The sequence below is a fragment of the Telopea speciosissima genome, chromosome 6, assembly GCF_018873765.1.
Source record: "Telopea speciosissima isolate NSW1024214 ecotype Mountain lineage chromosome 6, Tspe_v1, whole genome shotgun sequence".
NCBI classification, from domain to species: domain Eukaryota; kingdom Viridiplantae; phylum Streptophyta; class Magnoliopsida; order Proteales; family Proteaceae; genus Telopea; species Telopea speciosissima.
Window position 1 is genome coordinate 42,237,405 of NC_057921.1, and position 72,089 is coordinate 42,309,493.

At 39.3% G+C, this 72,089-nt stretch overlaps 5 protein-coding genes across 5 annotated transcripts in view; 4 read left to right on the forward strand and 1 right to left on the reverse strand.

Moving 5' to 3' along the window:
* The window catches only part of LOC122665760, an 8,302-nt gene extending 5,969 nt beyond the window's left edge, over positions 1 to 2,333 (forward strand). Inside the window, exons 3-5 of the mRNA XM_043861898.1 lie at positions 1,396 to 1,466; positions 1,556 to 1,891; positions 2,154 to 2,333. Of these exons, the coding sequence (XP_043717833.1) occupies positions 1,396 to 1,466; positions 1,556 to 1,891; positions 2,154 to 2,333 (587 nt within the window). The remainder of the gene's footprint in view (positions 1 to 1,395; positions 1,467 to 1,555; positions 1,892 to 2,153) is intronic.
* Positions 2,334 to 7,764: 5,431 nt separating this feature from the next.
* On the forward strand, positions 7,765 to 10,127 carry LOC122666190 (pentatricopeptide repeat-containing protein At2g21090). The gene has a single exon (XM_043862332.1). It carries the CDS (start codon positions 8,045 to 8,047, stop codon positions 9,866 to 9,868), a length of 1,824 nt encoding a protein of 607 aa, XP_043718267.1. The 5' UTR covers positions 7,765 to 8,044; the 3' UTR covers positions 9,869 to 10,127.
* A 19,573-nt stretch (positions 10,128 to 29,700) lies between these two features.
* LOC122664218 (IST1-like protein) lies at positions 29,701 to 57,004 on the reverse strand. The gene is made up of 6 exons (XM_043859947.1): positions 56,879 to 57,004; positions 56,295 to 56,427; positions 56,082 to 56,185; positions 31,541 to 31,712; positions 31,269 to 31,409; positions 29,701 to 30,440 (listed from the first exon to the last, which is right to left on the reverse strand). The coding sequence occupies exons 1-6, from the start codon at positions 56,926 to 56,928 to the stop codon at positions 30,054 to 30,056; spliced, it is 987 nt and encodes a 328-aa protein (XP_043715882.1). The 5' UTR covers positions 56,929 to 57,004; the 3' UTR covers positions 29,701 to 30,053.
* Positions 57,005 to 59,614: 2,610 nt separating this feature from the next.
* LOC122665761 lies at positions 59,615 to 60,196 on the forward strand. Its single transcript, XM_043861899.1, has one exon. The coding sequence runs from the start codon at positions 59,615 to 59,617 to the stop codon at positions 60,194 to 60,196; it is 582 nt and encodes a 193-aa protein (XP_043717834.1).
* Positions 60,197 to 68,552: 8,356 nt separating this feature from the next.
* The window catches only part of LOC122665762 (uncharacterized protein At4g15970-like), a 13,373-nt gene continuing 9,836 nt past the window's right edge, over positions 68,553 to 72,089 (forward strand). Inside the window, exon 1 of the mRNA XM_043861900.1 lies at positions 68,553 to 68,759. Within this exon, the coding sequence (XP_043717835.1) occupies positions 68,595 to 68,759 (165 nt within the window). The 5' untranslated portion in view covers positions 68,553 to 68,594. The remainder of the gene's footprint in view (positions 68,760 to 72,089) is intronic.

The window sequence follows — 72,089 nt, forward strand, 5'->3', positions numbered from 1 at the left end:
TTTTTCCTTTGGTGATTGGCAAGCACATGAGTCACGATATATGGAAAACCCTCTCCATGGCTTTCTCCTCTCCATCTGAAAGTCGCATCATGTCTTTGAATATGACATTGCAAGGTCTCTAGCAAAAATCGGATGAACCGGTCTCTCAATTTTTGAAGTGCACCAAGTCAATTTCTGCCGAGCTTAATGTTGTCAGTCATGCTCTCCGTCCTAGTGCTTGCAACTTGCACATCTACCATGGCCTCATTCAAAGTTTCGCGATATGGTCTCTTCCCTTCTTACCAGGACTGATCCCATTCCTTAAGATGATTTACATGCCATGCTTTTGAGCCATGAATTTCTTCACAAAACATCAATAAATAAACTCACCATCATTGATACTACTCCCTCTGCCAGTTCTCCTTCAGCAAATACAGTTCACCGTGCGCCTACACCAAGGGACTCCGCTCCTCCTCTCCCAATCGGCATGGCCGGGGCTATCATGGTGGATGCGGTCGGGGAGGTAGAGATCGTGGTTTTCTAGGTCAGCTTTTTGGTGGTAGATTCTGGTGCTCAATTTGTTGTCGCACAAATCACTCTACTGATTGGTGCTACTACCGCCTTCAGTCCGACTACCCTAACATGCCTTCTCTTCCTTTTCCGCCCAATACCACCAACCCTGTGGCACACTACACTTACCCCACCTACCCGCCTTTTTTACATGCTGCCTCACCTTATGGCCACCCCAATCCACCACTTCTCCCTACCCCTCACCCATCCACGACTCTCCCCTAGTACCCTGACACCGGTGCTTCTCACCATGTGGCACTCGACATTCAATCTTCATCCCATTATGATGAGTACAATGGTCAAGATCAATTGCATGTTGGTAACGGTAAGGGCTTACCCATCTCAATTGGGCTTGCCTTGGAAAAATATAACTCTATTTGTACTAGTTTTGATGTTCACTATTCACAACAAGAGATTTACAGTTCAATCTTAAACCTTACAACCCCTATATCAGCAAAGCAGAAGCAATTACTGAACAGCTCAGCTCAATAATCTTCCCAATTTCGACAAAACAGCCAATGACTTTGTTTGATCAGTTTTCGTGGCTACCTTGCTCATGAGATGTTATTAAATCTCTATTACCGAAATGGTGCACGACTATGGTTGATGAGTTTTATGCATTGGTTCGGAATGGAACCTCGTCACTTATTCCCCGAACCCCTTATATGAATTTGATTGGCTGCAAATGAGTTTACCGCATCAAGAGGAAGGCTGATGGTTCTCTTGAACGTTATAAGGCTTGGTTAGTTACGAAGAGGTTTCACTAACAGCATGGCGTTGATTACAGTAAAATATTCAGCCCTGCAATTTAGCCTCCGACAATTTGTTGTGTTCTCTCTATTGCAGTGTCACAAGGTTGGCCCGTTCGTCAACTGGATGTTCACAATGCATTCCTCCATGGGTTGTTGCATGAAGAGGTATATATGTCTCAACCACAGTGCTTTACTGATCCCTCTCTTCCTCAGCATTCTACAAATTACACAGGTCACTCTATGGTCTCAAACAGGCAGCTTGTGCCTGGTTCCATCGATTGTCAAAATTCCGGCTCAATCTTGGCTTTCATGGTTCTCAAATGGATACTTCCCTTCTTATTAGGCAAATGGGTGCACATGTCTGCTATATTTTAATTTATGTTGATGATATTTTAGTCACTGGCAGTGACTCTAGTGTGATGACCTCACTTCTGCAACAGCTATCTAGTGAAATTTCGATCAAGGACCTTGGTGATTTATATTTCATTCTTGGTATTGAGGTTGTTACTCAACCTAAAGGTCTCTTACTTTCTCAGTCTTGTTATATTTCTGATCTTCTACACCACATCGGCATGACAAACTATAAACCGGTAAAGACTCCTATGTCCACCACTTTCAAAAGTTTGGACTCAGGGGGTGCGCGTATGACTATTCCAACCAAGTACCGGTCCATTGTTACAATATGTTACCCTCACTCGCCCTGATGTTTCCTTTTCTGTTAATCGGGTCTGACCATTTATGTATACCCCTACTGAAGGTCACTGACAACTTGTTAAACAAATTCTTTGCTATTTGAAAAGCACCCACACACATGGACTCTTAATTAAGCGATCTCCCTCTCGTAACCTACAGGCGTTTACTGATGCTGATTGGACCGGTGATGGTATTGATCGGAAATCAACTAGTGGGTTTGCGGTTTTTCTCAGTCCAAACTTGATTTCTTGGATTTCTCGTACACAGCGGACCGTTGCCCGTTCTTCTATAAAGGCCGAATACAAAATCTTGGCTGACGCGTCAGCTGAATTAATCTGACTGGAATCTTTACTTTGTGAGCTTGGATATCCTCTTAATGGTCCCCCAATCTTATGGTGTGACAATATTAGGGTCACGTATCTCTCTGCCAATCCAATGTTTCATGCCCGTACGAAGCATGTGGATCAAGGTGGACTTTCATTTTGTTCGTGATCGAGTGGCCAAGAAACAATTAAAAGTTCAATTCATCTCAACTAATGATCCACTTGTAGACACTCTCACCAAGGCACTCGCCACCACAAGGTTTAGTTTCTTATGGGACAAGCTAAAGGTTCGGTTGCCCGATTCTCCTCCTTGAGGGGGTGTATTAAGCGGACACGCACTGTCTTCCCTTTCTTGGACTCTCCATATAATCACATGTGATGAAAAATTATCTCCTGCAATTCCCTAGTACCTGTAATAAGAGGGGAGTGGACCCCACCCAGGCAGAGTGTTAGGGTAGGGGTGGAATGGTCATTGCGCCCCCCTTGTTAGGGGCACTAGGAGAACTGGACCGGGCAGGGAATTGTAGGGGATAAAGATCCCACATGTGATATAGATTCAATATCTTCATATATATATGTGATATGGATTTGGCTTAAATATGGCAACTATTATATTGAGTCCTCCCACAGTGGAAATTCTATATTTTATTTATCTCTAAATATTGCATTTCCTAGTTGAGAAGAACTAGGATTCTCTCCATTGTAATTGTATATATTCTAACATTGAGAACATTAATGAAAGGCTAAAATTCTATTGTCAACACTAATTGAGAAGTAATTTACTAATTTAGCGGAAAAAAAAATAGAAAATGAAATTCTCATAAAACATTATAAAGGTTATGCAACAACATAGAATGGTTCAAGATCTTTATCCACTTGGGTCAGGCCGTTTGATGGTATCCATCCTATGTTACTTTCATACACTTGATTCATATGGTCTAATTCAAACAAAGGTTAAGTTCTTGTGAACAATGGCCGGTCCCATCAAAATTCTATTGTTTTGTAGGAGATTTTCTTGATAATAGTAGGGAACAAGATTGTCACAACACTACTGTGTAGATTCCTACACGTGCCCTCTCACATTCCATGTATTGACCTTATATTCTCTCTCCTCATTAAACTCTCTTATTGGACGATTCAATTTCCACCCCTCATTGATGGGAAATTGCACTGATGTGGTAGCAATCCTTCTCCCTAATAGTGATGAAGTAAAAAGTTTTTCTAGTCTAGCAAGACTAGAGAGTTTCTCTAGTCAAGTACCAAGTTTTGCCACATAGAAGAGTGAAATGACAATTTCAACTGTATGGCCATACACCAAATTTCTTGGTCATATTTAATCATATACCTTCTCATGTATTTCAATATTTCCTTGTATCTTTAGCTATTTATTTCTTTCTGGAAAAGCTTCATTTTTTTTTTCATTGGATTTACATGCTTTTGTTTTGTCATTTTTTTTCATTGGATTTATATACTTTTATTTCATCACTTGGGAAACTTTGTTTGTGTTTTAGATCAAGCGCTTACCGCTACACTAAAACCAATTTATGATAATGAGACCTTCTAGGTCCAACAGACTTGACCTTAGGGCTTTGATACCAATTGTTAGTTTATCGGATCAAGCGCTTACCGCTACACTAAAACAATTTGGTGGTAATGAAGGTGCAACTTTATTTTTTTTATGCAAAGCGGGTGGTTTGTCCGAGAGTCGCGAGAAGACGCTGACCTTCTAGGCCCAACAACTATTGTTGTTGTTGTTATTATTATTATTAATCAAATGGGATAAAGAAAGCTACCTGGTCACGTGCAGCCCTATGCCAGGACACAGGGCTGAGCGAAATGACTGTTGTGCCCCTAGGGATTTTTGACTTTCCATGGGGGTGCAACGATCATTTTGCCCAGCCCTGTGTCTAGGTGCAGGATCTGCGCACTGCACACAACCGGCTAGTGTTCTCTTTCCCTAACCAAATTTAGACTTTAAGCTTTAACGTGTCCAACAAAACCATAAGTATCATCAAGCGTACCATTCAGTCCTAGAAAAAAAAAAAGAGAGTGTCACCTGGTCACGTAGCGCACGCCGCCCCTGTGCACATACATAGGGGCATGCGAAATGATTGTCGCACCCTAGTCATTTCCATCTTTCCAGGGGGTGCGGCAGTCATTACTCACACCCCTGTGTCTCGGCACAGGGCGGCACGACCAGGCAGCGCTCTTTCTCCCAACAAAAAAAAACCTCCAAAAATTATAATTCCTCCACTGAAAATAATAATGGAAGATACACAGTAGTACTACGATACAAGGAGAGATAATAGCATACACTTAGGATCCCAAATTAAAGCTTGACAAACAAATTGTGTCCTTCCTTTCAATCGTTTGGATTTATCTACATGACATATCATGCGGTAGATGGTTTGTACTCCCCATTTACTCACTCCTATAGAGTTGATGCATCCTTTCAAGCCATGCACCCTTCCATCATTGGAGCAGAAATGTCAGCACCTACTAGGGCAACACTATTCTACGATCCAATAGCTCTTCCTTATTACTAATAGGCTTTATAAAGATCACAGTGTAAGAGGGTGGTGGGTTCATTGAGTTACTCTCTCTCTCTCTCTCTCAAAAGTAAATTAGTCCTGCACTACATTACACCACAGAGGGGATGGGAGAGGCTACAAGATAGGGTAAGGAGAGAGTACGAAGTACCGGATTGAGCTCCTCTCCAGGGAGCCTAGCACACCCAGGGAGCATCCAACCGTTGGGCTGTGTCGCACACATCTCTAGGCATGCACCGAGATGTGTGCGACATTGCCCCACCCTTGGATGCCCCCCTTGGCATTCCCTGGGCGTTGAGCTCCCTGGAGAGGAGCCGGACCTTCTGTGCAAACTGAAGAGCTTAGAGGTCAACTCAGAAAGACAAAAAAATGAGTAAGAGAGTTTATCCCTTGATCTAAAAGACCCCACACAAACCTACGTGATATCGGCCACTGCACTAGAAGTTGTCTTTCAATTTTAAACTCCCTTGGGTAATCAAAATAAATTTAAGTTAAGAAGAACGCTGCCAGTGACATGGCTCAGAACCAGTGTCGGGGGTCAATGAGGAGCCGCACGGAGACATTTACTAACATTGATTGTTCAACTTCGATTAAAAAAAGGGAAAAAGAACACCACCCAGTCCCGCTAGACATAGCATATGAAATGATTATCACACCACTAGTCATTTTCGGGGTTTAGGGGGTATGATGGACATTTCCCAAGGCGTAGGGGTGGCATATCTAGCGCCACTGGGTGACGTTCACTGTCCCTAAAACTCAAACATTGATTGTTTGATAAGGATAACATTCAAATACCAAAAAGCATCCAAATTTGTATTTGGTATTCGAGATTCTACATAAATATTTGAGTAAAAGGAGTGGGAGGGGGGGTAGGGGTAGGGGCGCTGGCAGAGGATGCGCTCCCCCACAGAGAACATTATTTCATTTTTTTTATTTAGTTTTTAAAAAGATAAAAAAATAAAAGAAAATATATACTTGAGACGATGTAAGAAACCAATTAGGCTTAGAGACACTTCTCCCTTTTCATTTTTCCATTCTTATTAGGTTATCTTATAAAGGTAGAATTTTGCAAGTTCACTAGGATTGCATCCCATTTTAGTACCAATAGTAGCATTATTTGTTACATGTTAGTCCCAAATTCTAAGAATAGATATGCCTTTGTGTTACACTTCATTGGTGTGCTCATTTATACTGCTTGCTTAGAAAATCTATTTCCTAAAAATAATAAAGAAAAAGTTGCTTTGAATATGAGGAATTTTTTTTGTTTTTGTAAATAATAAAAAAATTATCCATATGAGTAAGTGTTTGCTTCACCTCATGGTCAAAAGAATCCTTTCTCAAATGATAATAATAATAAAGAGAAAATGTTGGTCACGTTGTTGGTAACTTGGTATTATGTCCATGCCTCATATCATACTCTCTCCTCTCTAACATATGGGTTATCCTTTATGTCATTTTCCATGCTTCTATTGGTTTGGTGTGTCATATATATAATATGTATTCTAAAACAAAAGGGAGAAAAACACTGCCTAGTCGTGTTCACCCTACACCCAAACACGATCAAACACATCCCCCTTAAAATGACTGCCTCACTCCCTACGGAATGAAAATCCTCCCCCCCCCTCCATGCCTTTGTGGATCCCTTTATTACCACACGCTAATGCAGGCCCTGCAACCCGACAACATTCTTCTTCTAAAATAAATTATATGGGTCGGGGTTCACCAGTCTCTCTATCTCTCTCCTCCACACATGACAATATGATATGGTTTATTTGCCCATTCATGAATTTAGCTCGTCTCCAGGGAGGCGTGCACCTAGGGTGCTGCCAGGGGGCATCCAAAGGTTGAGCTATGTCGCACACATCTTGGCGCATGCCTAGGGATGTGTGCGGCATAGCCCAACAGCTGGCAACGCCCTGGGCGTTCCCTGCTCCCTGGAGACGATCTTGATCCCTTGCCAATTTGGCTCTCCTCCAGTTGTGGCGGGAGCTAGAGGGTCCAACCCAGCAAAACAAAGGTGATTTTGATCATTTCACAGGTGGGATCCAAGTGGAACCCTTAAAAAATGACCAAAACACCCCTTTGTTTTTGGGTGTTTTTACTGGGTTGGACCCTCAAGCTCCCGCCACGACTGGAGGAGAGTAGGGATGTAAACGGATCGGATTCGGCTCGGATAGTGCTATATCCGCATCTGCATCCGCATCCGATTAGCTTTCGGACGAATTTGGAAAGTTCTAAACGGATACGGACAAGGATACGGATCAGATATTTTATCCGTTTACATGTAAATATAGTTTTTCAGATAGCTATAGCCTATCTGTATCCGTATCCGTTTAGCTTTCGGACAAACTTGAATAGTGCTAAACAGATACCGATAGATACGGAACGGATTTTGGCTATTCATTTACATCCCTAGAGGAGAGCCAGATCCGCCGCATGCCCAACAGTCCTCTCCCAAAAACTTGAATAATAAGAACAAGTTGAGAAGGGTGTTTTTGTAAATGCCCAGCTTGTCAGGAAATCCTACAGCTTCCTACTGCTTGGTGCTTCTGCAGTAGGCAATAGCTGTAGCCTGTAGAACCCCAATTTCTCACGCGCGAGGCAGTGGCGCTAGAGAATCGAACACATTGATTCAGGTCTCAGGATTTCACCCTCCGCCTTCAGTGATAAATTCTGTAAGTTGAGTGCGCAATTCTCTTTTTATGTTCATTAATTAAATTCAAAGTGAAACTAAAATTACTCAAAAATCTACTATTGCACTGCAAGTCACACAGAAGAAAGCGATAAGTCAAGTCACTGTTTGAGCTCCTGCTGTACTTTTTGCTTCATTTCAGATTTTTTTTTGGCTTTCTAGTTTCAACGTAATGTTATGGCTGCCTACCCCCCTATCTATCTCTCCTACCCCCCAAACAATTCCAATGGTATGATTCTGATAGGTTAACTGCAAGGATGTACAACATTTCTGCCTGTCGATTTGAGATAAGATCGGTGTAACTTCGTGAGTTGCAAAATTTCAGGCTTTCGGAGTCGTACAAAAGGGTTTCGTCGTCTGCTTCGTCTTCTTCCTATGCCGGAATCTCAATCGCAGACGACACAGTGTTGTTATCTGTTGAGTGTTGACTGTTGAATCAGGGTCGGTTGATGAAAAGATGCTCTCACATGATCAATTCTATCAGCAATGCGCTCTCTTTCTTACCCTGATCGCCTTCTCTCAACCCTTGGAACCAAAACCAAGAAACTCAGGCGCTCTTGTATTGTTCAGAGCGTTGTTGACCTCTGCTCCCAGGGTAAACTCAAAGAAACCGTCGATTCTTTAGAGCTGCTCTCCCGCCGGGGCCTGCGTTTAGACCATCGAACGCTTGCTTTTCTCTTGAAGCAGTGCGCCAGCTCTAGATCCCTTCGAGAGGGCAAATGGGTTCACCTCTATTTGAAACTGACTGGCCTCAAACACCCCAGAACGTATTTGTTGAACCATTTAATCAATATGTACTTTAAATGTGGTGATGACATGGAAGCTCGTCGAGTGTTCGACAAGATGCGTGTTAGAAATTTGTTCTCTTGGAACAATATGCTGGCGGGTTATGCTAAGCAAGGAATGCTGAAACCTGCAAGGAAGTTGTTTGACAAAATGCCTGAGAAGGATGTTGTGTCCTGGAATACCATGATAATTGCCCTGGCGCAGAATGGGTTTTGTAATGAAGGTTTGAGATTTTATGCACAGTTGCGTCGTTCTTCTCTTGGGTTTAACCAGTTCAGCTTTGCTGGTATTCTGACTGCTTGTGTGAAGTTGGAGCATTTGGACCTAACTAGGCAGGTACATGCTCAGGTTTTGGTAGTTGGATTCTCATCTAATGTAGTTCTTGCAAGCTCTACTGTGGATGCTTATGCAAAATGCGGGGTAATTGATGATGCCAGGAAGATGTTCGATGACATGCCTACAAGAGATGTTCTTGCTTGGACCACATTGGTATCAGGTTATGCGAAGGGGGGGGATATCAAATCAGCTAGAAAATTGTTCAATGAGATGCCAGAGAAGAACCCTGTTTCATGGACAGCTTTGATCTCCGGATATGTTAAGAGTGGTCTGGGGCACGAAGCACTGGAACTCTTCTCAGAGATGATGATGATGTACATCAAACCAGATCAATTCACTATCAGTAGTAGTCTTTGTGCTTGTGCCAGCATTGCTTTACTCAAACATGGTAAACAAATTCATGCTTATCTGGTACGGAATCACTTCAGACCTAATACGATAGTTGTAAGTTCTCTCATTGATATGTACTCAAAGTGTGGAAGTTTGGAAGTTAGTCTACAGGTGTTTCACTGTATAGGTAATAAGCAAGATGTCGTGCTGTGGAACACAATGATTTCGGCCTTGGCACAACATGGTCGTGGCAAAGAGGCTATCCAACTATTCGGTGACCTGGTGAGAGCAGGAATAAAGCCTAATAATGTTACAGTGGTTGTAATTCTTAATGCATGTAGCCATTCAGGCCTTGTGGATGAAGGGCTTAGTTATTTTAAATTCATGACCAAGGACAAAACTATTGTTACCACCCAAGAGCATTATGCATGTTTGGTTGATCTCTTGGGTCGTGCTGGACGATTCAACGAGGTGTCGGAGTTGCTTGAGAATATGCCTATGAGACCAGATAATAGAGTTTGGAATGCCTTACTTGGTGCTTGTAAAATTCATGGAAATATAGAATTGGGAAGGAAAGCAGCTGAACACCTTATTGAGTTAGAGCCTCAATCTTCTCCAGCTTATGTATTGCTTTCAAACATGTATGCTGCGGTTGGAAGGTGGGAATCAGTGGAAAAGGTGAGGCATCTTATGAATAAGAGAAGAGTGAGAAAAGAGAGAGCCATTAGCTGGGTTGAAATCGAGAGTAAGCTGCATGCATTCACTGCTTCTGATTTGTTGCACCCTTCGAAGGATGAAATATACTCAGTCTTGGAACAGTTAGCTGGACAGGTTGAAGATGATTCTTTGATTATATAACACTCATTTTTTTGAAAGACTATGAAATATGTCTTTGCTGTCTCAGTTTTGTAAGGAAGGCATTCTCAAGGATAACCACAAGAACTGTACATTGTTTACATATATTGTTTTGGTGCTCCTCCCTTTTGGAAGCTTATAGTTTAGGAACAGGTCTCCACATTGAGAAATAACTTTGCTTCTGTGAAAACCGAGATGTGTTTCTCCATGGCAAATATGTCATTATGATATCAATAAAATTATCAGTGAAAAAGATTGTCTTCCAGTACCCTATTCCAAAGATCTTTTATCATTTCGTCTTCCTTATTCCAAATCCTTCTATTTGCAAATTTTCTGTATTTCAATCAAGGATGTGTCCCTTGGATTTGGGCTTCCCGTGCTTCTCATCCCAGTCAAATGGGATTACAGAGGAAGAAAGTCATTGAGATAACGGTACATGGCTGAGAAATGAACAAGGCTGATGGGAGCTGAAGTAGAACTCTTTGAAATTGTAGGGATTGGAAGGAGCACTAATGCAAGGCATGTAACAGGTGCTGTTGAAATTGAAATCCACGGCCGATGTCAGTATTGCCTCTTCCATTTCGCCTCGTGACTTCTGATGTTGTCACATTACTACCATCTTTGTTTCCTTCCTCAGCCTCACGAAGTCTTACCTAGGCTTCGTGCAGCTCAATTTCCAATTCAATAATCCGCTGATGCAGTCCATCGCAAATGCCATTGACTGGGTGGATTAAAGAAATTGTGGATAGGTGATGCATTATTAGAGTACAACAATAACAAACATAGCTTTATCCCAACTTAACGGGGTCAGCTACATGGATCCAAACAAAACAAAATAGGTAAAACTGAGGTCTAAACAACAAAAAAAAAAGGGGAAATGAAGATATAGGAAAAGGGGGGTGAGGTGAGAAATGAAAACGGAAATTAATAAATGAAAGATGGAAAAATAACAAAAAAATGAAACAAGATGAAAGTAAGAGAAAAGAGGCACAACCCAACAAGTCAGGAACATCTCAGCTAAATGAGGTCTGCTACATGAATCTTTGCCCTCCAATAGGTTCTTTCCGAGGTCATACTTGGTACAAGGCCTATAGTATACATGTCCTTCCTCACAACTTCTCCTATGGTTATTTTAGGCCTTACCCTCGGCTCTTTTAGCTCCTTCAACAAGGATTATATCACTTCTCCTTACTGGAGCGTCCCTAAGCATCCGTTGAATGTGACATACCACCTCAAATGACTCTCTCGAAACTTGTCATTGATTGGAGCAACGCCCAAGACAGCTCTAATATGTTCATTCCTTAGTTTATCCTTCCTAATATTTTTGCACATCCATCTTAATTAACATCCTCACCTCTGCTATACAAAGTGGAGCTGATTCGAACCCGTGGGTATGGTGAGGGAGAGAGAGAGAGAGAGAGAGAGAGAGAGAGAGAGGGGGGGATGGGGTAGTTCTGCTCTCCATCTAAGAGTTATTGGGCAAAAGGAGAAGTTAAAGAAAACAACAGATTTGCATACGTAATTGTCTTCACTGAAACTGGGAGGCAATATAATATGAAAGAAACAGGACAGTAAAAAAAAAAAAACCGCAGCAGAGCAGCAAACAGTACCAGTAAGGAGTACTAAAAAGTTGACGGCTACTAGGCCTCAAGCATAACACATAGGTAGAACCAGATGAGGGCTTTGCTTAAAGGTAAGGGCTACGTATTTAAGTGGGGGCAACGCACTTGCAGAGTAGACAGCCTGTAAACAAGGAGAGGGAGAGAGGGATTCTGTATGTCTCGAGAGCCTTATAGCTAGGTACCCATTAAAGCAGCTTTTACAGCAGTTTTACTAATCTCCAGTTGTAGCAACCTTTTTTCTTATCCTGGTTTAGTAATATCTTTTCTTTATCTGTTTTTGGTTGGTTTTTGAGGGAGGAGTGACCATGATAAGAGAGAGTAAAGCTTAAGTTCGTACTGTCTAATCAGCCATTGATGAATAATGTAACAGGGTGTAACCTGTTATCAGGGATGGATATGCTTTTCTCACTAAGACGACGACAGTGTCTGTTTGGGCCGCATTTATGCCCCCCTGTACAGGGTTTTCGTGGTTTATTTTTGTTTGATGGTGTTTTAGGGTTTGCTGGTTTTTGGGCATTGTTGGGTGACTGGGTGTGGTTGAGGCCAAGGTTTAAAATTTTGCGAAATATCGGCAAAATTTTGCCATATTTCGGTAATTTCGACCTATTCGAGACTAGATGTCCAACCGAAATGAAAAAATTACATATTTCGGTCGAAATTACGTAAGATATCGAGATATCTCGGTAAATTCTCGATATATCGCGAGATATTGAAAAAAACTCCATTTTCACTTAACAGATCACGTGACAGTTAGTGATAAGAATCATATTTCGTTGGTCTTGGTCGATATTTCGACCGAGACCTCTACAAAACTCATTTTTTCTCCTCTTCTCCTCATTTCTTCTCTTCTTCTTAATTTTCTTCCACTCTCCAAGCATTGATCTTCATAGTTTCGACGCATTATCGTCGGAAACTCATCGGAGGGTCATCTAAGCTCATCATCCAAGCCTTTTTTCACTATTTAAGATAAATTCTATCTCTAAAACTATTTTTTTTTAATATACTTTGTACAAATGTTGTTGGATGTTGATGATATTAATATATGTTAGACACCGGAGGCCGATCTACAGCCGCACGGTGTTGAAATTTTTTTTCCATATGTATTTTTTTTTTTCTGATTTTAAAAATTCATTTTCCTACAACTAAAATAGGAAATAATTAGGGGTAATATGACTTAGATGGTAATGAATTAAATATATGTTAGACACCAATGGCCGATCTACGGCTTCACGGTGTCGGATTTCTGCTCTTAAATAATTATTTTAATTTTTGAAAATTAAGAAAAATATATAAAAAATAAAAAAAAATAGAAATAAATAAAGAAAAATATGAGTTTTAAGTTTAAAAAATAATGAAAAAATATGAAAGTTATTTCTATATGTTTTGAAATGCATTACATGTAATATTATGTTTACTAATTTTTGGTTTTTTTGTGTTAGGTCAATACTTATATTAACATTATTTATAAAAAACTGTTTTTAATTATGTGAAAAAGATAAGGGTTAGGGGAAAAATATTAAATAACTATACAAGTGTATTAGTAGTCTAAAAGTGTCAATTGAAGTGCATCTACATTAAGTTTTTTAATTATTTGTGTTACTTACATTATAGTAAACAAGTATCATTATGGCAGATCGTGATAGACAACGTGCGAAGGGCAAGCAAAAAGTGGGGAAAAATAGTCAACAAAGGGGGCAGAGGGAACGAAGAGAACAGAGGGAACAAAAGAGACCAGTCAGCCAGCATAGGAGTGACATTGCATGGTTACATGGCACTCCCATTGATGGGGATAAGAGAAAATCTATATGTAACTATTGTCACATGCAATTTATGGGACGTGGGTCCAGTAGACTTAAACAACATCTGACTGGAGGATCTAAAGATGTTGTAGGTTGTCATATGGTCCATACTGAAAGAGCTAGGGAGATTGGTGATAGTTTGAGGGGAAAGAAGAAGAGGAAGGCTGACAAGCAAAGGATAAGAAACAACTTAAGGATACAGTGAGGAGTTCGATGGGAGGAGGAATACGATGCCATGATGATGATGATGATGACTCCTCCTCCTCTGATGATGAGGACATTGCAGTACCTAATGACATACAAACAGCAGAGGAGGCTAGGGATTTTAGGCGGACTGTTTCAAGGAGTAGAGTAAGTTTTCAAGATGATCAGCAGAAACAAAGAGTAGGGGGTAGTGGAGGAGCTGGCAGTTCTGGAGGTTCTAGATCTTTTAATCCTTTTAGAAGATCACAAAATGTGAGGGCAGCCCCAACACCTCTACCAGTACCAGTATCACCATCAGCATCTGATCCTAAATTGCATAAGAAGAAAGGAAGCAGTCAACCCAGAATCAAAGGAGCATGGAAGGGGATGAAGGGATTGGTTAAAGAATCAATAGCTAAGTGGATGCTATACCATAACATCCCAGCAAACACTGCACAAGGCCCCCATTATGATACCACGATAGATACCATTGTAGGGGCTGGCCCAGGATTCAAGGGCCCCACCCCATATGAGGTAATGAATGTTTATCTACCTCAACAAAAGAGTGAGATTGATGAGTACATTAGTGAGATGAGGAGTATGTGGGAGACATATGGGGTGACTATAATGGCAGATGGATGGACTGGGCCTACAAGAAAGTCCATCATCAATTTCATGGTTTATTGTGATGGGAGGACAGTGATCTGAGATAAAGGATAGAAAATATATTTACAGATTGTTAAAGGAAGTAGTGAAAAAAGATGTGGGTATTGAGAATGTTGTCCAGATTGTAACGGACAATGGAAGCAACTTCAAGTTGGTCGGTGAGAAGATGATGAACAATAGTAAGTACCGGCTCTTCTGGACTCCTTGTGCAGCCCATTGCATTGACTTAATGCTAAAAGATATGGGAAAGTTAAAGTTGGTAAAGACTATGGTTGAAAGTGCAAGACAAGTCACCAACTTTGTATACAACCACTCCTATGCACTCAATCTATTGAGGGAAAAATGTGGGGGTGACTTGGTTAGGCCTGGCATCACAAGATTTCTCACCAACTACATTGCCCTCAAAAGCATTGAGACAAAGAAGGTCGGGCTGAGAAGTATGTTTGCTTCTGAGGAGTGGTTTGGATGGAAGGGTTCCAAGACTGCAAGTGGGAGAAAAGCACAAACAACGATGTCATCTGAGGACTTCTGGACCAAACTAAGCAAAGTGGTGAAAGTTTTGGAGCCAGTAGTTAAAGTTCTACATGTTGCTGACTCCGCTCGAAGGGCCCAACAATGCCAGTCCTATATCTTGCAATAGACTTGATGAAAGATAGTGTCTACAGTGTGGCTCCTCATGATAGCAAACACTTCTTAGATATCATCAATGCTCATTGGGAGAATCAACTTATGCATCCACTTGCATAATGGTGAGTAAATTTGTTTTATGTTTACTAATTCATAGTATTATTATTTACTAATTACCTATGCATTTGACAATACATCTATTCTATATGTTATATTTCAGCATACTACTTGAACCCTAAGTATCAACATAACAATAGGATTGGGTTGGAAACTCAACTTTTTGATGTTGTGAAACAAGTAGTGAAGAAGTTGGAGCTAGATGGTGCACTACAAGCAATTTGCAACAATGAGGTGAGTCTTACAATTCATTTGAAAACTCAACTTATTGATGCTTTCAAACAAGTAGTGAAGAAGTACTTACTAATTTTCCACATGGGTATAAATCAAGGTATTTAAGGATGCCTTGGAAAGTTTTGGAACTGAGGCTGCGATACAAGGCAGAGCACGTGGTGATGCTAGTAATTCTTTTAAGTTTTAAATTACATATGTATTAAAATTTAAAAGTTGAAACAACATTTGACACATGTCTTTTTTGTTGTAAACTTGTAATGCAGCTGAATGGTGGGTGTTGTATGGGGAATCGACTGAGAACTTAAGAAGAATAGCAATTAAAGTCCTTGCCCAAACATGTTCTGCATGTGGTTGTGAGAGGAACTGGAGTACCTTTACACTCATCCACTCCAAGAGGCGCAACAGATTGGGGTCTCAATGTTTATCTGACATGGTGTATGTGCTCTACAACTTGAGGCTGAAACTGCAACACATACGCATGGGACATGAGGCACAAAGGGGTACTATTGATCTCGCTGACATCTTTCAAGTTGACTCAGACGATGAGGACCCTATTATGGATTGGGTGAGGGATAGAGATGAGCCAGTGTTGGATGAGGAGGGAAGTAGGCCCGACCCCATGATAGCTTCTGAGATTGGTGCTGATGTGGATGAGTATATAGCTGACGAGGGTTAGATACATGCACGGGAAGCCTCACCCATACCATTCCAGCCCACTGGTGGCAATGTTGTTGATGATGAAGACTGGTCTAAGTCCTCAAATGATGATGATGGTGGTGATGGTGATGCTGGTGGTGGTGATGGTGATGTTGGTGGTGGTGATGTTGGTGAAGAATTTGACCGCATGCGAGAGTGTTATGTGGTAGGCCAGGTTACGACGCCTGTAGAGCCACTCTGATTCGCTGGAGAGACACAGTTTGATCATGCCACACAAGATACGGACCACGGAGCACGTGCCCCCGTACCCCCACCCTCAGGACGCCCCCTACAACCATACAACAGGAAGCGTAGGGGTCGACAAACACAGTTGCAACCTGATCACATGGACATTAATGACCTATCTAACTCTGTTGGTGGTTTGAGTATGGGTGATAGGGAAGGAGGACCGACTGGACATTGACGTGCCCCATCTTTTGACGCACATACCACTCCATATGGATATGGATCATCATATGGACAGTTTATTGGGGTAGGGGACTATGACTACCAGTCCCAGTCCTAGGGACATACTGGATCATCTTTTGTAGATGACATCTTTGTATACCCTAGTGGGACTAGCTACCAACCTCACCAGCCATACATGCAGCCAATGCCAACGCCTCTTGCGCTGGCGTTGGCATCATATCACAGTGGATCATCTTCTTCACGGACTGGATTGATTGGTAACCCTAGTTTATATCCTAGGATTGGATACCTACAGTATGTTGATGACTCTATTTACATGACACTTGTGGATGACTACACTCGTTTCTTCTTCGATTCTATACCGTGGTCCACATATGTCCTTCAAACAGAGAACAATGGACGTCGACTCCAGCAGGGTATGAGTGGAATTGATCCAGGGAGGCACAACAACTATTATTAGCACTTGTAACTTATAAGTTGTAATTTGTGAACTTATGAAGTTGTGACTTTAACACTTTCTGTATTGCCTTTAAGGCTTTAAGCATTTGAGCTATTGAGTTTTGACTTTTGAGTTATTGACTATTAATGTATTATGGAGTTTATGAGAATATGATTATGAATTATATCTTATGAGTTTTAATTAGTTTGTTTACATTTCTTTTATGTCTTTAAGACTTTAATTGCCTAATCAATGTGTATTTAACCAATGTTTATACATTAGGGTCGGCGACCGTATGTCAATCAAGGGTGCAAGCCCAAAACACCAATTTCAATTCATGTTTTTGCAATTTTATGGTTTAAATGTGTTTATTTATCTTAAATAAGAGTGTCCATGAAGTTTCAGGCCTAGATATGGCCAAATAACCCCCGAGATGGACCCCCGAAATATTACAGAAAAAATGCAATATTTCGGGAATATTTCACGATATTTCGGATATCTCGGTAGGCCCGAGATACTGATATATCGTGAAATATTAAACCTTGGTTGAGGCTCAGCTTTTGTTTGTTCGATTGTTTTGGTGAAAATGGACCTATTGTGTTTTTTATTTTTTTTGAGGGTAATGGAGCTATTGGTTCAATTAATATTAATTTTATCAAAAAGAAATGAAAAAAAACCCCAATTAATAAGAAAGGGTTTTAGGGTTTACTGTATTTTGGGCACTCTTTGGGCCGTTTAAGCTCAAAAAAATTATACCTCTACATGTTGATTTGAAATATCAATAAATTTTTTTGGGAGAAAGTTTTTATGGTCTCTAAGAGAGAATCCCTTTATCCACCTTGTTGTGATTCTATGATTGGATTCTTAGCCAGGTGAGGTTTTTCTTGAACTATCGCATAAGATGTAGTCTTGAAAACTGATATTCCCAGATTGACACTGAGAGGGGGAGAGTGAATCAAAGTCTCTAAAAATTCTCCCAAATTTTCTCTGCACACAAACTAACATACTCCCAACAATATATCTATTGCCCATCACACTTACAACACCAACCACCACATGTACTCTCTTCTGGCACTTCTCAACACAAACACAGTTGATCACCATGCAGTTGGCACAGTACTCAAGCATACACTAACTGGCTGGAGCAATCCCAATTTTACTAGTCACACACATTTGTGTGTACACCCACCTCGCAACTATTATATGGCTAGGTATACCAGGTAATGCATTTCTGCAAGTATACATGGCATTCCAATATCCACAGATACAATCAAGCAACCACACAACATAGAGTATATAGGGTTCCACAATGTACCTACATCCACGGAACAATGCCCTCATTGGGCTTTGTATATTGCTCAGTACTCATCACAATTTTGACTGCTACAACAATCTAGGAGCTCCTACCCCTATTTCTATCTGGACTACAACACAAACAAGGGCTACAACCCTAATTTTCACAACTAAAATTGTAAGGGTGCTACAACACTCAACTTTAAACAATCACTACAGTCAAGAAGCTACAATCCAGTACATGTCCAGCCCTAATTGGAATATAATATTGCCCCATATAATCCCAAAGCAAAATAAATCCCCACCCCCCAATTACAACATAAGTATTGACTCAAACATTTTCTCAAATACTTTGCTTATAGTTAAATACATACAAATATGGATTTACTAAATGTGGATTACCTCTTCCGGAGTAATCTCACAACTGGCTGACTTGTTAAAGTGTAGAAATCACCTTGCACAAGCTCCAACCAGCAACAAAGACATCTCTGTCATCAAAAACCCTTTCTCCACTATGAACTTAGGTTTTTGCAATTTGGAATACCTCTCCCTAGGTAAATGCTTACCAATCATAAAAAATTGGCACCATCAACACCTAAGACAAATATTCAGCATTTCAACCCTCTTCTACTCACTTTCTCCTCCTCCTTTTTGCATATTCATGTTCATGAGAGAATTTGGAGAAGGTAGAAAAACTAGGCTCAATTTGGACTTAAAATAAGCCCAAAAAGCACAATTAAAGTTGAACTATCCGATCGATGCAAGGGGAGTGCTTGGATGTGCTCAAAATGGGATCTAGTGCCATTCGAGAAAATCATGAGTTGGTAGCTCAGTTTTGGACCATTGGATCGCACTTCAAAAATGTGCATGAGTTCTCGTGCTTTGAATGGGAATCTCTCCCATCACGCATCTTCAAACAGTGGGAGCAACTAAGACCTGTAAAATGGTACCTCCGGTAGGTGTATGGTGTACTTACATAGCACAGACTGGAGCATAACTTAGACGATACCCGATGGTTCGAGCCATGAAAGTACGGGTCGTATTACCCATCTGATCATGCATATCACATTACGAAGTTTTTGGGAGGCACAAATTTTCTCAGATCTGAATTTGGTATAGTGGGCATGTTACGATCGTCAAGCATGGAGTCACATTCAATGGTAGTTTAAATGACATTCGTTCGATTGGTTTTCAAAGTCGTGGACCGATTACCAACCGTTAGATATGAAGAATCTTGTATGCCAACCACAACCAAGAAATAGGAATCTTGGCGAGGCGTATGGTGCTATCATGTCGCGTCATATCGAGTTAAAAGGAGGGTTAATTGGTAGTTGTTGGATCAGGATCCAAGAACGTGAGCATGATGACATCCATCCGATCTCTTCAATTCCGTCAAACGATTATAGGGCTCAAGAGATCCAAACAAATGGCATCTCGGGAAGGTGCATGGTGTACATGCATAATACAGAAGCAGACTCAACCATGGCTTGAATAGGAGCCATTCGATCTCCAAATTAAAACACGGGTGGGATGAGGGCCTTAGGATTAAAATCTCGTCTGTTGCGGGTGATCAATGAATGGCATGACTAACCGTATTAACTAAAAAGAAATCTTTGATGATGAGGGCCTTAGGATTAAAAGCTCGTCTATTATGGGGGTGATCAATGAATGGCATGACTAACCGTGTTAACTAAAAAGGAATCTTTGACGATGAGTTTTGTACACGCACAACATAGAATCCGTGTATTGATCAGGTGATTGGTGTCCTATCAAAACTCAAACTCCCAACCAATTTGAATGCATAAAGGAGTCTCCTGCGTTAGGCATCTCACACCTTTCGCGTACTTTCTATATTCCCTTTCAATCGATATTCGGGTGACTGTAGACATCTCATTTTATCTTTCCCCCGGAGGCTTCTGTTGATGATGATGACCATCCTCCAAGACGTAAAGTCAATATAGCGCAAGTGTGCACTTCCCGACTTCGTCCACAGATCGTCTACCCTTGATATCCATCAGAGGGAAAGCCTTGTAAATCCTTATTGGAGCCAAAACCAGAGCCCCAGAGAACTCCAAAACTTCTTGGAAGGGATAGCCTCGTCCTAGTCCTCCTTGGAACTAGCCTGGCCCAGCATAGAACTAGCCCAAATAGCCCAAATCCTTCCTATCGACACCGAAACTAGGGCCGACATTGAAATCCCCCAAGTTAACATTGACCCTACCTTCTATCAACATCGGCCCATCCTCCTTGAATGTCAAGTGGAACCCTTTGAATGTCTATCTTCCATCAACATTTAGACCATTCACATCGACACCCAAAAATGTTCCATTGATATCGACAGTTGTTAATCGACAACATCTTGATGTCGACCTATGCCCTCCTCGATATCGATTTTTCCCTAGTTCACTATCGACCCTCTGCAAATCATAGACACCAAATCTTACCATGTAAAACTTTGATTTCACTTCCTTTTGCGCCCAAGCTCATACTTGGTAACTAGGATCCAAATTTTGGCCCCCTTAGGCCGCAAGAAACTCCTCCTTTGGAAACAAATCACTTGCCCACACCCCATTGACCATAATTTTAACTAAACACCCCCCCATTGGCCACTTGTCCACACCCGATTGGCCATAACTTTAAGGAGTCAATAAAGCACGAAGAGAATGAACTCGTAAATATATAAAACTAAAAGTTGTAAGACACACAGTTCACAACTGCTGCCTATACTAGAATGAAGTTCTATAGTATGATTATGATGATGAAGACAACAATAAATAATGACAATAATAATAAGAACAACAAAAAAGAAGAGAGGGCCCTGACCCCCATAGCAAAGCCCACCTTTTCAAGTAGCCCATGAAAAAGATCAATCAGACCCATCCAGCTGCTCGATCAAAGTATCGTTCGCATCTCTAATCCGTGGACAAGGCTATAATTTCACACACTCGATTCCTTTCCCATAGGACCAAAGTTCCCACCCAGCCGCTCGACCACCACTCAACCAAGTCTAAATGTTTTGCTCAACTTCGTAACCCATGGGTCTTGAGTAGGCGCACATGACTGAATAACCCTATAATGAACTAACAAATGCTTCAATACATGCCCAGATACCTAATATCACTGCCAAACTGTCACATGTCCTGATTTCACTATCATTGCATCCTTGCACTGAAAAATCATTGTCTGACACTGCTAGCACAACCACATAACTCTATAATCCTTGTGATACATTTGTACACCTTTGTACACATCATTACCACTACATTGACATGTCTACACTACCAGCTACCATTGTCATTATACTATTGATGCCAAGTCACACTGCTGATTGTGTTATTGTCATACCACACTACTGACTGCTCAACTATGACCTTTATATGAGTGTATCTATCACTGAACCTCTGCTGACAATAGTTACACTATGTGAGTGTGCTGATCATGACTAAATTAACAACAGCAACTGTACAACTATGACAACCTCAACTGTCACAGGTCCAATAATCTCCTCCTTTTGGAATTGTTTGCAACACACAGATATATGCATCCTCATATGCAACCCCCTTTTGAAATTGTTTGCAACACACAGATATATGTATCCTCATATGCAACCCCCTTTATACTCATTGTTCCAACACATGAACACAGAACATTGTATTTCACATATAGGCTATCTCTTGTGTTGGACCTAAAAGGTTCCATGTACATATTATATGTTTTGGAAATAAAAATCATTATATGATGTGTGTTCTAGTGTACAAACATGCGTGTTAATGTGGTAAGAGTTTGATGTTACCCAAGCTTCTGATGAGGAATAGCTGAAGAAAGAATAAGGCATGTCGATTGCATGAAGAACTACTGAGGACGGTCTTCCGTAACTTGAAAGATCAAGGAGCTGAAAGCTACATCAAGTTTGAAGGAATCTTTTAAGAACAATATTAGGATTTGATTTTTATCAGCGTATCATTGTAATCCTAATGTACAAGATCCCCAAAATGTAAAAAGCCCCAAAAATGACATCAAAAGGACCTAAATGGACAAACCCAAGAAACTATGTGGTTTAACTTTTAAAAAATATTTAAGTCTAATGTCCATGGATTTCCATAAATAAATATGAATGATCGAGCTTAAATGGTAAATCACAAAATATTCTAAGTCATTTCTCATAAAATATTGAGCTTTTGAAGTTCTAAGTTCGTGGATGATCCTTACGGTCTTTCGTGCATGTCCGAGAGTAATGAGACTATGTCACAACAGGATGGACGATCCCGTGGTATTCCGTGACCTGCTTTTGTCCATGTCTGAGAGTGATAGTCTTGAGTCCCTACAACCATGGTCTTTCGTGACTGTCATGTGGTCTTCCATGCTTTAGCATTTATTACACCATGGTTATGGATTTGAATGGTTTTGACTGATCATTAATTAACCACTTGAATGGAAGTCTTAAACATCTTCACTAATGTTGAGCACCTAGACCACCCCTGGTCAAGGATTTTCATCAGACCACACAAGCCAAGGATTTCTTTAAGCCACACATGCTTAACTTACAACAAAAATGGTTTTTCTTTCAAATATGATATTGCAAACACTTTTAAGCACAAACTGATCAACACAAGATGATTTTCTTCTTTTGAACTTGAGCACGTTGTAGCACTTGTTCTCAACCCCTTCTCAAGATGATGTAGACACTTGAGCACAGTATACAATACCAGTCTCTCATGATGATGTGGACAAGGAAGCTCAGGCACAACACCTCTTCTCCAGATGATAAAACAATTTAAGCTTGTACTTACTTGTTAGTTGTATTGTTGTAGATTGTATTGATACATGACATCAAGTGACTCCACCTGTTTATAGGAAAACGATCTAGCTATTAAAGTCAAGCTCAGTTTCTCCTTTGAACATTTGAATTCACTTTTCATTCCCAAAAGAAACTAGTTGTTGGACAACCATTTGTAATTCAAAATGGTTGGAAGTATTTAATCCATTTACTCTCCATTATTCAATATATTTTCCAAGAAAAACTAGTTGTTGGAGCTCCTCAACATCAGTGAAGATGTTTAAGAGTTCCATTCAAGTGGTTAGAGTTCAAGTCGTTTATTAATGATGAGTCAAAACCTTTCAACTTCATAACCATGCAGTAATAACTACTATCGCATGGAAGACTGCACGACAGTCATGGAAGACCGTGGTTGTAGGGACTCAAGACTGTCACTCAAGGACTTGGATAGAAGGAGGTCATAGACGACTGTGGGATCGTCTAACTGAGAAGACTTAGTCTCATTAACTCTCGGACATTGATGGAAGATCGCACGAAAGACCATGATAATCGTCTACAAACACAACTTTAAACCTTGGTTGTCCATGAGTTGACTTTGAATATTTTGGTTTTTCCATTTAAGCTCGGTCATCCATTTCTATTCACGAAAGACCATGGACATCAGACTTAGACATCTTTCTAAGTCAGACCACCTAGTTTCTTAGTTTTGTCCATTTAGGTCCTTTTGATGTGGGCTTTTACATTTTGTTGAATATACTACATTAGGATTACAAAGATATGTTAATATATATCAATCCTAATCTTGTTCCTTGAAATATGCTTTCAACTCCTTGGTCTTTCAAGTCACGGAAGACCGTCCCCTGTCCATAGAAGTTCGTCCTCACTAGTTCTTCATTCAATTTGCATGCATTGTTTTTTCTTCAACTGTACCTCTTTAGCAGCTTGGGTGACATCAATCTCTCAACACATTAGCATATATGGTAGCACACTCAAACACACCTCACACAATGGTTTTCATATAAAAAACACATAACCTACAATGGAATCTTCTAAGTCCAACAATTTCTCCCTTTTTTTTGGAGATGACAAACCATGATGATATGGGAAGTAATAACTCCCCTTAAATGTGAAGTCTATAACATTTTACTCGTGTAAGTTGATTGGGACATAATGAGAGTGAAACATGAAAAATACATTTTTTTTTGCCTCGTGTCATTGCCAAGATTGAATCGCTATGAAAGAGCAAGGTCTATGACGAAAATGATAAAGAAAATTGGGAGGATCCAATCGATTCTGATAGAGGTGGAGCAAGCCCTACCGATACCGGCACTATCTATTCCATTACCTACGCCCCTTTAAGAAAAACTTTATCAAAAATTAAAAAATATATATATATATTATACCAGATTCTGTATACCTTATTTATTTTAATAAGGTTTTCATTCCATTGGCATAACAAATTAAACACAAAAAAATTCAAAATGATTAATATATCATCTCCTTATATCTTATTTTCTTTCAATAATATTGTCAAACATTTATATGTCACATTAAGCACATGGAGTTTTTGCAAACTCCCCCGTAAATCACAACCATCTAGGGTGAGTCTCCCCTTGTTGGATAAACAGATATGATGAATTGTTAGACAACATCATACCAGCAATACTTATCACTCCTCTTTTTGGGTAGATATGAATGATGAGTTGTTAGACAACATCACACATCCATTCATTCTATGTATATGGATCTTATGTGTATGATGAGTTGTTAGTCATCATCACACAGATACATCTTTTTAGCACATCATCATATACTTTCTCCCCTTTTTGACTTCTCCAAAAACAATATTGGATCTTGTAGGATCGAATGGCAACACCCAAGAGAGGTGAAATGGGTGACAACTTGTTCCTTTTGTATTAGACAGAACATTATCTTATTTGATGACTCGATCATTAGGATATTGATTTGAATCCAGAACTTGAACTTATGCAACTACGAATGGATCGTGGGTAAGGTAAGTATGGAAGGCACGGTTCGGTTAATGCCACATTGATCTGCTCATGGGTCGAGTAATTCTACTACGAATAACAGAGGAAAAGTCCTCTTATCTCACCATAAGACATTTTTTTTTACTCAAATCATGGTGAGCTGTGGCTTACCTACCACTTTTGTGCTTTCACCATGGAATTTGAATAAAAAAAGTAAGGAGTTAAATGAGCTTTAGAGTCCTTTTTTGTAAACTTCTTTTGTTAATTTTTATTTTTGGGTGGGTGATGAAGTTCAACACATGAGTGGGTACTGTTTGAATACAAAGGGAGAGGTGACTTGTACAGTGCTTCTTCAGCATGGAAGAATGAATGTGTTTTTTAATGGGCTGAAGCCATGTGAATACTTCTATGCTATCAGGTGGAGCCATGGAGGAAGGCTGTGCTCAGCTTCAACCAAAAGGCCCCAAAGAGGCAGAAACACTTGAAATCATTGTACTAAATTTTTCATTCCCATAGAAACTACTTGTTGGAGAACCATTTGCAATTCAAAATAATTACAAGTATTACTCTATTTTAGTCTTCAATTTACTGCATCACCTTTCCAAATGACCGAGCTTAGTGTGTCAACATATAAACAAAGAATTTTCTTATTAACATCCCTCAAGGTGTTAAATAGTTTGTAACCCTATTTTCTTGCCATTTTAATAATAGGATCGAGTTTCCCTCCACCCACGATGAATAGGATCCCATTCGCTGCGGGGTGGGAGAGGGCGGGAAAGGGTATCAGCAGGGTATCTTAGAGCATACTAAAACCCTAGGCTGGGTTTGGGAAACCTAGGATGATGGGTGAACCGTCCTTTGGGGGTGGAGGGAAACTTAGTCCTTAATGTTATATACAATTTTTTTTTTAATAGGGTAAATATTATGATTTCACATGTGGGGAGCAGTTCTGCAACATTATGAATCACTGCATTATAACATATAGTGGCATTCAACAGCCCTCCAGACTCAAACTTGAGTCTTCCAAGTGCCGATGCATCAACTGGAAAGTCTGGCTGCTACTGTTGCTACCTCCTGCCTAGCAACACACACACACACACACATACTTAAGTGTGTCTATATCTTTCTTTCTCACTCGAAATGACCCTATTGCCCTCCAATATATGATACCATTTTACCTATCTCATTGGTGTGTTCCTCTATGCCACCTTCTCAGATAACCCTCTCCCTTTAGATAATTTAGTACAATAATTTCAAGTGTTTCTGCCTTTCGTGCCCTTATGGTTGTAGCTGAGCACCAGCCTACCTCCATGGCTCCACCTGATAGCATAGAAGAATTCACATGGCTTAAGCCCATTAAAAAACACATTCATTCTTCCATGCTGAAGAAGCACTGTACAAATCACCTCCCCCTTTGTATTCAAACAGTACCCACTCATGTGTTTCATGAACTTCATCACCCACCCAAAAATAAAAATTAACAAAAGAAGAAGTTTACAAAAAAGGACTCATTTGAGAATAGTCAATTTCTTTCTTTATATTCTAAACATGATTAATAAGGAAAACAGAAAGAAATGAGTTTTATATGTAAATAGTATAGTAGATGGAGACGTTTGCTTCAAAGGCCACTCAAAAGTTCTTCCATGCTAGCAAACTCTTTTCTGCATGAAAGACTGTAAAAATCCCAAAAAAGGAATTCATGAAAGTTCCAAATCAAAAAAAAAAAGAGAGAATCAATATTAGTTATTAGAGGGTAACATAAAACTATAAAAAAAAAAGATAAGAGAATCATTTCTGAAAACTGTGATCCATCATATCAAAAACCCAAAGATACAAGCTGAGAGACCTACCTGACAACATAGGATGGGCCCCTACTTCAACTAGCTTACATACTATCTGTCACAAAATTAACTTTGTCTATTGATGGGTAATCATTCATTCATGGTCTACCTTACTTGAATCCAACCCATTACCCATGCATGCGTTTAAGTTTCACTTCCAACCAAAGATGGAGCAGAACTCATCAGTCAACTCTATAATGCATGGCAGTGGAGTATTCCCACAAAGACAAAGACTCTTAAAAAAGTACTCAACTTTCTTTGTTTTCCTTTTGGAAATTATTATGATTATTCCCTTTTTAAGTATCTAGCTAAGAAGAAGAAGAAAAAAAAAAAAAAGAAAGAAGTTTCTCAGGAATGGCTAATGAATCATCTCTTTGGCTCCTGGAAGAGGTGTTCCCATTTACCCAAAATTGAAGTATTTGAAGTTCCCTTCCCCCTCATTATGGATGAGTAAAACAAAAATAAAATAAAATAAATAAAATTGACCTATTTTAGTATCACTGATCAGTTTGATTAGGTTGCAGAGGAAACTTGCTGAAACAAAATTTCTAATTTTGGACTCCTACACTCCTAGTGTTTTAACTCTTGATTCTGGAAGAGATAATGATATGATTGTGCATCATTACAGTGAGTTATAATTTAAGAACTCTCTCTCTCTCTCTCTCTGTTTCTCAACATTGATCTTCAAATCTTCCTTATCCTGGAAAGTTGAATCAGAAAAACAATCTCTCCTTAAAGGACAAAAAAAACTCCACTTTTAATCTTTCTTGTTGCACGCCAATATCCTCATACCAGACTTTTAGTATGAAACATGGCAATCTAAGAACCACTATCTCTTCTTTTTTGGGTTTTTTTTTTTCCTTTTACCCTACTCTGTTTTTTCCCTCATCACCCTTCATTATATACAGATTAATTATTCCATCTACTCTAGCATCCACAGAAAGTATAGGATGCATGAGTGTGTGTTAGAAAGAGAGAGAATAAGGGAGGTGGGGAGAGGGGGCAAGTTACAATGGAAATAAATATGTTGGTATTAATTAAACACAAAATTGAAGATGAAAACGACTGTTCAGAAGAGGCAATTCAATGAGGATAATGGAGGGAGATTCACAACCTGCACTGATTGAACCCTCCTTAGGGATAGTATATGTCATCATGTAAGATAACAGTTGCTGTGCTATGTATTTACTCGTTTGTATCCTTCTTGTTTTACTGGTAACCCTTTCCCCTTCACCCCCCTGAAAACGATGTTTCCTTGTTACTAGCTCTGCTTCTTTCTGCTTCTGCTTTCACATGTCTCTGCGTTTAGTTCAAGTCCTTGGAATGTGTACGAACCACCTCTCTCTCTCTCTTTTTTCCCTTTTCTTTTGTTTTAAAAAGAAAGAAAGATTCAAACATTGCTGAAGTCTCACTAATCTGTCTGTGTGTCTTGAAATTGCTATTTGGAATTGGATCAAATCAAGATTTTAAGCAGGTTTTTTTAAGTAGATAATGGAGGGGGATGGTGAAGTTTCTGTATCAGCTGCTAGATATCACTGCTGCACAGTGTGTAAAGAATCTTATGGACTGAACAATAGACAGTACAGGTGGGGTTGATGGAAAACTAAGTGACACTGTGGTCCATCAATTCTAACATTCAAACACACATTTATTGAAGTTTTTTTCAAGCAACACAGCCCAACACATTTAGTTGTTAAAAGCCAAAAGAGCTCCAACCATAATGTTGATGTTTTCCCTTTATCAATATAAGATCTTATCCACAGATCAAAAGCCTAGCTAGCTAGGGTTTTCTTAATCATGTATGATCTCCTTGTTGGGAGCTTGATATTGTTCATAGTTTTGGTAATTTCAGTTAGAATCCAATTCTACTTTCAACAAACCAATTTTATCAAGCTCATTAAAGTACTGTTGCCTACTTTTGCCTTGACCTCTACCAAATGGTTCACAGTTTAAATCTTAGAAAATCATCTATATTTTTCCATCCCAAACACCACGAACGGCAGTTGGAAAACAAAAACACCAGGAACATTTCAGATTTCCATTTCTCATGTTAAATAACACTGCGGCCCCATGAATATATTTCAAGTTAGAGCCCATGGGCATTTAGATGAGCCCAAAGTTCTCTCCTCACATGTCAAGTTTCAGATAATAAGCAAAGTGGGTCAATGGACTCGTTATAAAAGGAAAATGTCTATGCATAGGGGATAAGGAGAATATGATTCAATTAGGGCCTGAAATTTTACATATGGCCAATCCATATCATGTCGTATCCATCCAACAGTAGGACTTTGACATATAACCCTTTCACATGTCACAGCATAGGAAGTGTAGAAACACAAAAACGAACGGAAATCGCAAACAATCACGCAATGCAAACACGAAGATTTATGTAGTTCGACAAGCTTGCCAGTGTCCACAGTAAGATGAGATCTTCTTCACTATCAATGCAAATAAGGTTTACAGCCACTCGTCCTCGCACCTCTCCTATATAGGCACATATTACACAAATACCCATGTAGACTTAAAAAAAGATTCCTTGGGGGCTACCACCTCCAAACCTCCACCATAGACCCGCCAGTTGATCGAGACCCCAGTAACGAAGATAAAGCACAAGGTGTGCCAATTCCTCCAGACCTCGAGGCCTTGGGCTTTTTTACCATTTCTTTGGAATGACCCCATAAATGCAAGTGACGGAATATAAGACATCGTACCCCCCCCCCCCCAAACAGGAAGGCCATCCTAAAATCTATAAATAAATGAAAGTTATTAGCTTGAAGATTACAACCCAGGAAAAGAGAGGAGGATTACAAATTGTAACATTTGTGAGAGAGGAAACCCCAAATATGATCATGTATTTGCAACCGGCTATGCTGATTCTTAGTGACAAGGATTAGGAAAAATACTAGGCATTTGATTCCCCATTACAAACATGGATATTCATTTGCTCTTGCATCTCTGAGTAGCTGCCAAAAGGATAAAGAAAATGGATATGCATTTGCTCTTGCAAGTAGAGGATATTGAGACACATCTACTCAGATATGATCTAATATCACAAGAACCCTTCATTTTACTTCCTGAAAAAGAGGTGCATATCACATTATTACCTAACACACTTGATGGAATATGGTGTTCCAACTTCCAAACATGTTCAAAGATATCAACAAAATACTATGGTACAAGAATCATACAAAACCAATCATGTCACAACAACAAATAAGGTACAGGAAATGTAACAGTTATTTTTACACAACTTACATAATGCATTTATTTTCTTTTGGCAAGAAAAAGAAACAACTACTATATCAGCACTCATCAGTAAAATTTACCGTGCTCTCTGGCTCCAAAATATGCACAACATCGTTACTCAATAAGTTATTCATCCTTTATTTCTGAATCCTCCAAGATCAAATGCAATTTAAGTTATGCTCCCAGCAGTAATACCTCAAGTAAGGCATTCACCATCATATACATAAAGCATTACGAAGATTTTCCTTCTTGCATCCATGGACCAAATTTAACATTCACAAGCTCAGCAGCTGCACGGGCAGTGGCTGAGGCACGCTCTGCAGAGGCAATGGCAACTCGAGCTACCTCCAAGATGTCAGGTGAGTGAGATCTAGTCTCTGTTTTAATATTACTAATTGGTCCCTCACTAGGATTCTTAATTGATCTTTCAGCTCTATCATGACCAATCAAGGGCATGTCCCCTTTGGGTGGAGTGGGGATTTGAAGCTGTTGAGCTTCATTGTTCCTTTTTGAGGTAATGATAGGATTAGCCCCGTTGGACAGTGTAGAGTTAACTGAGCACTGTCTAGCGATCATTTGAGAGTCCGCAGCTTCATCGAGTATTTGATTTGAACCTTCCTACAATAACATCCCAATCTCTGATGAATATTCAGCAATAATTCATCTATTCAGCAACAATACATCAAAAAAGAGGGAAAAGAGAAAAGGATGAATATTCACAGGAAGTAGCTCTTCACATTTAAAATGGTTAGATATCCTCCAATCCAACTGACTCATGGCCAAGCAAGATTGCAAGGTTCCTCAACAAAAGCTGTTCAAGCAAATGAATGTTTTCATATACCATAATAGACAAACTTTTCTATGTTAGGGATTAAGGAAGATTTTGGACAGACTACGAGAATTTAATCCTCATGCACTGGGCCGCTCTTTTTTTTTTTTTTAAATCAGAATTTAATCCAAAAAGAATCCTCATTATAGAGCATTTATAAAAGCTTGACAGTCATTAAATAGTACACATCAGAGACCAAGGAGCTCAATTTGGTCGCACACCAAATAATTGCATGCTCTTATCTGATTGCTTTGAGCCATAACAAGTAAAATAAATCTATACGAAGGCTAATTTGCACACACACAACTTTATCCACCAATGCACAACATTAGAAAAATATAGAAAAGCAAAATAAAGTACTGGTTCATAACCCATATTTTCAATCATTTCCAGAAAATGGGAGGCAGCATCAACTTCCGATTTTCCCAGTAATCAGATAATTTGTAAAGAGGATTTATGGCTTGTAATAGCAAAGATTATAAATCCTGTTTAGAATTCTTAACCTCCCCCCTCCATATAAAATGTTCAGAAAATGAAAGCACTTTTATTAGCCATAAGTTAGGTATTACCAACATACTTATGAGGAAAAAAAATGAAAAGCAAGATAGTTCTAATACCAGCAGATCTTCATGCTTCTTACTGAACTCTGCTTCTGTGAGAGAAGAATCCCAGTCTAGATTGTATTCTTCTACAATTTCCTTCAAAACCTTGAGCCTTGTTTCTGGAGATGGGGCTTTAACAGAAAGTTTCTCAATTATCTACAAAAAATATGACACAAAGGAGAGTAAAAATTAAGTCACAAAAATGAACCACCAAGTTATAAGGGATCTAGTTGCTACTGCAGAAATATCTTCTAGACAAAACATCGAACATATTAGATCCAATTTACTTCACGGTTGACGCTAGTATCAGGACGAAGCTCAGAAGCTGCTGACACAAACTCCTTTCCATATTTTGTAGTAAATAGGTTCTTTATTTGCAACAACTCCGGCAAATCTGAACATCTGGGAGCAGCAAAAATTATGCTTGCAATAGCTTCCTGCAACTCTGAAGGACACTCCCTGTCAAACGTGAAACACGGTCATGAAGACAACCAACAAACAGTAATCCTTCAAGTAGGATACATTGGAAAATTTTATTCAGTTACATGCATCAGAGCATGGGCACATAATCTATAAACTTCCCCATCAGATAAGGAACCAATTTCCCTTGCAGTTTATGAAGTTTCCTCAAGAAGAAAAGCATTTCCGTAAATTAGGAGAAATATATATATCCAAAGTAAATAAATTATTCCAGCAACAAATATGAACATCATGATAGACAAAGGAAGTAACGCTGTCATCAAGTTTATGGGAAAAGTTTCTTAGCAGGAAATGTTATTACTGGACCAGAGTGGTGCTTAATATTGTAAGCCCTGACGTTCTTCTTGTTCCCACATGTGAAAACAGGCTTGACACAATCGCAAAAATCCTTCCCACTACTAGAAATCATAACAATGTAGACACATGTTACACCAACTTATACCCTCTACTAACTCATTAATAACAGTTTGAAACTAAATTAGGACCATCATGGTACAAAATCCAAATGTCCTCCACATATGTTAGAATCTCTAAAGTCTAGAGTCTGCAGAGCAATGTACATATTTGGTCCTCTGAGTTGTAAAACAATCACCAACTACTTTTCATGGCACTAGCCTAATAAACCACCAATACAGTACAAGCTAATACTTTGACTAAATTTGAGAATGCATTCCCACCACATTTGCACATTTCACTATCTTAGTCAATGGATCCCCACAAGGTTATTTTGAATCAAAATTAGAGATTCGCCAGGGTTGTCCGATTTCCCCCCTCCTTTTCTCTATCGCTATGGAGGGTTTGTCTAGTATTCTGAAGAGCAAGAGTGAGGCAAATTGTATCCAGCCAATTCCTAAATGTATGGCTTTGAAGATCACACATTATCTTTTACCGATGATCTATTGATCTTTACTAAAACCTCTGCCTCTTCTGTTACTGAAATCTCAGATGAGTTACATTCTTTTTTGTGATGTCTAGTCTCTCCATCAACCCTCATAAATCTCTCTCTTTTTTTGGAGGTGTTCCTGAAGATCGGAAAGCTCAGTTGAAAGATATCCTTGGTTTCTCAGAAGGTCATCATCAGGTTACAGACTTGGGGCTTCCTCTGATCTCTTCTAAGCTTGCCACCCATCATTGTTTTCCTATTCTCAATAGGCTTAGAAAGAGACTCCAATAATGGAAGACTAAATTACTCTCCTTCGCGGGCCCTGAGCTCATTAGATCAGTCATGCAGAATTCCTATACATACCGGTCAGGAGTTTTTGGTCTTCCTGCTTCTATCACTTCTAAGATTGAGTCTCTTATGTCGTCTTTTCTTTGGAAAGGCCAAGAACCCTCCATGAGTAGGGCCAAAATTTGCCTTCCCAAAAGCTGAGGGTGACCTTGGGCTTCGTAGAGTAAATGAATCTAACTTTGCTGGGATTATTAAGCTTGTTTAGAGCATTGCTTCTAGAAAGAAGAATATTGGGTTGACTACGTTTACTCCCAAACATCTCAAGTCTGATTCTATCTGGACTGTTTCTTGCTCTCAGGATACTTCTTGGGCCTGGAGAAAGATTCTAAAACATAGACATCTTGCTTCTTGGGCCAGGATGAGTATATTTGTGACCTACTAAATGGAGATAGGTCGAGAACAAATGACCTGGACAATTACATTATTCAACAATACACCACATGTCATAGATATGCAGGAAGGGTTAGTGTGGCGGAAGTTAAAGAAGCCCTAAGAAAGATGAAAGCAGGCAAGACACCAGGCCCATATGAGATTCCGATAGAAGTGTGCAAAACCCTGGGAGGCTGTGGGGTATATTGGTTAACCAATATGTTTAACAGGATTATGAACACTAGGAAGATGCCAGATGAATGGAAGAGAAGCACCGTAGTCCCGATCTCCAAAAATAAAGGTAATATCCAAAGCTGCAATAACTATAGAAGCATAAAGCTAATGAGTCGCACTATGAAACTGATGGATTTGGGGAAGAATATGACTTATGTCTAATGAGACACAGCCAGCTTTATTTATAATAGAAAAGAGAGTATTCTAGAATAGTTATAGAACAATTACCCCTATTGACAATTCAAACCTTTTACCCACATTACAACACTCCCCCTCAAGTTGGTGCATGGCTATCACACATGCCCAACTTGCACACAAGAGGAAGAAACAATTTACTATTTAACCCCTTAGTAAAAACATCAGCTAACTAGTCTCCAGACTTCACAAATGGAGTGCAAATCAGTCCCTGTTCCAACTTCTCTTTGATGAAATGGCGGTCAATGTCCACATGCTTTGTGCGATCATGCTGGACTGGATTGTGAGCAATCCTAATAGCAGATTTATTGTCGTAGTAAAGCATCATAGGCAAAGAAAAAGGAATATCCAAGTCTTTCAACAGTCCCCGGAGCCACATTAATTCACAAATGCCATGGGACATGACCCGGAACTCAGCTTCAGCACTTGACCTGGAAACGACAGTTTGTTTCTTGCTCAACCAAGTAACTAAGTTACCTCCAACAAAAGTACAGTAACCAGATGTAGACCATCTATCATCAGGAGAGTTGGCCCAATCAAAGTCAATAAAGGCTTCCACTCGCAGGTGATCATGAGGTAAGAAAAGAATTCCCTTTCCTAGGGCAGATTTCAAATACCGTAATATACGAGTAACAGCCTCCCAATGTGAGGTGTAAGGATCATGCATGTATTGACTAACCATGTTGACGGCAAAGGCGATGTCTGGTCGAGTATGGGATAGGTAAATTAATTTCCCAATCAACTGTTGATACTGACCTTTATCCACAGATTCACCAGTCTTGCTAGAGAGACGAACATTGGCTTCAAGAGGAGTGTCTGAAGGCTTACACCCTAACATGTCGGTTTCAGATAACAAGTCCAAAGTGTATTTCCGTTGAGAGAGAAAAACACCTTTGATAGAAGAGGCAACCTCGATGCCAAGAAAGTATCGCAGTTGGCCAAGGTCCTTGATCTCAAATTCCTAATCAAGTTATGATTTGAGGCGAGAAATTTCTTCAGTGTTGCTGCCAGTGACAACAATATCGTCTACGTAGACGATAAGAATAGCAATCTTGGATCCAGATTGTTTGATGAAGAGGGTGTGGTTAGCATTGCTTTATAGGTAACCAAAGATTACCATCGCACCATGGAATCTCCCAAACCAAGCTCATGGTGACTACTTTAATCCGTACAAAGCACGTTTCAGCTTGCACACTTTCCCATGAGTCTTCTGAGTAGAAAAACTAGGAAGAATATCCATATATATCTCTTCTTCAAGTTCACCATGGAGGAATGCATTTTTCACGTCCAGTTGCTGCAATTCCCACCCAAGGTTAACAACACAGTACAGAATCACACGGATAGTGTTCATCTTCGCAACCGGTGCAAACGTCTCCTGATAGTCAAGTCCATAGGTCTGTGTGAACCCCCTAGCAACTAACCTAGGCTTGTATTGATCCACCATACCATCCATATTTTGTTTGACTGCAAATACTCATTTGCAACTTACTATCTTCATCTGAGGAGGAAGGCATACCAAGTCCCAAGTACACCATTCTTCTCCAAAGTCTTCATCTCTTCAATAATAGTTGCCTTCCACCATGGATCTTGAAGAGCCTCCTGCCAGTTCTTAGGGAGAGAGACAAAGGATAAAGAAGATACAAAAGCACGGTATAATGGGGAAAGAGACTCATACGAAACCACCTGAGAAATAGGGTGTTGCGTACAAGTTCAAACCACTTTACGGACAGCAATGGGAAGATCTAGGGAAGGATCAGAAATAATAGGAGACTTATATAAAAATTACCTAGAGATGGCGGATCTGATGAAGGAAGATCTGGTTGACTAGGTAGGGTCGGTGCACTTGTGGTAGTGTTAATTTGCTTCCCACGAGCTTGACAGTTATAAACAATAGGAGCTGGAACAACTGCAATGGGTTGAGTCTCCCCTGGACAGGGGAATAGTCTTCAAGAGGAGGCATCTCAAGCATATCAGGCATATCTTCACCAAACCATAGAGAGTCTCCCCCTTGATGAGATGCCGAAGAAAAATAGGGAGCAGCTTCATTAAAAATAACATCTATAGTCATATACGTGCGACGGGACAGAGGATGGTAACACTTGTAGCCCTTCTGTGTACGAGAATAACCAACAAACACACATTTCAATCCACGTAGTTCCAACTTACAGGGATGCTAGTGATTTTGTGCATAGCAAACACATCCAAATAACTTTGGTGGAATAAGAAAGGTATTGGATCCCTGAAGAGCCTGAAGAGGAGAACGAAAGTCAAGAACATGAGTAGGCACTCGATTGATAAGGTAGGGCAGCAATTAAGATAGCCTCACTCCAATATTGTGGTGGGACATGCATCTCAAACATGAGAGACCATGCCACCTCTAGTAAATGTTGATTCTTGCGTTCGGCTACCCCATTCTGAGTAGGTATGTCTACACAATTTGTCTGATGAAATATACCTTGAGCTACAAGATATGCCCGGAATGCACCATCCTTATACTCTGTCCTATTATTACTACGGAGAATTTGGATGTTGGCATTGAATTGGGTGCGAACAAAATTGTGAAACAATTGAAAGCAGGTGAAAACCTCACTCTTGTGGTGCATCATATAAAGCTAAGTAACTCGGGTATGACAATCGATAAAAGAAACAAACCATTTATAACCAGAAATAAAAGTACAAGCAGTACCCCACACATCCAAATTGATTAACATAAACAGTGAAACACTTCTAATATTCAAACTTGAATAAGAGGAATGAGTTTGCTTGGCCAAAATGAAAGCATCACAAAAAATATCCTTAGTGTTACATTTGGAAAATAATTGGGAAAAACTTTAACTAAAGTACCCACTGGAGGGTGACCTAAACGCCTATGCCAAAGAAGCAAATCAAGAGAAGCAGCTAGAGCTGAAGCAGAAACGGTCTAATGAGCATGACGGTGAGAAGGAGCAGCCTCATTGAGCAAATAAAGACCACCATGAACCCTATCAGAGCCAATCGTTTTCCTTGTTACCAGATCTTGAAAAAGACAATAAGACGGGAAAAAATTCATTTTACAGTTAAGGTCGAAAGTGAGACGACTAATAGAAATAAGATTGGTCGCAAAATTTGGAACATGTAAACCAAATCCAATGTTAAAGTAGGAGAGCATGTGATGGATTCTTTCCTAGAGACCGAGGAAAGAGAACCATCAGCAATGCAAACCTTGTCTTTACCAGAACAAGGCAAATACTTGAAAAAAAGGCTGGCAGTACCGGTCATGTGCCTCTGACCACCGGAGTCGATAATCCATTGACGGGAAACTACTGATGCACAATGACCAGCAAAATAAATACCTGGAGATGCATAATCCGAGGGTACCAATATGGAAGAGGAGGTGGAAGCAGGGTTGGCCGAAGCTGACGAGTACAATTTGGTTACCAAATGACAGAGAAGCCTAGTAAGCTCATCCTGAGAGGTGGAAGGAGCACCACTAGGTGTAGAGTCAACTGCAGAAGTCTTAGTATGGTTTGCTGATTGTTTCCACGACCACGGCCTTTGTTAGAAGAGGCAGTGAGACAACCATGAAGCTTCCAACAAAATTCCTTGGTATGCCTCTCTTTCCCATAATAATCACACTGGATAGGTTTTCGGTGAACAACAGAACGATCATTGGGACGAGAAACCAACCTTTGGGCTGTATTCGAGGGACCAGAAAGAAGAGTCGATCGGTCCTGGGAAGAGGGAGTCAACATAGCAATTCGACCATGGTTTAAAGTATCGATCGATACGATACGAACCGATACGTATCGGTATCGGTCGATACCGATACATCTTTTAAAAATGAACTGCCTTGAATTGTATCTACCGATACAGGCTGATACGATTCGATACAACTGATACGTATCGATGGTATCGATACGTCCACTAAAGGGTTCTGTGGGTGGTTTAATACGTATCGATATGTATCTATGGGTGGTTTAATACATATCGATACGTATCGGCCAATACGGCTTGATACATTACCGATACATACCGATACCATCGATACATTCCATAAAAAAACCATTTTCACTCACAAACTCGATACAACTCCTAATTTAACAAAAAATGAAGGAAAATTCTCAAACAAGAGTCTAAAATCTTGCATTTCATCTTGGTTTTTCACACTTTTAAACTAAAAAAACGAATCAAGGAGTGCTACAACATCATCCTTTGCATCACCCAATACTCTTCATGGCTAGAGACGATTATAACATGTAAAAAACCTCATCTTTTATAACAATTTCAATTTAATGCACTTGTTTGGTTATACATTATTCACCATTTTAGCGTTTATGCATGACATTTGTTACATATTTGCTTATTTATATTGTTTTTTGTTCCAAAAATGTATTTCCATGTGTATCTTGGCCATTTCTCTATGTATCTATATTGTTCGATGCGTATCTCCGAAACGATACGATACGATACAATACGTCTCTTAAAATCACCTGACTGATACGATACCAATACTTTAAACCTTGAGTTCGACACCTGTCCTCTAGTTGGATCAGAGAGTAGGCGTGATCTACAGTAGGGAAGGGATCCCGACTAAGGACTTGAGCACGTATCTGGTCGTGCTAAAAATTAATTCCAGCAAGAAAATCATACATCCAGAACTTATCCTCATGAAATTTAATAACATCGACAAGGGTAGAGGCCTGAAACGTATCATAGAAATCTAATTCCTGCCACAAACTGTGCAACTCTGAATAATAATGGGACAAACTGAGTTCCCGTTGCTTGGTCTCATGAAGCTTCTTTCACAATTCATAGACCTGGGCATCGTTCCCAACCTATGAATAGATTCCTGAGCAGCTTTCCAAATCTTGACAGCAGTATCCAACAAAAGATAGCCCCGTGCAAGTTGGGGTTGCATACTACTGAGAAGATAAGACGTAACCAGGGAGTTGGCAGAACTCCACTTCTCTTGTTCAACACTTAAGTGTTAGGCTTCACCTTTGTGCCAGCAAGGTAAACTAGATACCCACGGGAATCAATGGCAAGGTAACAGGATCGAGACCACACCAAATAATTGCTCCCATCTAAACAAACGGAGCATACAGGTTAAGTAGGGAAGCCGTCATGAGAACCATGAACTTGCCCTTCAGATCCAGATGCAGCAGTAGAAAGATCTGACATTGTTACCAAAAAAAATCCCCACAGGTTGCTGGAGAACTATAATATCAACCAATTACCAAAAAATCCACAAAAAAGTGGAAGCAGCCCTTCAAAGCATGAGAGAGGACAGGGAGGACGAAAAAAGGAGGGAAAAAAGCCCTCGGTGGCTTAGGGCCTCTTTGGTATCACTTTTCATTTTCATTTTCAGACACATAAATGTTTTTACAAGTGTTTGGTACAATTTATGGACCCTATTTCTATTTACAAAACATCAAAATAATTGAAAACACCCCCAAAATGTTAATGGACTCGAGAGTCCATTATGGATAATGGCCAATAATTCATTTTAGTCATTTTCCGGTACTTTAATGAGCATGTGCTTATAAAGGTCCCAAAGTCGAGGGTAAAGGAGTCGTTTCCTCTTTTAATTAGAAAGCTAACACCACTCCCTCTCTTCCTCTTCTTCTTCTTCCCCGACGATTAGGAACCTCGATGGGTTCGGTGAGTGGGTTCCAGAAATAGGAGAAGAGAGTGGGTTTCAAAAAATGGGAAAAGGAGATGAGTTCGGCTGGGTTGAGATTTTAGAAAACAAAAATATATATATATATATATATATATATATATATATATATCAGTTAGAGATGAAGTAGAAGGTGGGTTTCGGTTTAGGAAGAATGAGAATGGGAGTGAAAAGATGGAGCTCGCGGTGGAGAAAACCAGAGAAAGGAAACAGCAGGGGAATGGTATGCAGCTGCTGGTTAGTCGTGATTGGAGTTGAGAAAAATAAAAATAAAGTGGAAAAGGAGGAGGAGAATCTGATTTTCTCCCTGGCTCAAGGGAGCTCCGGCATCATCGTCTCAGGTGAGCTTTTTCTCTTATCTTTTCCTTTCGTCCCTCTCTTTCTCTCATTTTATTTCCCTATTACCATCTCCAAATCACCCTAGCCGCCCCTACCCCAAACCAGAACAGAAGCAGAGGGTTCGATTTTCAACCCAAAAAATGGAAAAGGTCTTTCGGTTGAATAGAAAATTGGAGAGGAAGAAGATGGGAGGGAGAGGGTTCGATGACTAGCTATAGAGGGAGAGTAAGGCTCGGGTGGGTTTCGATTCAAGAAGAAAAGAAAAGGAAAAATAATAAGAAGAAGAAGATGGAGAAGAAATCAGGTGAAGAAAACGACAAGCATAAAGACGGTTTCAGATTGGGGAGGAAGATGGGTGAAGAGATGCCTTCTTCACCCACCACTTAAACTACAAATGGGGTTTGGGTTTGGGCTCTTTCTTAAAAAATTGTTATAAAAATCATTTGCACCAAACCTATTTTTCATTCTACAATCAATTATGTTTAATAGTTACCAAACACATTATTTTTTCATAAAAAATGGTTTTCAGTAATGAATTTTCTAAATAGGAAAAAAACAAAACGAAAAGTGATACCAAAGAGGCCCTTAGAAAAGCACCACCGAGGGTGGTAGAGATGGTGGAGGCAGTACCACTGCCTCTAGGTAACGCTAGAAGAGGGAGAGAGAGAGCTACCAAGAGAGACCGAGAGGGAGAGAGGTGGTAGCAGGTGGTGGTGGCACTAGGTGGTGGCTAGGTGATGGTGGCGGCGGTGCTAGGGAGAAAGAAGAGAAGAGAGAGGCTTGATTAGGGTTTGAATCCGTAGGTCGATCCCTGCCTAGTACGGATTTGGGGGAAAATATGACTTTTGTGTCTAATGAGACATAGCCAGCTTTATTTATAATAGGAAAGAGCATATTCTAGAATGGTTACAAGACAGAATTACCCTTATTGGTAATTCTACCCTTGTACCCATATTACAACAGAAACTTTGGGAGAAGGCTATTAAAGCCCGTTTGAGAAGAGAGACTCATATCTCGATAAACCAATTTGGCTTTATGTCAGGCAGATCTAGGGGTGTCAACCGGTCGGACTCGGTCAGTCTCGGTCAGGTCTAACCGGGTTTCACCAATCTCAAACCCTGCACCGTGACCGCCCTTTTAGCTAATCAGGCCAGGCCTAGACGGGCTCAGTCAGGCTCGGTCGGTTTTGGGCTATAATCGGGCTACTAGAATTGAGCCTTAACCGGGCTGAGTTTGCTTAATTCTAAACAGTCTTTAAACGGGCCTTAACCAGGCTAAAAGGATGATGTTCATTATTTATTGATTTATTCATCTTAATCATTCCATTAATTACAGAAGAAGAACTCCGCCATTGGATGCATAAGCACAAAGGTCGACCTTCCAATATCCCGAATTCCCCACTAACTACAAGGGCATCCTGCTCGATGGATTGATTAATAATATAAGAAGAAAAATGAAAGGAAATCAGAATCATCAACTACTAAATTGCAGAATGTGAGATTGAGTGGAGATCTGAAATAGACTTGCCTTTGGATCTATTGTTTGACGTGTTCTGGTGTCTGCTGTGAGTGTTCTGGTAGATGGATTTTCGAAAGTCGGAGAGAAATGGGAGTTCAAGTTGGGTTTGGATAGGTTTATGAGAGAGAGCAGGGAGGTTTAGAAGGCCAAGTGTGGTCGCCATGGATGTTCTTTCTGTTAGGATTTCGGGGAGGCTGGTGGAACTCTCGACCTTAAAGAGGGATAACAAAAAGGGAAAGATAAGAAATCCAAAGATCTCTCTCCAAATGATGTGGTTCGCTTCTGTGTTTGCTTACATGGGTAAATGTGGGCCTCTACCCTTTGGAAACCTATGAAAGAAAGAGGATTCACGAGACTCACAATTCCACCAGAAAAATCAGAATTTAGAACTCAAAAAAGACTTTTCTCTCCACTTCGCAGAGATACTTACACTGGTTTACTTAGGGTAAAATGGGAATTTCAAGTAATTTAAATGGGTTAGGCTAGGTCGGGCTGTAACCGGGCAGGGTAGGTCGGGCCTGGAATCGGTCGGTCCAGTTGGACGCCCAATGGACTAGAATCTCACACTGGTACCGCCCAATTATTAAACGTGTCGGGCATAAGCCGAGCTTTTACCGAGCTGGCTTGGTCAGGCCTGCCAGGCCGGGCCTAGAATTGACACCCCTAGGTGGATCCACGATAGAAGCTATCTACCTATTAAAGAGGCTCATGGAAAGATACAAAGATAGCAAGAAGGATCTAAATATGGTCTTTATTTACCTGGAAAAAGCCTATAACTGAGTCCCTAGAGATTTAATCTGGCATGTTCTATGAAGAGAGGGGTGTCGAGTAAATATGTGGATGTAATTAAAGAAATGTATAGGGCGTGGTGACGAGTGTGAGATCTGTGGGGAGGTCAGGGCAAGGAATTTGCAATTACAATTGGGTTACATGAGGGATCAACCTTAAGCCCTTATCTATTTGCGCTTATCATGGACGACCTAACCAAAAGCATTCAAGACGAGGTCCCGTGGTGTATGCTCTTCGCCGATGATATCGTTTTGGTGGATGAGACAAAAATAGGGATTAATGCTAAACTAGAGCTATGGAGATCAACCTTGGAAACAAGAGGCTTTAAGATTAGTGGAACGAAAACGGAGTATAAGATGTGTAATTTAGTTATACTATAATAGTTACTGACATGGTGCGAATTGAGGAAAGAGAGATACCGCAAAGTGACTACTTTAGATATCAAGGTTCGATCATAAATAAGGAAAGTGACAGAGGATGATCTTTCACAGAAGAGATTAAAGAGGGATGGATGAAGTAGAGAGGTGTCCAAAGTGTTGTATGACCGATGTATTCCTTTAAAGCTTAAAGGAAAGTTCTATAGGATTGTTGTACGAACAGCTATGATGTATGGGGCAGAATGTTGGGCAGTTAAGAAGTGTCATATTAAGAAACTATGTGTAGCAAAGATGAGGATGTTAAGATGGATGTGCAGAAAAACCAAGAAGGATAAAGTAAGAAAATCATATTAAAGCTGTCTTGAGAGTTGCCCCAATCAATGACAAGCTCTGAGAGAGTCGTTTGAGGTGGTATGGCCATGTTCAACAGAGACCTTGGGACGCTCCAGTAAGGAATGATATGATCACTATCGAAGGAGCTAAAAGAGCTAGGGGCAGGCCTAAAATGACCATAGGAGAAGTTGTGAGGAAGAACATGCATTGTCTAGGTCTTGTACCAACTACGACCTCGGATAGAGCCTATTGGAGGGCAAGGATCTATGTAGCAGACCCCATTTAGCTGAGATTCTCCTGACTAATTGGGTTGTGCCTCTTTCCTCTTACTTTTCTCTTTCATCTTTAATTTTTCTTTTTATTTTACATCTTTCATTTGTCATTTTTCATTTTTCATTTCTCATTTCTCATCTCATTTCCCATCCCTCTTTTCCCATCTCTTCATTCCCCTTTTTTGTTTAGGCCTCAACTTTCCCTACTTTGTTTTGTTTGGATCCATGAAGCCGACCCTATTAAGTTGGGATAAGGCTGAGTTTGTTGTTGTTGTTTTCTGATCATATTCAGTCATCTCTTGATGATGGTTTGGAAACCTTCCTTTGGCTTGATAATTGGAAACCTGATGGGGTGCTCATTTCTAAATATGGTGATAGAATCATATATGATGTTGGCTCTAACAGACTTGCTATAGTGTCTTCCATTCTTCACGATTGATATTGGCATCCAAACCCTAATAATTCTCTTAGGCTCTGTTTGTTTGACGGGGACTTAGGTGGGGTGGGAAAGTGTTGATGTGGCACTTCAAAACCCCACCCTAACCTTTTTGTTTAACCTAGGGTGGTGAACTTACAAAAGCTTAGGGAACAGCATTAAATGCTTTGTCTGCTGACGTGGCACTTGAAAATCCCACCCCTATGCTATCCAAAGTCCCACAAAAAACAAAGGACTTTGGTTATTGTTCATGGAAAAGTAAAAGATCCCACCCTTGTTCCCCAACCCACTACCATGTGGGACCCAGTCCCACAACATTCCCACCCCATCCTCCCCGTCAAACAAACTAGGCCTTAATCTCATTAAGGTTTGGAGTAAGCCTCCTACCATTCATTTTAGACCTAGGGGTAGTGGAGATCTAGTTCTTTGACAGAGAATGGAGGTAGGTTCAAAAATCATTTAATGGCAAGTCTTCCTGCGACTCCCTGGGCAAGTTGGCCTTCAATGTGGTCATTCATCATATCTGGTGGGAGATAAATAAAAGAAGATGGTCATCCTCGCCGCGTTCAATTGAGAAGATTTGGAATGATATTAATTTTGAGCTCAAGAATAAAATTCTTCCAAATTGCTCAGTCTGTCCTGGCACTGCTAGAAATAGGCATATAGCTTATTCTTGTGATCTTATGTGTTTTCTCCCTCCCCCTCTTTAATTTTGGTGTATCATCTTCTGTTTTGTTTCCTCCCCCCCCATTTTGTTCTTGTTTCTTCCCCCTGGTATTTTATTGTATCCTCCTTTTGACGATTGTTTTCTTTAGTTAAGGGTTTTCCTCTTGGTTGCCTTCTTGGCTTGTATATCTTTCTCTATTTCTTTTAATATATTTTCCATTCACCAAAAAATAAATTTACAATGCTCAACAAACTATTATCTTTCAAAAGACAAAAAGGGATGTATCCCAAGCATAGTACAAAAACTCGTTATATTTCGGTCGAAATCTCAAGAATTTCGAGTATCTCGACCTTATCGAAATGAAATGCAACTTCGAAACAAAAAAAATGCAATATTTTGACCGATGTTTCGGTCATTTTGCGAAATTTCGAGCTTTTGTAACATTTCGTCGAAATATCGGCAAGATATTACAAAGTCACGTTATCAATATACAATTTCTCATGACTCTCGGTCGAAATTTCGACCGAGAGCTCACAAGACTGCAATTTTTCGAGTTTTTGGTCCTTTTGCTTCAGTGTTCACTCATTTTTTGTAATTTTTGGTTTGTTCTTCAAATCATCGCTGCATCTACGCCGGAAGCGCTTGGAAAACACAGGATTGAACCTTCTTAGCACATCTGTGAAGACTTTCCACTATTTCAGGTAAAACCATTTTCTCCAAAAATGTTTTTTTGAAAAAAAAACATGATCAATAAATGTTTGTTTGTGATGAAATTAATATACGTCAAACACCGGAGGCCGATCTACAACCTCACGGTGTCGATATTTTTTTTGTATATATATATTATTTTTTTATTTTTCTGCTTAAGAATTTTAATTTTACTACAACAAAAATCTAAAAATATAGGGGTTATGTACATTGTATAGTGATCAATTAAATATATGTTAGACACCATTGGCCGATCTACGGCTTCACGGTGTCAAAAATATTTTTCTGCTAATAATTAATTATTTCAATTGTTTTTAGTTTTTTAGATAGCACTGTACCCTTGGAGGTTGTCAAGAAATTGCAAAACTGGGGGAATCATTGTGTGAGGATGATCAAACTGACAACCAACCTAGTAAGCGAGTTTTCTCACTCTCTTGGCAATGAGAGGGACCTTGAAGACCATGGCTGAGCATCCACTAAATGGGACGAGATGAAAGAAGAACTGAAAAAGAAATACTTAATATGGACATTCAAAGCTCGACTGCAACATCAATTTAATTCCTTTCAACAAGACTACCGTCAAAAGGGCTTCAAAGTTGAAGACAACTTGAAGCATCCATCAATGAAATTCAGTTTGCAAGTCGGAGATTGTTGGAAGTTTGACACCAACATTGTTAAAGCACAAGCTGAGCTCAATTTTGCACCATCAAAGGAAGAAACAAAAGAAGCATTCAAAGATAAGGAGCCTGAAGTTGAAGTGATCACAGTGAACTGTGATGATAAAGAAGAGACAGTGCTTAAAGCTTCAAAGATGGAAGGTCAACATGTAAACGATTCTACTGAAGAGGTCTACATTGAAGAGATCATAGTTGACAAAGCTGAAACAGTGGAAGATGAGGTAGTGGTTGAGAACACTGCAAAGAAGTCATCGACATTTATGATATTGTTCTTGAAGAGATAGAGCTTATGCCTCAAGTCTTAGATGAGAACATAGTTGTCATGGCGTCGCCATGGCGTCCTGGCGCTGGAGAGGGCTGCATGGCGACCTACGCCATGGCGACCCTCTTTGATTTCTTCTTCCTGACTCTCTTTCCCTCTTCGATTTCTTCTTCCTGTCTTCGATTTCTTCTTCCCTCTTCGATTTCTTCTTTCCCTCTTCAATTTCTTTCGATTTCTTCTTCGATTTCTTCTTCCTGTCTTCTTTCCCTCTTCGATTTCTTCTTTCCCTCCTCGATTTCTGAATTTTCTTCTTAAAACTTGAGAAACAATAGAGAAAAAATAAAACATGGCTTGAGTATACATCTATTAACACATTAAAAATAGAGAAAATAAAAAATAAAACATGGTCGACATGCTCGCCATGGCAACGCCATGGCGGGCGACATGTCGATATATCGACGTGACACCCCTCCACCGACTTGGATCGCCGTGACGCCGTGACAACTATGGATGAGAACATAGTTATCAAGGCGGCAAGGCGACCAAGGTGTTGGAAAGGGTCCAAATCAAGGCGGACCAAGGTGTCCGCCTAGGCGACGCCTTGATAACTATGGATGAGAAGGTTACTGTTAAAGTCTACCAAGTGGTGTTGTAAGATGTACATGACCATATGTACCGTGGGGGTACATATGTTACATGTACATTTATTTATACAGCTTGTGTCAGTTTTGGTTTCCCTTTATTAGTAGTTTAGTTAAGGTAAGTTGGTTACTTTCTTTATAGGTCAGTCTCCTAATTGGAGTCTATTATTAGTTTCTTATTCTAGGATGCAAGTCTTTTTATATATATTGCTAAGAGGTGAGCCTTGAAACCTCACCCAATTTTGCCTTTCTCTCCTCTCTCACTCAACTTGCTCTTCTCTCTCACAGATCTCTCTTCTATTCTACTTCCTCTTCTTCTTCTCCTCTGATCCAGGGTTTTCTAACATGGTATCAGAGCAATGAGGAAGAAGAAGAAGAAGAAAAAAAAAAAAGGTTTCTGCTGACCGATCATACCTGTTACCGCTGATCGATTAATCATAGTTTGCTGCTATTGTGTCTGCTACTGTCGTTTCTTGTTTTCTTCTATTGCTGGTTCTTGAGGATTGATTCGTTGATTAAACCTCCATTGTATCGAAGCATCGAAAAACAAGGGGTTCTTCTACCGCCTCGCAGTTTTCTGGGTTTGGGTTCTTCAAATCTGTTGTGTCTGCTACTGGTTGTTGCCATCTGCTGATCGCTGGAGTTGGTTGTGTGGTGTCTGCTAGTGTTTGCTGTTCTTGGTATCGATTTTTTGAGAAGAAGACATATTGCTGATTCTATTGCTTTTTCGTAGATGAAACCATATGTGCTACTATTTGCTGATGTTGGCGCTCGGTTGGAGACGAAGGGTTTCGACGGTTCAAGACGACCATCGATTTCTCTTGGTTCATTCAATTTGCTGCTGAATCCTTTGTGCAGATGACTTCGATTCATTGGTTTTCGCCTCTGTTTTCATTCTTGGTTACCGCCCCACTTGTTTCTTGATTCTAAAAAAAAAAAGTGATTTCTTAGTTGGGGAGACAGGGAGACGGTTGTCTTTTTCTTTCTCTAGTTTCCACTAAAATCCATCCACGGTTAAAGACACCCTCATAGTTGTGTGGTTCCTTTAATTTTTTTTTCCAGTTTTACCCTTTTGTTTCTTGGAAGACAAATCCAATCGTCTTTAACCTTTTTCATGTCATCATGTGTCATCATTACGTTATTTGAGTTTCCTCTTTTATCCTTACCATCTTCTTTTATTCAGCTTATATCCATATTTTCTGTTATTGCCCGGTCTATCCCCAACCAATAAATGTTAATTCCCCTTCATGTCCCATCACTTCTTTATTTACCATTGACCGCTTGAAAAATTCTGGTTATTTACCATACTGCCATTGCTTGTTAATACTTGAAATCTTGTTACTTTGGTGGCCCCATAAGCAATGCAAGCTGGGTTTTGGAACCCCGGGATGCATTATTTCATATATTTGCTTAGGTGCTCTGATCCTTGGGTGGGCCCGTACATGGAATGTTGGAACTTGGCACTGTTGGTGCACTCTGGCTGTCACCCATTGGCTATATTGTCATCTTGTGGCTTTACTTTATTTGTCCACTTGTATTAACATAGTTCTAAAACTCGTCTCGACTCAGCGAGATCTCGGCGAGTTTCTCGGTTTTCTGAGAAACCGAGACGAGATGGTATACGATTCTCAAAAGTGCAATTTCTCGGCGAGATCTCGGATCTCGGTTCAGATCTCGGTTTCGACCCAGATTTTTACCCATCTACCACTTAAATACCCCACCTAACTCGATAGAACTCATCATATCTCGGCGAGTTCTGTCCAAAACCCCCAAAATCCTCTTTTCTTCCCAAAACCGAGACCTCTTCTTCCCAGAACTACTTTGTTCCTTCATTTTTTGGATGGATTTCAAGCCTTGAACTGTGATTCAGCTGCACATTTGAAGATTCAACTCACTTTTGCAAGATTCATCACAAATTTGAAGGATTTTTCAAAGGTATACTATTTTTCCCCAAATCTTTTTTTTTTTTTAAAAACTGTTCAATCCTTGGTAGATTCACGTCATTTTAAGATATGTTACACAACTTTGGACGATCTATCACTTGATGGAGTCCGAATTTTTTTTCTATTATTATTTTTTTTTTTTCTTGCAAAAAAGTGATTTTTTTAAAAAAAAAAATTGAAAAAAATAGGATGAATAGTGATTGTTTGGAAGTGATTTTCATGTATATTGGTCAACTTTGGATGCTCTACAGCCTCATGGAGTCATTTTATTTTTTCACCCATTAAAAAAATTATTTTATTTTTCAGAATTAATAAATATATTATTAAAATTATAAAAAAATATATAATATTAAGGAAAAATACCTGTTTTTGTAGGAAAATTATGCACAACATATGTACATAATTTCCAACTTCAAATGGTGCCAAATACATCATTACATTATAATATTTTATACTTTAAGGTATAAATATTTTTAATAAAAATTCTAAATTTTATTTTTAATTAAGAAATAAATACTAGGTTCAGGGGATAAATAAGAGATAGCTATTTGATTGTTCTAGTAGCTTAACATTATGTTTAATAGTTACGAATACAATATTTTAAGTCTTTAATACATTACTTTAAGTCTTTAATAGTTACTAATACATGTTTTTTTATGTAACAGTATAAAAAGTAAGACATTTCGTACACAATGAGAGATATAGCATAGCAACATGGAGCCCTGCTATCCGAGGATAAAAAGAAGTCCAAGTGTAACTATTGTGGAAAGTTGTTATCTGGAGGAGCCACTAGGTTAAAACAACATTGGCTGGTACAAGTAAGGACGTTGCCTCATGCAGAAATGTTCTGAGCCAAGTGAAAGTGGCTCTGGCCCAACACTTAAGTAGAGGACGAGCAAAGAAAGCTGAGAGGGAAAGACAACAAATAGAGTTTGATGAGGCAGTGTTAGAGAGGCCTGGTGTAGAGATCTATGGAGGAGATGATACTGAATTTAGGCCTACACCTGGTGTGTTTGAATCAGAGGCTGAGTGAAGAATTTACCAGCAGACTTTGGAAGAGAGTAGACAAAGTTTGCATTACGAGAATATGAGAAGCTATGAGCAGGGAAGAGGAGCTGGTGGATCTGGCTCAGCTGCACTAGTGCAACAAGATGAGAGGAGGAAAAGCACTGGCACAAGATAGATACCACGGCCCCCAACCCAACCACGAGCATATTCCCCAGATCCCATTTTTTAGCAGGATCCATCTACTTTTAGGCAACAAGATGCCTACCAGCCAACCATCCCGTAAGTGTTTGGTGGTAAACAAGAGGAAGCACGGAAAGCCTTAAGCAAGTTCATGTTATACAATGGCATTCCAGCTAATGTAGCACAAGGAACATACTATCATGCATTCCTTGACACTGCAGGGAGGGCTGGCCCAAGATGGAAAGGGTCTTCACCACATGAGTTATATAATGTATATTTGCCTTAGGAGGTAGAGGCGCTGAAAGAGTACATTGAGGGTCTGAAGCCAAGGTGGGAGAAGTATGGAATTACCCTTATGGCTGATGATTAAACTGGACCTACTAGACAGTCCATTATCAATTTCATGGTGAATTGCAATGGGAAGATAGTATTCTTGAAGTCCGTCGATGCATCGAAGCATATAAAGGATGCATCATACTTGTATAAGGACCTGAAGCTAGTAGTGGATGAGATAGGACCAAAAAACGTTATCCAAATTGTGACGGATAACGGTTCTAACTTTAAAAAGGCTGGAGAAAAGTTGATGAACAAGAAGAGTAAGAGGATCCGCCTCTTTTGGACTCCATGTGCAGCACATTCCATTGATTTAATGTTGAAAGACATAGGGAAGAAAACTTTGGTGGCAAGTGTGGTCAATAGGGCAAGACAAGTGACCACTTTTGTATATAACAATGGTTATGCTTTAGCCATGTTGAGGGAAAAATGCAATCGCGATTTAGTAAGGCCTGGTGTTACTCGATTTGCCACCAATTACATTGCATTGAAGAGCTTTCAGACGAAAGTGGTAGGTCTGAGGTCGATGTTTGCAAGTTAACAGTGGTTTGGTTGGTATGGGTCTAATTCAGAAGAAGGGAGGGCAGCACAATATACCATTACAAGTGACCAATTCTGGAAGGACCTGTATAAAGTTGTTGCCATATTAGAGCCAATGGTGGCAGTACTAAGGATGGTTGATACAGAGAAGAAGCTTACCTTGCCTCATATTTATGCTGCCCCTTCAGAAGATGAAGGATCTGGTCAGAGCTGCGATACCCCGGAGTGCAAGGTCATACACAAACATCATTGATGCGCGGTGGGAGAAGCACTTGAGTCATCCATTGCATAAAGCTGGTGAGTTCAAGTGTTCAACACTTCAACATACTTTACACTTTATATGAGTTTTTACGTTTACATATTCAAACTCAAAAGCATTAAGTCACTAACAAATTATATTCTTGGTTTCCACTTTACCAGCATACTACCTGAATCCAAAGTATTAGTACTCACATAATCTTGGGCTAGACACAGAGTTGTTAGTGGCAATTCAAAATGTTATTGAGAAGTTGGAGCCCAATGCCAAGATACAGGCTGACTGCAATGATGAGGTGAGAGTATGGGACTTGGTACTTTGGTAGTAAGTAAAGGAATGTAATTACTAAGTAGTAAATATTAATGCCTCTAACAATGTTTGAAATTTGAAAAGAAAACATATCCAAAACTTCAGAGAGGCCTCAGCAAGTTTCAGTCGAAAAGCTGCAATGGAGGATAGACAAAAGTCAGACCCTGGTAGGTGGCATGACATTTTATGAATTATAATTTTATCCCTTTAGAATGTACATATTCTTAATATTCTATATTTGTAATGCAGCCGACTGGTGGGTGCTTTATGATATGAGTTGACCCAACCTGAGGAAGATAGCAATGAGAGTGCTCTCACAAACTTATTCATCCTCCGGATGCGAACGCAATTGGAGTACATTCTCATTGATCCACTCGAAGAGGCGGAACAGATTAGGTAGCAAATGACTGGAGCAACTGGTGTATGTGCATTACAATATGAGACTAAGGATTAGGCATATACGTGAAGGCATGGACACCAGTGATAAAGAACCCATCGAACTAGTCAACATTTTCCAAGAGGACTCTGATGATGACGAGGATCCCCTATTCCAGTAGGTGAGGGATCGTGGTACACCAGATATAGATCAACCTAGGGGCAGGCCCGACCCCACCATTGCGTCCATAACCGGTATAGATGTTGAGGACTATATGTCGAAAGAGGGGCGTGAACATTCAAAGTCACCAAGATCTTTTGAGGCTGCAATAGGAAGTGTTGCTGCTGATGATGATGATGGTGGTGGTAGTGATGGTGATGGTGGTAATAGTGATGGTGATGGTGGTGATGGTGATGACCCTGCTGGTGGTGGTGGTATGTGAAGTGGTGGTTATTATGATGATAGTCATAAGGGGATGCGCGAGCAGTACCAGTATGATGTGGGAACGCAGGTGGACCATGTGCGTTACACAGGTGAGTCTCAGTTTACGCATGCCATACAGGATCGAGACCATGGTGGCCACGCTACATACAAGAGAAAGAAGGGTCGCAAACAATCACAGGCTCAGGATGATGACATAAGTATGAGCACCATGCTTGCAAGTTTCGGAAGCATGAGTATAGATACTACTAGTGAGCGACAGTCGTGGCATTCATCTCAGCCTCATCATAACTATGATTATGGTCAGGAGAGCACCGGTTTCGAATATAGTGGCTATGGTCAATTTGGGCAGTCAACACATGAGTTTGCCAATCAAACCACTGGGTCTGGTTTTGAGCCCATATTCCCAGTCCCAAACCAACCATATCCATACATGCCTCAATATGACAGTAGCAGTAGATCTCACACCTCAAACCAACCGCCTCCGCCTCTTCTATACCCTAAGATAGGAGAGTTGGAATATATTGATGACAACACTTATATGAGTGTTGTGGCAAACTATGTGCAAAACTATAGCAACACTATGACATGGGAATTCTATGTGGATATGGTTGGGGTTGAATACATTAACATAACACATTTTATGTAACATTTGTTTAAAGATTGATGTATTGTACACTTTAACATTTTTAATGCTTATTTAAGTTGTTTTACATTAATTGAATGTTTTGATTGCTTTCTATTACTAAACTATGTGTAGAGTAGGGTATTTTAGTACGTCGTCGCCCTCAACGCCTACCAACCTATGGTCCGAAGTGAAACTTATATTTGGACTTTGTTTTTGCAAAATTTGATAGTGTCATTGTGTTTAAATGGCCTAAATAGGTTGAATACCAAGTTTCACACCCAAACTAGGACTAAAACCAACCAAGATGAGGCTTCGAGTTAGAAGAAAAAAAAAAATGCACCAGCTCGGCGAGATCTCGACTCGACTCGGTTTTCCGAGGACCAAGTTGGTACCGAGATCCAAGTTTTAGAACCTTGATGTGTAATGCTACACATGAGGGCGAGATTGGAGATTATTATTGGTGGCATATTGGTGCATTGGGGATTGGAGGCTGCTACTGGATGGTGATTCTTATTGCTTGATTGGAAGGCCATTATTGATTGGAGATTCTTATTTTGCTCGTATCAGCATATTTTGAGTTTATTATCCGACTTATTATTGGTTTATTTGGAGATTATTATTACGTGCTTGTGTCCTCAGAAACTTATGAACAACACTTTTGTCTGTGGATCATGGAAATCTATGTCACATGTATCAGTGGTCCATAGCAACCTGATGTTGCACTTTTATCTATCTTCTTATGAAGATTCTTGCTTTGTGCCCTTTAGAGGGTTTTGATATATGGCTTTATGCCCTTCTGGCCTTGTGTGGGCTTCGTTGTTGGAGGCTTTATGCCCTTTTGCCCCTATGTGGGCTTTGATATTACGGCTTTATGCCTTTGTGCCCCTATTGTGTGCTTTATGCACGGGGTTTGTGTGATTGTGCCCCTTTTGTGCACGTTGTACACAGGGTTTTCTTCTTTGAAGATTTACTACTTACCTTCTTTGTGAAAGGCCTATGGTGTTGTTGTTGCTGCTCTAGTGTTCTGGCATTCAAGAAGTTTTCTCTACTGCCTATACTATTGATCGTTGCTGATTGGGTTTCTTTCCCACAAAATTGTTCTCTAACTGTTGCTGATATGACCTGATAGTTTTCTCCAAGGTTCTACACTGATGTTCATGGTGCTTCTCCAACGTGCATGTTTTTCAAGATTGAAGATCATGGGATGCCGTTGTTGTTGCAAGCTGGAGCTTTTCTTTGATATATGTATACTCCAGCTTGAGGGGGAGTGTTAAAGTCTACCAAATGGTGTTGTAAGGTGTACATGACCATATGTATCGTGGGGGTACATATGTTACATGTACATTTATTTATACAGCTTGTGTCAGTTTTGGTTTCCCTTTATTAGTAGTTTAGTTAAGGTAAGTTGGTTACTTTCTTTATAGGTCAGTCTCCTAATTGGAGTCTATTGTTAGTTTCTTATTCTAGGATGCAAGTCTTTTTATACATATTGCTAAGAGGTGAGCCTTGAAACCTCACCCAATTTTGCCTTTCTCTCCTCTCTCACTCAACTTGCTCTTCTCTCTCACAGGTCTCTCTTTTATTCTACCTCTTCTTCTTCTTCTCCTCTGATCCAGGGTTTTCTAATAGTTACAAAGTTGAGGACTCTATGAATATGACATTTACAGTTTATATTGATTCAAAGGTTGACGACATAGAGTTCGTTATGCCACCAAGGTACTTTGAAGAGAAAGCTCCACGGCTTGAAGACTACATTCCTAACATCCACAAACAACCAGAATTCTGTTTGGGAATGATCAAAGCTGCTACTCACATGTTATTTCCTCCTCATCACTACAAAACTCGTGGACGAGTTTTTTCAAGTCGGGGAGAATCGATACAGTTAAATCACCTAAATAGGCTTATTTTATTGGAAATGAGCCTTGAGTTGGGTTGTGTTCGACCTTTAGTCCAATAGGTTTTCATTGTATGGACCACTATAATGGCCGTATAATATGGGTAGAGGCTAGGCATACGAAATTAGTTAGTTAAGTGTCTTTATTTCTTTATTTTAATTATTATTAAGTCTTTTGGTTAGGTTGGATTAGGATTTTGTAAGTCCATTCCTGTTTTGAGTTAGTTTCTTTATAATTTTAGTTTCCTAGTCAAATTAGGTTACCTTATTAGTTAAGATTGGGTTAGGCCTTTCCTTTTTAATGTTTGAGTCTATTTTTAGTCTTCTATATAAGTTTGTAATGGGGACGAGCATTGTACACGTATTTTTTTCAATGAGAAATCTATTGCTGCCCACCTTCTCCATTGGTGAAGAATCCCTTGTGTTCGTCTGTTCAATCAAAGTTGGTTGGTGTTTGATCAATCCAACCACCTTGCAGAGTGAAGCACTGGTGTTTTTCTATCTTATTTATTCTTCCATCTTCCCTTCCATCGATTTAAGTTAATGTTTCTAATCATTTTCTGTAATTCATCTTCTATTACTTTTTGTTCTAACTCTATAAATTAAATTCTGTTCAAGTTGAGATTCATATGCAAGACTTTTTTGGCATGAATTCTGATTAGGATAATCCAGCCGTTAGAATCTGTCCTTGGCCAACTGTTCTTCAAACCTAAAGAAGAGCTCGATTAAAGTTTGGTACAGATCAGACCTGCTGATCTGCAATTATATTGAAATCTCTATTCTTCCCCCTGTTCCTATATGTTGCTGTTTTACTGTTCTAAACTCTGAATTGATTTGCTATGAATACTAATCTGTTTTGGCTGATTTTATTACTCTGAGGAAAATTGAATACTCAATATAATTCTGTTCTCTGATCTTTATTTTGATTGGCCAAATTACTAATTTTCCCTTCTCCTGGTACTAGGAGGATGGTTCATATTTTCTGATCCAGCGGTTGGATCATTCTCAGTTTTCAGCAGCTATTCCACCCCCAAAATACTGAACTCGATTTGATTTTCAGCCCCATCTATCCATCTGATTTTGTGTCATCTAATTTTTCCCTAACCTGAACTTATTCTTTGATAAAGATCTTGTTATTTGGTATTGTCTTGACCTGTCAAATACAGTATTACATTAGCTTTGCTTGGCGAGATGGAAAAGTTTACTCTGCCAATATGAAGATATGGGTTGAAGTCAGGGGCATAGCCTCTTCGTGCAAAAAAATGCAAAGTTTAGAACCAACTCCAGTCCACCCCTTTGTGGCCCTGCGAAAGTGGGAATTGCATCAGGTTTTAAAACCCTTTCTGAAGTCGCTTGACTAGCCAAGGGTTTTCATAACCACTATGCAAAGTTGGCTACTCAAAAAGTTCACTGAAAGCTGGTGACCGGGACATTGATGTCGTGACTTTCACAATTACACTATAGGCTACAATTTATGGTTAATATATGTTCCAGGAATTCCTCATTATGCCTGATTATGAAATTTCCTAGCAAAACAGGAATTGACTTGAGAAATCTGAAACTTTTGATTCTTTGAGAGATCTAGAGTTCCCTAGAAGTGCAACTATAAGCTTCACTGAATATACCTTGTTTGATTTCTTTTTAAATTGCCAATGCAAACTAATTATTTCAATTAATGCTTCAGAAAAAGTTCAGGGAAAAGTAACTTGCTCAGTGACATCGGAGAAACTTACTTCTGGCTCTCAAGAATCGGAACACGTGCAAGAACAAATTCACAGAACAGCGCTAAGATCTCATAGGCTGCCCATATGTTTTGGTCCCGTATGACATGCTCCACCTAACAAAATAAACAAGGGAGCACATGAAACAAGATAGTCAGAATACAAAACGCAACTGTCAGGTAAGGGGTATCAGTATTTCAGTATCTTTTAAATTCCAACGGGTACCCGGATTCGAGCTATGGCTTCTGAACCAGTCTGAAGGAATTGGGCTATCTCCTTGCGCATCTGTTTCAACTGCACATCTCTCTTGTTTTGCACCAGTTTGATACGTGAGATGGCCAAGTTCAAGCATGTTTTACTACAACAGCACCCACCAACTTTACAAAGTTTGCAACAAGAAATTGTTTACTTTACCAGACTAACTGCCATATATGGCAAAATTTCATGAATACGCATTTAGATTACTAGAAAATGAATAACTACAAACCATCGCAAAAAAAATCGTAGGCTGATCGAGTATTATCATCTCAAAAAAGAAATCAAGTTTGCAAGAACCCACTGATGGGTAGTGGGTATATGTCCTCAAATTGGAATCAGAATTCAGAACAAGAAGAACAGTTAAAACAATTAGAGGGGCTAATATCAACTGGATCTTGGAGCATTAGAGAAACAGGGAAGAAGAAACAAACTCCGCGAAATATAAACAATTCCTTTGTGAATCATAAACCAAACAGGTAGATGATCAGCATGTTCCACCTAAGCTAAAGAATTAAAAGAGGAAAGAATGGAATGAAGCATTTCCGACTGACCATTTTGCGCCAAGAAGGCCTCGATTGAACAATTGATTCAGGAGCGACATGCCTACTATTCAGAACACAGCATACCAATTCGATTTCTGCTCCTTTTCGTTTCTGTGCCGACTGCCGAAAATCGAAAAAATAGAAAAAAACAATTCGGCGTTTTTTTACGTTTGCCTAACCTTCCAGTTTCTCATATTAAAAGAAGGAATCAAGCGTTTGGTTGTAGGCTTATGATTTAGGGGGAGGATATTTACACATACCACCCCTGAGGTATCGGATATCTACAAAAACACACGTGAGGTTCTGATATTTATGCATGTCACACCTACTTGTCAAAATAATTGATAAGTAATGTTTTGTTAACTTGAGATTAAAAATGTTAGAATAAAGTATAAATTACACATCATCCCTTGGTTTTGAAATGAAACTCAAATCAACCCCTGATTTTTGAAAATACTCAAATCATCCTTTGTATTAGACCCTAATATGACAAATTAGTCCCTCTATTATTAGTGTTATGTTGTTAAGTTATGATGTCAGCCAGTTAAATATATTTAAATCCCTAAACCCCCAAAATCCATCTTCTTCCTCATATAACCTGTAACTCAATCTTCTAAGTTGCACCAGAGTTTAGCAAGACATGATTGATTCTGAGAATCTCTTTGGAGTTGAAAGTGACCAACCCTCATCTCTCTCCTCCCTCTAACTCTATCCTAATCGCTCTCTCTCTCTCTCTCTCTCTCTCTCTCTCTCTCTCTCTTTCTCTCCGAGATAGCAACCAGTGTGGCGGTGAGAGGCAACCCTCCTTTCTCTCTCACTTCGGCACGGGAACCCTCTCCCTCCTCTCCTCTCTCACTCAGTATCCTCATTGGCTTGAGAATCCACAAAATCCATGTGAAACCAATTACAGAGCAACAGGCTCTATTGAATCATGCGGGATCATAAGCCACAAATGGGCATCTGTAGAAACCCACTAGCAAATTTGATCCATTAAATGAGAAGCACTGCTTAAAAATGCATCAAAAGAAGAAAAACAAGAACCCATAATCATCTCCAAATCCCTATTTTTCAAATATCTAGACAACCCATTTACAATGAACAGAGGGGGAAATAAAATAGGCATGAAGTGCTACTATTTTGGGCCTGAATTGGTGGGGCTTCTTCACTCCTTCGGTCACTGGGACAGACTTACGAGCTGCCTTGGTTGCGAGCTGCTTACAGGGAGCTTTTCCTCCAATGGATTTTCTTGTTGTTTGCTTCGTTCTTGCCATTTCGATCTCACAGTAAAGCGATAGAAATTGCAAAGACTAATATCCATGGAACACTGGCAGCGAGAGAGAGATGGGTTATAGAGGAGAGGAGGGAGAGGGTTGCCGTGCCAAAGTGAGAGAGAGAGAGGAGGGTTGGGTAGCCGTCTCCGAGAGTTGCAGCAAAGAGAGGGAGGGAGGAGAGTGAGTAGGTTAGACTCGGGTTGGTATACAAAGGGATGGGTTCAGGTTAAATATGTCATTTTACTTTTTGGTTTGATTTAAGTTAACACCGTTAGTGTAGAGGGGGACAGATGAGTATTTTCAAAAATCAGGAGGTGATTTGAGTTTCGTTTGAAAACTAGGGGGTGGCGTGTAATTTACCCTAGAATAAACTATATGTTGACCAAATTGCCCTTCCTGCTAAACTAAAAACCTCTTTCTTCCATTACTTGGTCTATGGAGCAAGAACCAACCGAGGAGAAGCCCTAAACCTCCAAGACGACACCATTTTTGTGGCTGAGCTGAAACAACCCACCAATGGTTTTCAAAGACTTTGAAGGTAAAGCCTACTACTGAGCTCATGAAGGAGACAATGGTGTTTCATTAACTGAAACAAAAATACAATTCAAAGAGAATAAATCTTGATGGTAATCATCTAATTGATTTCATTTGGTCTGAAGATGGTCGGAAACTGGAAGACCTTAAAGAGATGGCTCATGCTTTTGCATCTCATCTCGAAAAGACTTTCTCGACTTCTAACCCCTTGGATGCAGGGTTTGTGGAATGCTTGTTCCCCCAAGTTCTTTCTATGGAGGACTCATCTTCTATTTGCTCTTCCCCCTCTATGGATGATCTGAGAAAGGTAGTTTTTTCTATTGGTCCTTTTAAGGCGTCTAAAATTGATGGTTTCCAGGCCTATTTCTTTCAGAAGTTTTGGCCCCTCATTCAAAATGATTTATTTTCTCTTGTTTCCCACTTTTTTCATTCTAATTCTCTCCCCAATGGTTTAAACCACACACTCATTTGTCTTATTCCTAAGATAGATACGACCTCTCGGTTAGGTGATTTTAGACCTATCAGCCTTTGTAATGTTTCGTATAAGATTTTGTCCAAATTGATTACTAACAAACTTAAACCGCATCTGCATTCTTTTATTTCACCTTTTCAAGCAGCTTTCATCCCTGACAGACAAATTCATGATAACATTATTATTGTTCAGGAAAATTTTCACTTCTTCAAACATACCAAAGGTAAGATGGGGTATGTTGCAATTAAAATTGACATGTCCAAGGCCTATGATAAACTGAAATGGAATTTGATTGTTTCTTTATTCCGTTTTTTGGGCTTTGGGGAAAAATGGTGCAATTTAATTTTTTTTCTTATATCTTCCACCTCTTTCTCAATAAAATTGGATGGTAGCTCCTTTAATCTCTTCCATGCATCTAGAGGTATCCGTCAAGGCTGCCCTTTGAGTCCATATTTGTTCATTGTGGCCATGGTGGTTCTATCCAGGTTGTTCACTGCTTATCAGGATCTTAATCTTTTCAAATGGGTGAAGGTAGCTCGAACTGCCCCAAAACTTTCTCATCTTCTGTTTGCCGATGATATCTTTATTTTTTGTAGAGTCACTTCTGAGGACCTTCTGACAATTAAGGCCATTTTGGACATTTTTTCAGATTTACCAGGTCAAGGAATTAATTTTTCTAGGAGTGGTGTTCATTTTAGTAGGATTGTTTCATCATTGGACAAGGCTAACTTGTGTTCGGTTTTAGGCATTAAGAAAATGTCTAAGGACGCCATCTATTTGGGTACTAACCTTTTCCATGGTAGGTCCAAAGTTAAGGAGCTTGGCAGTGTGGTGCAAAGGATTCAGAACAAGCTATCATCTTGGAAATCTAAGTTCCTTTCGTTTGCAGGACGCTCTGTTTTAATCAAATCGATTTTAGCTTCTACTCCTGCTTATCTTATGAACTGTTTTGAGTTTCCCCTTAAGATTTGTCAATCCATTGATTCTATTTGTCTTAATTTCTGGCTTGGCAACTATGGGGCTCAGAAAAAACCTGTTTTTATTGCCTAGGACAAAATGTGCACTTCTAAATCTTTTAGGGGGCTTGGGTTTCGTAAGGCTGAACACCATAATAAGGCTTTATTAATGAAACTGGGATGGAGATTATTTACCGATCAGTCTGCTTTGTGGGCTAGAGTCCTAAAAGTCCATTATTTCCCAAAATTCTCCTTGTTTGATCCCAAAACGATTTCTAAAAATGGTTCCTAGACTTGGAATAGCATCAGACATACTATTCCATCTTTGAAGAAGATTGTGGTCAAGAAAATAGGTAATGGGAAATCGACTTTCTTTTGGACTAATCCTTGGATTCCTTCTCTCCCAGAACATTCTATTCCACTTCCAAATACTGTTGGTTTGTCTGATAAGATTGATAAGTTTATTTCTAACTCTGAGTGGAACTCTTGCCTGCTTAACTCTACAATCCCTGTGGATGTCTCCTTACATATTCATAAAATAAATCTATCTGCTTCTGATGATAGTTGGTGGTGCCCCATGACTAAGACTGGTAAACTCACCACTATACTTGCTACAAGATCATTTTCTTCTCTAAATCCACCCTTTAATCCTTTGCTTTCTACTTGGTGGAAGATCTTTTGGAAAATGCAATTACATCCCAAGTTTAAATTGTTTTTCTGACATGTGTTTAATGCAGGTCTTCCAATTAAGGCTACTTTACACAAATGGCTTCCGATCGAACCATATTGTGCTCTTTGTGGAAAATGTGTTGAATCATACTAGCACTTATTCTTTTCTTGTGACTGGGTTAAACATATTTGGGTTGCTGGTCCGCTGGGTATGAGAACCGAATTTTTGTCTCACCCTTCTTTGGAAAATTGCTGTCTCTCTATGATGGTCAAGTTGGATAAACATTCCTTTTCTTGGTTCTTTGGGGTCTTCATTATTTCTTGTTACTTTATTTGGTCCGTTCGTAATAAGGTAGTCTATGGCCATGAGAAATCGGATCCAATTTGGGTTTTGAAAAGTATTGAATAATGGTTAGCTGACTTGGATTTATTCCCCCTTTTTGTTGATCCCCCTGATGTATCTGACCAGCCTGAGGAGGTGCCTCAGTTATCTACTTTTCCTCACTTACCTAACTTTCACTTTCACGTTTTAATATGTGCAGGATTTCAAATCCCAGGATCAAGTAAAGCAGGATGGGCTTATCTCTTTTTGGTAGATGGCAAGTTTAAATTGTTTGCTACAGGTTCGATCAAATCTTCCCACAATTTGGAGCCAGAACTATGCTGTATTCGTACAGGGCTTGTTCATGCCTCCAGTTTAAGGTTGAAGATAAAAGAAGTTTGGTGTTCGAATCAGTAGATATCCGATCTTCTTCCATATCCAAACATTAATCCCTGGCCGTGGCATCTCCTTCAGTATCTTTTGTATATCAGCTCAGTAGCCCAGGACCTGGACCTCAAGTTTAGTACGATAGGAGATCCGCTGTGTTCTGCAGTAGTTTTTAATTTGGCTATTAAGGCCTTGGACTCTAACTCTCTTGTGTATTCCTCTTTTTAATTTATCTCTTTTCTTTCAAATAAAAAAATAAAAAAAAACATTACTCTCTCAACCAAAATCCAATGATAGTTTGAATAGTGACCAAATGATGTTGGCATCAGATCCCTTCCCAATACATGAGGTGAAAAGGAAAGAACAAAATAGCATCTCCCATAGAAGAGAGAAAAGAAACCCTCAAATGGACATGAAAAGAAAATATGAAATCGACCTCTGAAAAATTGCATAATCTCAATATCTTGAATGGTTTTGTTTATAATCTCTTCCCTAGCTAGACAAATAAGTGAATGAATCTCTATGATGTCAAAAGGAAAAAAGAAAAATGAATCAAACATCTTATTACAATGAAAAAAGCAAACAAAACGACATCTTCAATGACACCAATACTAATTGTTGTTGTTGTTGTTGAGGTCTGTAGAGGTCGTATGGCTCCCATGGCAAATCAAGAGGGCACGGCTTCCTCGCATCAAGTCTCGCCCATGGTTTCCTCTTACCGCTCCAATGCAGCAAAAGTTCTGCAACTGCCATTGAACCGGAGTGAAGATGTATCTCTCCTATTCTAGCATTCCTTTGTTTGGTTTGCAGATCTAATTCCATCAATCTTCATCTTTGCGCAACCTCACTAACCTTGTTATCAGCATTGTTTCTTTTGATCATCTGTTGCCTCCTGTGGTCGTCGGCCTTCTCTGCCGTTTTGTTGCAGCTACCGCAACCTTCTCTGAACTTCGGCAAACCAAGATGCTTAGTGCGGAACTAAAGAAGACAAAGTAAATGCCTATGTCGACGCAGGATCAAGACTATGTGGGAAGGATTCAAGCTCGACCTCTTGCTTGGATGGGCTTGCAAGGCAGGCAGGATGGGGTAAGGGCAGTGGCCGAAGAAAAAACCGAGGATGATTAGCTTCTCTAGACAAGCTTACCGCTAGGTCATGATTGGGAAGATGAGTTGCAGTTATCTCATCTAAAAATATTCTTTTGCAGAGGAGATATGCCTTCAAACCCTAAACAGTGGATTGTGTTCTTGAGCATAAATCATGCGATTTTATCCTATCATCAAGGGTATATTGATCATAAAATGACTACAAACCTCTTACTATTCGTAACTAACGGAGTAGGTTTACTTATCAATTATTTTGGAAAGTAGGGGTGCATGTGTAAATATCTAAACCTCACGGGTGTTTTTATAGATACCCAATACATCAAGGGAGGTACATATAAATTTTCCTTTTTTTTGGATGAGTTGTCGGCTTAGGATTTTACTCGAAACTTGACCGACAAAAGTCACCAAAATGGCAAACCCTTTTGATATATGATATAAGGGCGGAAGTTCTTTGTGCAGCAGCGCAGGCTGTGCCCAGACACATGGGCTGCCCATTTAGGGGGGCAGGGTAGTCATTTCGCCAACCCTCATGTGTTTGGGTGCAGCCTGCACTACTGCACAGGGAACATTTGGCCATGATATAAATGAGTATCTCAAGTTTTATAAATATTTTGTTTAGGATACCTCATAAATATTGTGATTAGAATACCTCACATCTCATAAATATTATGTTTGAAGTGTCTTCTTTTTTCATATTACCAACTTTACTTATTATTATGGGAGAAAGAACGCTACCTGATTGTGCGCGGCGTGCAACTCCTACGCCAAGACACAGGGCCGCGTGAAATGATCATCGTGCCCCCATGGAAGGCGGATATCCTTGGAGGCATGGCAGTCATTTCGCGTGGTCCTATGTGGGCGCATATGGTACGCGACCAGGTAGTATTCTCTTTCCATATTATTATATAGGAAAAAGGTGCTTTGAGCCGCAGGGGAGGGGAAGGTACAATACACCCTCTATCTATCTCTCTACTTGTCACAAGAAATACCTCACTACCTGTCTACCTTCCTATATACAAAACCATTCCGTAGCACCTCAGTGATACACTCCCTTATACCATTTGCTCAAGAACCCTCTCCCTTATTGCATATCCAAGTGGGGAAAAGGAAGTACACGTTGTCAGTGTGTACATCTCTCTCCTATTTCCTATCTCTCCTTGTTAAATATGTGGCCTTTCTCTCCTCATCAAATATACCATTTTGTTATCCATTATTACTTTGACTTATGAGATCTTAATATAAGCCGACAACATGTAAATCGCTCCCCCAGTTAGTTATAAACCAGAAAAAAAAAAATGTTGCCCTTATTACTCATCTCATGTCATAGTAACGCTAATTGCTAATTGTATGGGGATTAAGGTTTCTAGAATGCCTATAAATTGTCTCTATGGGGAAAAACTTTGGATATAAGCAAAGAAGATCACATAGTAACATGGAGAGCGGTGTAGAATGTTTTTTGGTTAGTGAAAAGTTATCTGGTTCTCTTAGATAGATGCAGGCATTTATGTCATGCCACATTAAATACATCATGTTTGTGTGTGATTGCTTCTAAGTTTATTCCTTGTGTTTTGTGTATTCGTCCCAACAGGTTTGGTTCTTTATAAGTTGCCATGTGATTGATCAAAAGATTTGGGACTTATTATTAGGTGGTTCCCAACTAGAACCAATTGAAACAAAATTCATTTTGAAGTTTGAACATGATGATAGTAATGTGTGATTTTGGCTCTTCTACGTGGATGGTCAAGAAACATTTTAAGTATTATTTAAAAGTGTAAAGGAATGCTAATCGGTGTTATGCCTCGGTGTGTACTTACTTTTAGATATAACTCAACACGGAAAGATTGGTGCACCCCTGGTTCTTTTCATCTTTCTCCCTATTTAAAAAGTTCCAAACAATAGCACGTAGACCAAATGGATAAAATTCAGCTTATCATGTTGCCTTTTGATGATCAAATGGTTACATTTCATTTTATCATATTGATTCTTTTTTCTTTTTTTTTTTTGGTAGGGAAGAGGAATTTATTTAATCAAGAATGGGTTACACTCCTACTGGCTATCACATGGGACGTACCTAAGCAGAGATCGGAATTGGGCCAAACAGTTCTACCCGTTACAAACTGGGCCCTCCTGACAAGGGAATCGAATCTACCACAGTATTAGCAGCCCTTGGAATGTGGTGGAAACTACAATCCTCAGAGTGTCGAATCATAAAACGAATATCGTCCAGAATTGGCTCTACTACCAACCGTGGACGATGGCCTGGGCTTTCCAACGCCCATATGAGCTCCTAACAGTCACTTTCCACTTTCAACCTTAAGAAACCCTCTGATATGGCCTCCAGCATACCCTGTCGGAATATTGATTTTCTCTGTGACGTAATTGAGGTGGAACTTGTTCAAGAATAGGTTCTGGTCCTTCAAAGTTATGACATGTGGTGTATTACATAGTAGATGAAAGCAACCTTGTGTACCAAATTGGTTTAATTTAATTGGTGCTCAAATTTTGCGGACGAAGTCCAAGTCAACCTTAGGTATGGCTAGTTTCAGCCAAAACTTCTACATCAGGTGTGATGTAATCAACAAACATTACATATGGTAAGTATCAACCAAAAGCTCCACATGTTGTATTAAATGATCTGCTTGACTAGGGGTATCAAACAGTTGGTTCGGGTTGATTTCGATCGGATGGAATCGGTTTCGGTCTGAGGATGAGTGAAATCAAAATTAAACCGTTAAAGAACTTTGATTTTTGGTTAATTGGTTTTAATTTCGGTTTGGTACAGTTTCATTTTATTTCATTTTTTAATATCAGATTAATATTTTTTTAGGTTGATTTGTTTTCGGACTTGAACCACAATAAAATCTTCCATTCAAAACCTATACCGACAAAAGAGATTTGATAAAAACACTTTGAGCAAATTACATGTATCACCCCAGTGGTTTGATCCAATTACAAGTACTTCTTATTGTTTGAATAATTACATCCGTACCCATGAAAGTTGACAGTGTTAGGGAAATGTTAGTTTTGAAATGTAAAATGATAGTTTTATCCTCATTATATCTTCAACTAAAATGATAATTTTCCAAATATCATTTTTACCCTTATTACATCCTCAAACCTAAAATATCGAAATCGTTTCTTCTTCTCTTCTTCTTTTCTTCTTCCTCCTACAACCCCACCTGCCCCCACCCCTCCGCAAGCCCATCCTCACAAGCCGCAACCCCCCAATAACCCGTTAATGACGACGGCCACATGTGACACCTACCCAGTTGCAAAAATGGATGGAATCGTTCCAATAATGTAGTGCTCGATACAGATTATCAAGTTTGTTTCTTAAAGTCGAGCAAAGTAAGTAGATCTGTCTTATTCTCTACGATCCTTCTACCGGTGACGATTGCTAGGCATGATGAGCCCCCATAAAGGAGAATGAAGAGACTCAGATGCAATAAAAACCATGTAATTTTGAGTTGCAGTAACTACTCTGTTATGTCTTTGAGAAACGAATTAATTTAAGCACTACAAAACAAAACAATGGTAATATTCCACCAAACACTTTACCTTAGAATTCAAGTCTTTCCTTTTCCTCTTATTTCTTGACCATTTTTTAGGGTGAGCCATAAGATAGACTTCATTGTCAATTATATATAGAAGATTTGAAACTCCTCATTGGTCTCTCAATGAAATACAGAAGACTTGAACATGATTGAAGTTCATGGACGGTGTGGTGTACATAGAAACGAACCATTGTGAGACAAAAGAAGGCCTCGCTTGTTGAGGTTTTGGTGTCTTGACTTCTGATGATGGACTATTGTGTAGAGCCTCTGTGGGCCGTGGAGAGGAAAATTTTTTAAGAACTATATGGGTATTTCGGTAAATTTTCTGTATAGGGTTTTTGTTATAAATCTATAGCGAGAGCTCTTTCCTAGTATTAAAAAACCTGAGAGAAGTGTGAGGAACGAGTGACTGTAACCCTATTCTCCATTGATAGTGAAACAGATCTCATCTCACCATGGACGTAGGCAACCTTGTTGAACCACGTAAATCTTTGTGCGCATTGTGTGATTGTGTTTGCGATTTCCATTATTCTCTGCATCGTGTTAGGTTTTACATCACTCAACATCAACGCACTCTTTCCCTTTCTTTGTTCAACAGATTGTCAAATCGCTGAAGAAAAAAGAGATGAGATGGAAGATAAGATTCGAACGATGGAAGGTTGAAGAGATGGGTTTGGGTTTTGTACAATAGGTAAAAGTGTAAAACTATATTAAGGAATGGGTTTTGTAAAATAAGGGTTAAAGGTAAAACTATACTAATGAAGGGTAATATGATCATTTATGAATTTTTTGTTTTAACTAACGGTTTCAACTTAATGGAATGGGTTTATTTGTAAGCCCCACCATAGTCTAGGAAAGGTACTTGTAATTGTTCAAACAATGGGAGTTACTTGTAAGTGGACCAAACCATAGGGATGATACATGTAATTTGCTCAAACACTTTAAATCAAACAAGTAAACAACAAAGAAAAAAGAAATTTATTTGATGTATTCATGGTTTTTTTTTTTTTTTTTTTTAAATTTATGAAAGTGTAATCACACAAACCACACACAAATCCCAAAAGGTTAATCAACTTTTAGGACCGTGGAATAGCGGATATACACAACACACACTCGATGTGTTCATGTTATATTTGAAACAAAGAGGAATACATAGTAAGGGATTGAAATCAATTAATAAATAGAGTTTGTAGCAAAATCATTGTTATAAATCAAATCATTGTTTATCATTGTAAGGGAAAAATAACTAATATTGAAATCAATGGACAACTAATTAATAAGAAGATAATTAATATTGAAGTCATAAAATTAACCATACTATCAAAGCATTTATTTAACTATCCAACTAATTTTTTTTTATTTTTTTATTTTTAATAGTGAACAAGGAGATCAATAGAAACATTATTACAAATCAATTTTTCAATTCATAACCTCATACGTGCTCATTGATCTATAACAATTCCCCATACAACCAAAAATCTTCTTACTAATATTGAAATCAATAGATAATCAATTCACTTATTCATAACCCTATACTTAATATTTTTTTATCAGTTTCATTTGATTCGATTTTTTGTTTAAATATCAATCGGTTCAGTGCGATCCGATTTTTAGTTGATCCCATCATACCCCAGTCCAAAACCAGTCCAATAAGAATCGGTTCAGTTCGATCCAAATTTTTTCATTCGGCTTCAATCGTGTTACTGGTTTGGGCTAGGTTTTGACATCCCTAAGCTTGATGATGTAATTTGATAATGACCGACCCTTATGGTCTATAGAATTTTATTCTCTCAGCCCAGTGCATCACACTTGAGAATCCAACTGTACACCCAACATTTGAGAAGATGAAAATATGCCATTGCCCATATTTTTACTATTGAATTCTCAAGTGTGATGCAGCGGGCAAGACTTGAGAGGATAAAAATCCTATAGTCCACCAACCAATAAGGAGATTTGCCACAACAATCCTCCACTATTAGTTTTATAAGTAGAAAAGACAAGGAGAGAAATCCAAATTTAACTCGTGTATAATTTAAAATTTCTGTATTTAATCAGCATTTGAATTAGCCACATGATGAAGACGAGAATTATTCTCCGTTAAAGGAGATGTTCAAGTCTACCGTGTACGTTAGAACTTGGAAATGTTTCTATCGTATCATATTAAAATAGAACTACGCCATCGAAATTAAGTCTATAAAAGCTTTTATAGTTGAAAGCTGAGAGGGTAAATGATTAAAATGACAGGATTTTTAGTGGCGGCGGCTTCAGTTTAATGCCGTTCCTCTTCTTACTCGCAATTCTACGCCGTCGACGACGACGACGACAACTGCAACAGCAGCAGCAGCAACAACAACAACAACAACATCAACAAGAAGAAGAAGAAGAAGAAGAAGAAGAAGTAGAAGAGAGTGAAGCTGACAAAAATCATCAGTTCCGCCTGGAAGAACACCGCCGAAATGGAACTAGAATCCGGCAGAGGAGAAATAGGTGGAGGCAGATCCGGTGATCTCCGCCGGTGGATTCTGACGGTAACACTAGTGTTCGTCGCTATAGCAGTCCCTTGCTTCGTCCTCAACAATACTGCCTATCCTTTCCTTCTTCTCCGTGACTCCTCCTCCAAGGTGAGTTCCTTAATTCCTCTCTTTCTTCTTCTTTATATATGTTTAATCAATTTCGCTTATAGATCAAAACTACAATAAAAGAACGTGAATAAACCGCTCTTCTATTCTTCAAACATCTAACCGAGCTGCGAGGATTCTTAAAATTTTCGATTTTTATGTTTTGAATCTTATCCTGTTGGGTGTACAAAGGATTGAGTGCGAAATAGGAACACCGGCGCATATTATCTACCATCCTTTCTTTCCCTTATTCCGTAGGCTTATGTTAGCAAAACTATCTCTTGTTGTCTACTGTGGTAACCGAAGTTGTGTCTCCGTTGACAGAAGGGAGATGAGAGATATCCAGATGACGGTAAGTATGTCTGCCAATCGGGATCGGATTGACTGGATTGGTCATTTCGTAGTGGTATTGGTGGAAATCGATATCAATTTTTAGCTGACATGAGTAAGCCTAATCGATCCGGATCGGTATGGAGAAAGACTAATACCGATCATCCAATTTCCCTTTCACCCATGGTGCAGGATATTTTAGACATTCATGGACGTGGATTAATGATGATATTCATTTTTCTCAAAGTCTTATCATAACATCAAATCACATTGATGATGTGAATTAAAGAAAAAAAAACTAAATCATTTCTTCTCAAGTTAAAATTCTATTACAAATTTGGAAATGGGCTCATGTTCTCTGTGTTGCAACGCAAGCTGCGCTCAAACACATGAGCCTATCACTCAGGGGACAGGGTGGTTGTTGTGCCCACCCTCATATGTATGAGTGCAATTTGCATCCCGGGCATAGAGAACATTCTTCCTTTGAAAATATACACATGCACCATTAACTTATTCACCATTGGTGATTTGAGCCTATTGTTGGACTTGACTGAATGTCATCCTTAATTCCCACATCCGATTGTATTGAGGACATGTTGGTAATTTGGAGATGTAGCTTTCGTTTTCCTTTATTTTTATTTTTCTTGAACTTCGTCTTCTCCCCTCTCTCAAAAATGATGTTATTGGTCCATAATGTTTAGATCTATTATTAATTTTTTGGGTGTTCATGCACGGTTGAAATTGAAATGAACCATTCATCGAGCAGGAGGGGTTGTTGGTCATTTCAACCCCCTATTGTACCAATCTCATGTTTTGTGCACGATCATGCACAAAATCTTTTAACAATCCTTTTATCAGTCTGCTACTCTAGTCTCTGTATTTTTATATAAAAAACATAATTGGAATATCTGGTTTTGACTTGGATAAGTCATCCTAATAAAAGAATTGCAAAATCGAATCGAGAGTCATCTTCACTCATTTTTTCAGAGGTTTAGCCATTCAGGGAAGAGGACCAAATAATGTCAGCTGTATGGAGATTCTGTTTAAGTGGTTCTCACCATGTGGGTAACTGATCGAGACTCGATGGATTGGACTCAAACATGACTCAACTTATCATTTTAGGTGTGAAGTGATGTATAAAGTAGTTTTTAGTCAGCTATTTTTTTTAAAAAATTTTTTTTGTGGATATTTTAGATCCAATTATGCGAGTTTAAGAATAGTTCGAATATGCATAAGGGAAGGGAATCATGCCGTGCACATAACCACTGGCTTATTCGGAAATTGAAAAGATTCCATATTGTTTTATTTAACTTTTACTTATGAGCTTATCAAAAAAAACAATTATGAGGAGTAGAGTGCCGGGAACCATGAGTCTTATACTCTCAGATCTTGATCCGAACTCACTAGAGCTTGGCTGAGCTTGACCATCCATAAACATGACACATGCATACGACACCCACATGTCTTACTGGTGGTAATGCTATGATATTGTCAGTTAAATGGCCTTATCCAAGTTGAAATTCACTAAGATAGGAAACGCAAGGATAGCCATACATGTCACATTCATGGCCCCCAAAGGGAAAGCAGTAATTGGATTTTTCTTTTGTTTATTTGTGTAAAATTCCACTTAGATGCTTTATCCTGTCTCATACAAGGACAACCATGGAGTGTGTTTTTGGAAGGATCTATTTAGTGACTTAGAGCAATACTTTTAGGTCTGTTGGAGTATTGCTATCCTATGGAAAGGAAAATTAGGTTTTGGATTTTGAATAGAGTATAAGTTTTCTGATTAGGTGCAGTCATATGGGCTAAATCTTGTGTTTAATGGAAAGGGTGAGACTTTCTTCATTCTCCAAATTAGGTTTTGGATCAACACATAACAAATTGAAACGAGAAAAAATAGGTTACTTTAGAACTACAAACGAAGTTTCTCCTCTAAAGAATAGTTCTTCCACACTTGAGCAATTATAGGAATTGAAGCAATTAACTCTTGAATCCTTATTTCAATGATGGTTGAAGTACAACTATCATTAAAACTTTGAGATTCAAAATCTCAAAAAACCTAGCACCACCACTCACACTCAAGATGAGAGAGAGAACTCGGCTAGGGGGAGGGAGACTGAAAAATTCGATCTCTGCTCTCTCCCATCATGTGTTTAAATAGTTCAGCTTTACCATTATGACTGAAAAGTATCCCAACTCCCATTTTTCTAAACCGAATGGGATAGCTTTTGGGAATCTTTTAAAATTTGCACAATCTATCTTGCTTCTAAAGAGGGAAGAGGTAGAATTTAAAAGAGATTTGATATCTCTTGTCATTATGGTTGATAATTTCATCAATTTAAAACTATCATATTTAACGAGATAGTATTGACCTATTTTATTTTCCAATAATTGTCATGCATAATTAAACTCTTTACTTTAAATATAAGACCCTTCATTAAACAATATTTCATGATGAACTATAAGACATGTAATTAAATATTGTCAAACCTCAGTTCATTGTACTATGGGATAACCTAGAGGGGGGTGAATAGGTTACCACTAGTGAAATGTTGTTCTTTTAAAATTTCCTTTGAATTAAAACAAGATAGAGAGAGAAATTGTGCAAATAGAGGACACACAGAATTTATAATGGTTCGGCTAAACTAGCCTACGTCCACTCCTCTCAACCTTGAGAGAATTTCACTAGTTCCTTCCTTTCAGTACAGTAGGTGGGAAGAACATCTTTGTAATATTTTTTCATAGGATAAGAGGATCCCAATCTGTTAAGGATAAGAGAATCTGAAATCTTTTAAGGATAAGAGGATCCTTGCAATGCCTAAGTATAGTCTAGGCCAATGCAAACAATGCTTTATACACTTAAAAGCATAAACTAATACAAGAAGAAATAAAGATAGGAATACCTAAGCAAGGAGTGTGATGTGTACTCCTTGCAAGTGCCAAATGATGCGAATGAGATGTTTGCACAATGAAGACCTTCTATAAGATTTATTCCTTAGA

Coding starts and splice junctions, on each gene's coding strand:
- LOC122664218 (XM_043859947.1), bottom strand. CDS start 56,928: ATGTCGCTCCTGAATCAATTGTTCAATCGAGGCCTTCTTGGCGCAAAA. Junction 56,428..56,878: donor GGCCTTCTTGGCGCAAAATG/GTCAGTCGGAAA, acceptor GTGCTGTTGTAG/TAAAACATGCTTGAACTTGG. Junction 31,410..31,540: donor ATACTAGCGTCAACCGTGAA/GTAAATTGGATC, acceptor TATTTTTTGTAG/ATAATTGAGAAACTTTCTGT.
- LOC122666190 (XM_043862332.1), top strand. CDS start 8,045: ATGCGCTCTCTTTCTTACCCTGATCGCCTTCTCTCAACCCTTGGAACC.
- LOC122665761 (XM_043861899.1), top strand. CDS start 59,615: ATGGTGGTTCTATCCAGGTTGTTCACTGCTTATCAGGATCTTAATCTT.